The sequence below is a fragment of the Rissa tridactyla genome, chromosome Z, assembly GCF_028500815.1.
Source record: "Rissa tridactyla isolate bRisTri1 chromosome Z, bRisTri1.patW.cur.20221130, whole genome shotgun sequence".
NCBI lineage: Eukaryota > Metazoa > Chordata > Aves > Charadriiformes > Laridae > Rissa > Rissa tridactyla.
The window spans coordinates 83681341-83753024 of NC_071497.1; the positions used below are offsets into that span (position 1 = coordinate 83681341).

At 47.2% G+C, this 71684-nt stretch overlaps 1 protein-coding gene across 1 annotated transcript; it reads right to left on the reverse strand.

Annotated features, from left to right (window-relative positions):
- Positions 1–4342: 4342 nt before the first annotated feature.
- Positions 4343–31653, reverse strand: LOC128902765 (SKI family transcriptional corepressor 2-like). The gene is made up of 8 exons (XM_054186269.1): positions 29422–31653; positions 28694–28754; positions 28300–28374; positions 20921–20986; positions 20424–20522; positions 15231–15298; positions 6444–6508; positions 4343–4479 (listed from the first exon to the last, which is right to left on the reverse strand). Exons 1-7 carry the CDS (start codon positions 31651–31653, stop codon positions 6446–6448), a joined length of 2664 nt encoding a protein of 887 aa, XP_054042244.1. The 3' UTR covers positions 4343–4479; positions 6444–6445.
- Positions 31654–71684: the final 40031 nt, after the last annotated feature.

Below are 71684 nucleotides of genomic sequence, written 5' to 3' on the forward strand. Positions count from 1 at the left end.
CTTTGAAAGCCAGCGGGGTAAAAGTTGTTCTATCCAAGAGGGTCAGAGCAAACTCTAGGCTTTGTTTTTGTTAATTCCTCGTTGATATAGCCTAAAAAAATACAGGTTTGCTGAGAAGGTGCTATTTTTTTTTTTGTACGCTGCAAAATTTATGCCGAACTTTTGTCACCACTGCCTTGGAAGTTTTCCGTAAAAATGACGAAAAAGGAAGAGAAAATTTTGCGGCAACCTGAACTGTAATCCCTCACAGAAGACAAAAGTCAAAGGAGCAGTCAAGAGCTGATCAACAGTACAAAAAACGTGCAGAGGTTTTATTTGCTGTTCATTAGCAGGGCCTTATCCTGCTTGCCATACCCACCTCAGACAAAACTTCCAAATCGTCACTGTAACGCCTTTGTGAATTGGCCCTATTCACGCGGAGATAACTTTTTATGATAACCAAGGTATTTATTCGTCAGTATGATTGACCCCAAGAGCGCTAAATGCTCAGATATGCTGTCTGCTTCAAATAACTCGTTCGTGATTCACTTGATTTCCCCCACCATTTCAGAACAAGGTCGAGAAAAGGTGAAAAAAAAAAGGTCTTTTGAGGGAGATGGTTTGAAAGCACCTAAAAGTACGGTCCCGAGAGGTCTGTTCCCATGCTCTCGAGTAAGGGAAAGCACATACCTCCACGCTTTTGCTCGGTGCGCTTCTTCACCAACAGAAATAACCGTGCCGAAGCATCTCAGAAGCAAATGAGAGAAGTCCGAAGTCCTGGAGAAGCACCACCACGGCTGAAGGACTGAGCTCAGTCTGGAGATGTTGCGGGCAGTTCATGGAAATCCAACTCGGCGGGGGAAAAGTAAAAAAGGACTGTCAATCACGCATGAGCTTTTAAAAATCTATTTATTGCTCATTCAAGCACCCAGGAAAATCAAGTAGCAGCTCAGTGTGTAGCCTGTGCTGTGGTTTTTGCCACTCTCAGGGGATTTTGATGAAAGAAAGGCTGAAACTAAGATCTGTAATACCACTGTTACCTTTTACCTCTCTTGTGGTAACAGCTTGGTCAACTACGCAAGTTTCTTAAAGGTGTTGACAAGCTGCACGTTCATGCGTAAGAAAAGCTGAATGTTTATTTTCCACATGAACGCGACATTAATTTTATATTAAGGACAGCAACAATACGGGCTACCCTATACCAGTAAATGAAGCGTGGCTGGGACCATTGCCCCGTGCCACCAGAGAGCTGCACCCACAGCAGAAGCACCCTTACCTTTCAGTTCAGGGTGGCCGCATCCGAACTGCCGTGGGGAAGGGTTGCGGGTCTGGGTGGACGCGCCATCCGTGCTGGGAACTGCTCCTCGGGACAGCGGTGGGCTCAAACACAACCTGCCGGGGTCTCTGCAACAATTTGACTATGACAGGTGAGTTCAAGTACAGGGAGACGTCAGTACAGACACAGCCTTAGCGTATGTATATTCCGTATACAGCCATATCAACTACTGCGTAAATCTACCCGGATCCTTTTTCCCTTCTTTTCTTTTCGAGGCCAGCTGGTGGAAATGTTGAGGGTCGAGTCTGTGAAACGCAAGCACTTATTGGGATCCTCATCACTTCAATGCGCGCAAACTTTGGCACAAGAGGAAAGCAAACAAAAAGCAAGCGGTGATAAGAAGCTTCCTTGGATGTTTACCGAAGCAGATTTATTTAGGCGCTGGCTGCTCTGCGTTTGTTTTCTAGGATCACGTTCTTGAGCTTTATCAGCGCGAGGGATGACTTTTTAATTCAAAACACTCCATTCATGCTTAATTCTGAGAGGCATGTTCCATCTGAACGTTTGCAGTTGCGGTCTGTAGATCAGTTACAAAGCAGACAAGTGGTGTTTCCATGACTGGGAAACTTTAGCGTAACCCACCAAAGGCTAACTGGACATTTCAAGTTTGAATATTCAATTTGAAACATATTAATTGCGTTTCCGTTCATTTGTGTGAACTATAAATGGAATACTTGGTTTCATGACTTCAACAACATACTTACTGCGGGAAGTCGCTGCGGAACACGACGGTCCGAACGCGGCTGAGCAGGGAGGAGAAAACAAATAAATCTGCTGTAGATCCTTCGTGTCTTCTCCTCGGGTTGGACCGGGCTGGTTCTCAAATGGTGAGGGACAAGGGGTTACTCTGCACGGCTGACCACATCCAGGAGCGCCGGCACTCAGAAGCCATTAGAGCGGTAATTTCTTATCGAGCAAGGGGATTGCTTTATGTCTGGGCAAAATTTTTGATCTATAGTGGTTAAGATGTTTTACCGCCACGCTGGAGTTCATTCATCGCAGAAAATACGATGTCACTCTATACTAGAATCTATACTGTATCCTGAATAATCTGCGCAGCTCATTCTCCATCTCAGAAAGGATACAGCTGCTCAGGAAAAGGTACACGAAGGCTACAAAGCTACGGGACCGCTTCTGTTGGAGGGATGACTACGACTCACCAACCTGGAAAAAAAGACAACCAAAAAGGCTCGAAAGATGCCTATGAAATCACGACTGGCACGGAAGTGCTGGATAGGGATTACCAATAGTCAACCGGCAACTGGTCTCACCCAGGATGAGAAGCCCAGGGCATAAAATGAGGCTGAAAGGTGGCAGCTCCAAATATCAGAAGCTGGTGGGTTTTTTTTTCCCCCCCCTCACAACCTGTATTTAAGCCGTGGAGCTTACTGCCATAAGCTACTAAAAGCCCGCCTCGGTTTTAAAAAGTCACTGGATGAGTTCATGGAAGAAAAAAAAAAAAAAATAAAATCCATCGAAGGTTATTAAAACCAAGACATCATGTCTAGATCAGAAAACCCACGAGCCGAAAATCATTAGATGCTAAAACAATATTCTGGGAACATACCTCTAACTGCCTGCGTGCTTTCACAAACTATGTGATTTCATCTACTATTGGGAACGGGCTACGGCCACAAATCAACTTTTGGTCTGACCCGCTCCAGCTTTTCTGGTGCTTTCACTGGTTTTTTTGACGCTACGAAAGCCATAACGTTGCCAATTCGGCAAGTCTTGGATTTGAATCTTGTCAGCTCACCTACCACAGGAGCAAAATACGGAGGGAAGGGCACGAAACCAGGCTGTGCCCTTCCTCCCCTGCCTTCCACATCTGCCGCGCTGCACCAAGGAGCTGTAAAACCAGCGGATTTAAATCTCCCAGGGGTTTGCTGGGAATACGGAGAGCGCAACTCCGCGACACATCCAAACGAAACCGCTCTCAGATGCTGGCGGTGCTGGACTGGTGTGGATGATCTTCTACACAGCGGCATGCTCAGGGACGACGCCGTGCTTGGGACTGAGACCATCTGCATGAAGACAAATTCCACTCGGGAAAGCCCTGGCCATCAGGGTGTCGCACTTCATCAGGAAAAAACCTGGAAGACTGCGGTCTTCAAAAGTCGACTGACTTTGGCATAAGCCTCCCTTTATTTCTGTGGATCCACAAGGCACTTCCCGAAATTCCACCAAATCTACTTCCAAACGTTTTCTAAATAACCACAGGCAGAGGATTTCTGCCCTGAAATACTCCAACACCTTATTTGTGAATTGAAATCCTTCTAAAAAAGATGTTCTTGGGGATAAATTTCCTGGTTCTTTTCTTTAGTGGAAAAAGCATAGCATTAAATTACAGGGAAGCTCAACTATTATCTCATAGTTTTCTTTTTTTTTTTTTATTATAGACTTTTTATCCACATGAATGATAAAGAAACTACAACAGAGTTAAATACCTTTTTTGATAACAGTGATTATATTCTTAATTACACTCAATATTAAATTGTAAAATATTTCCAGAGGAGTACAATCTTAATTCATACAGCAGGCAAAATACCAGAGGAGGAAAGGGCCGAGGGAGAGGGGTGTGAGAATTTCCAGTCTGCTTTTAAAAAGCACTGTGTATGGCTAACGCTGCTCCATCCATCCATCCATCCATCCATCCATCCATCCATCCATCCATCCATCTAAATGTGGTTCTGGCCCACCTGGTAAGACGTGTAATTTCTTTTCCGTAAAACAATCACTATTCAAAAGCAAAAGATGAACTGGCAGATGTCGTCAGTGTTTGGGGCGTTGAAAGGATCGGCAGTTCCTTTCACAGCTTATCTGGACGATTCATCAAAAGCATTTTCTCTATCAAGTTCAGGAGGTCCTTCTAAAAACACAAAGACTTAAACTTTGGTACCACCAAAAAAGATCCAGGACAGGCATTTTTTGATTTTGTTGTTGTTGTTGTTTTGTTTTTACTAATAAATGGCTGCTACATTCTATTTTACATGGTTGTCCATGATGCTTTGAGGTCACTTGTCCTTGGGTTCAGAGGAACCTGATTTGTTTTGTTTGTTCTTTAAATTCCCAAGCCCTTCCGTTTTCTCAGTCTTTGTACAAGTCAGGTTTCTGAGCGGTGGCTTCTAACTTACAAGGTCACAGCTGCAAAAGATCCTGTGCTTCTAGGAATAAAAAAAAAAAAAAAAAAAAAGATAAAAGAGAGAAAACGTTACCGACGCTAAGCCCAAGTTTGAAATTTCTTTACTCACAGAACCGCAGCATTTATTTACAATCCTTGAAAAAGGGATGCACACGAGTCACCTGCTGCAGAAGCATCCTCTGAGAGTTTGCTCGTTACTTATCCGTAGAGTCATGTGGAAATACGTTAAAGATGAAGCGCAAACTGCAACCCACTGAAGTAGAGTTAAACACAACAAGACCCGCTGTGGAAAGGAACACAAAGCCCAACAAGGGTAGCAAAGGACTGCCGAGAAGCGCAGAGCGTTAACTGAGGGGTTGCTCTGCCAACGCGCGGGGTCTTTACCCCCTTGGTGTATCGCGTGGGTATGTACGTGCATACACCTTTCTTCTCGAGGCAACTCTTTTCCGCTTGCCGCGCTGAGAAGCTGAGATGGCTTCTGCACAATATGTTTGCGATTCTCTGCTTGACTGATTTAGCTTAGCAGTTAAGTAACAACTAATCTTTCAAAAGCGCTAGGGCCTACTTAGAGAAATCCCCCTTGTCTGCAGGGATGGTGTGCCACTGGAAACAAAACCAGCGTGAGAAACGCATCCATCCTTCACGCTCGCAGCAAATAAGCAGGCAAATGCTCGTAGCTGCGATGCCAGCACCTTCCTCGCGGGGCTTGGCAGCTGATGAGAACCCGATGCTGGGAACAAACGGTGCCGTTCATCTTGACGCCGCCATCCTCGGGCGGGCTTTTAGCGGAGAGCAGTGCTGTGGACAAGGCGCTCGGGGCAGGACCCGCTGCTTCTCATCTGGGGAGGCACACTGTTTTATTCCAGGATATTAAAATCACTGAATTTCTTTTAAATCAGTGCTCAGATTAATGTAGACTCAACTGGAAAACGCTGGCAGTCGGGAAGAAAGTACGCACAAGAGGGCAAAACAGACCAACTTGATGATTAGATTAATCTCCTTATCTCAGTAGGCAGAGCTCGAAACCACAGATACTGGTTATCTGGTTACTCTGTACTTAACTCCTAACGTTTTTAAGTATCTGATTCTTCCATGGCTCAGGTAACCTCCATCATCCATATTGTCAAACCCTTCTCACATGCCCCAGACTTTCTCTTGAATACTTTGTGCCTTACCGAGGTCTCTACAGATGAAGAGCTCGTTTTTCCTAACCCACCTGCTCCACCTCAGGGATTTTTTCAAGTGAATCCACAAGCCAGATTCTGCAGCATAACACAGTATCTGGGCTACCGCCTTTTTGCCTCTCTTGTCTCCGAGCCCTCATCATCTTGTTTTACCAGGAAAAAAAGAGAACGTCATTTAAACACGAAGGCTTTAGCACCTGAAACTGCCACCTCTCAGGCCACTGATAATGGAGACGGCGTTTCTTCTAACTGAACGCTTCTGAAAAACACTGCTGAAAAACCAACGTTTTAGGAAGGTGCTGCCCATGGGCAACAGAGTGATCAGCATCTGCAGGAGACTGAACCACAGAAGACAGTATTGATGTGGTTCTGGAAAGCTCCCAAAACACACTGCTCTTTCCTGGAGCTGAAGGAAGCTCCATTACGGGCAGAAAACCCCATCCCTACCTGCCCGTGTGTGAACTTTCACTGCATTGTGAACGCCAAGGTATTTCCCTCCTCCTGCTGAAGATATGTGACCTTGATGCCATCTTCCAGTGCCAGAGAAGAGAAGCACATGGTCAGGCCTGGATTCACCCAACGGTCAACTCTCAACACTATGTCCTACCCCGGCGAAGCCTTGTAATTCGTGCAACGTATCAGTTATGAGCTTTAAACCGTATCATACCACCTCCGCAGGCAGAGCTTTCAGACCCCAATCAGTAACAATCACGCAACGGAACGATTCTCTTAATTCTTGCCATGGCTGCGAAGAAAAACGGCCAGGTCAGGCAGAATAAAGTCTCTCCTTTCCCAAGCTCACCTTTAGCTTTTGCTGAGGTGCGCACCGAGCTTTTCTTTCCTGATCAAGCTTGCTGCATAGGGAATCTGCAATGACACAGAAACAAAGCCGCTGCTTTAAGCCAACGAAACATCCAAGCTGGAATCCCTGCAAAGGAAAGGTTCTGTTTGCCCCCTTCTATCATTTTAGGAAACAGTGCCTTAAATTAAAGGACTGAACTCTTTACAAAACAGCAAGAATGTTGAAGCGGAAATAAAATAAAAATAGGCCCGAATTAAAACACCAGCTAGATCTTAAAATCCAATGTCTGCTGATGTTTTGTTTATATCAGTTGCTGGCACAAATAAAGCCACCACCCATTTCTGCTACCTGAGAGATGACAAAAACCAGCTGCCTGTAACAGAGCAGGCACCAAACGCTCACCTCCATGCAGCCGAAATACAGCAGGTTGGGAGTACGAGACGACTTATATTTATATCACCATAATTAGGAAGTTCATAATAGTTATCTCTGACTTGCACCAATCTGAGGGAAGCCAATGAAGTGGAACAAATAATTAAAGAAAAACAGAGAACATCGGCGTATTAGGGAACACAGTTATATTTAGAAACAAAGTGGGATGATGTGCTCACCGGCTGCTGGGAATACACTATGGGGCCGCTCTTTTTCAATGCCAGGCCTTTAGAATGCAACAAAACTAAATTGCTCTGAGATTCCTCCATAGCTGGGAACCGAAGTGGCTACAAATTCATTATTCTTCTGCCTTTTGGAAGGACCGCTGGAGGAATTCAGGTTGGGATCAGAAAATCTATGTCCTTGCGCTCCCGGGTGCTGCTGCGCACTGAGGTGACCCCCTTCTGCCGTCAGGCACTCCAGAATATAGTCACAAATAATGTCAAATATGTTACCGCAAGCTGTCAAATAGGCTGGGCTGAAGGCAGGAGCAAGCACAAAGAGCAAAAGGAACAGAGAGTTCAAGTGTCCTGCCCCACGCACATAACAACACACCAGAAGCACGTGAATTTACATCCACATCCACTGACTATACATCTAACACACATTCTTGTGCATCCCTGTTTTGGTTTTAATTACGTTCCGCCCACAGTACGTGAGGACGTTCGTGTGAGTTGTGCTCAGCGTGTTTGTGGGCTGGTATAAAAAGTGCAGTATCCGCAGTGTCCTCTCTCTCCATCCCTGCCTGCCTTAATAAGGAAAAGTGCAGGGAAAGAGGAGAAAGAGGCACGTGCATCTCGGGAGCTAACCCTTTCATCTCGCGGGAAAGGAGGTCAATCTGATTGAAAGCAGCAGCAGCACCGGGAAGCAGCAGCGTCTGCAAAGATGAGCCGTCTGTCTGAGCAAAAAGCAGAAGCCTTTCACGGGGCCATGGTGCTTCTCCCGCTCCACAGCCCTGGGAATAGGGAAATACGTGTGCGTGAACTGGGAGGATCAAACCACTGATGACCTGAAAAGACCCAGGATCCAGGGGTTTGGTCTGACTACTCTTATAGCCCCTATCCTTTGTGGAAGCTGAAAGCTACCAGGAAGCTTGCTGCCGGATCCCCAAAAAACCAGAGCTCTACTCTCCACTGAGGCCTTGAACTGCCTCCCAGGGCACACGGTGTTTGCAAAGGCTGGAAAACTCCTCTCCGAACCGCAGCAGAGAGGAGTAAGCAAAGAAACCGTTTACCTGAGCACCCCTTTCAATGGTTTAGATACAAAAGGGAGCCACAAATTGCCTGAACAAGCACATTTCAGCTGAGACCCGTGATGCTTCACCAGCTGCTTTCTTCCTCTCTCCCACTCGCAACGGCCAACAGGCAACATCGGTTTGCATGGCCGCCAATTATATAGGACATCTCCCAAGCTGTACTGACCTAGATAATACAACGGGGTAAATTCCGTCAGAAATTAACTGTTCTTAATCCACTTCTCTGCTATATTTGGCACATCAGCGTCTTTTCCATGCGTGTTGGTTGTTCCATTCTCCTGCTAATAAATGAAACTGGGAGAGGTGGATGTTCAATAGGGAAATGACTGCTTTCTTCAGGAGTTAAGTGTCATCTTCTACTTGTGTCATTGGAAGAGCGTTTGATAACTCCAGTGCTGCGGTGGAATAGTATTTAGGGCTCTTTATGACAATACAGTCCCCCTTTTGTGCATCTATGATGACTGTCACGATGAAGATAGACTCAAGTGGGCATGAAGATCCAACATGTGGCCCTTACCAAAGCGCATATACCCCTGCCAGCAATAACAAAAATGCAAATGGTTGGGTTTAAAGTAGCAAGAAATCTGTTTCTTATGACTAAGTCTACATTAATAGGAAATACGTCGCAGTGGGAACAGATCTGTAGGGTGCAGGAAAAAGACTCACTGACCATATTGTATTTCTCTTGTGGTTTTGGTTTTTTTTTTTTCCCCTTCAGGCTAGCTCTACTCTGGTCCTGGATACTGATCACCCGCTCAGAGCTAGAGCTATGTCCATTCCTGAAACACATCCTCGTTTGCTTCATCCAGAAGGCGTCCAGTTTGCAAGCTCTGAGGCTGCTCCACAACGTGAACCAAAGCACAGACAAGCCGACAGGATTGGGGATTCATTTCTAAAGCGCGTATCTGATCCCCGCTACACTTGGACATCAAAGAAGCTTCTGTACACCATCCCCTTCTGGAGACTTCACCTTTGCATCCCATCTCTAGGTGGGACACACAATGATACATCACCCTGACTTCTGTTGCTTGAAGAGGGAATCTTCAGTGCCCCAAAGCACTATTATCCGATGTGTACCTACAGGTATTTAATTAAACAATTCTCGTTTCCAGAAAGTGCGCTTGAGACCTCAGTCAGAACATTGTCCAGCCAAGACAGCCCTTCCAAATGCAAAGCATATTTACACAGGGAAGGAGTAAGTTGTGCAGCTGAACTGCCACTGGAAAACTACAGTCTCTGCATGCATGGTGCTTCTGGATAGAACAACGCGTGGGATTAAGGAGAATAAAAAGCATGGACTGAGCCTTTGACAGCCGGAGGAGGAATGGAAATGCCAAGGGATTGCCCTAGAGCATGAGCCTCCGCTACTGCCTTGTGAAAGTACTTACAGCTGTGGGGGCTGCGTTCAGAGACTCTTCCCTCCCAGGTGGGCAGTGGCACGTGCTCAGGGCAGCGTACTGGTCTGCACGGGATGCAAGGCAAGGGAGAGTCACGGCTGGAGTACGCAGTCTCTCCCCGATGTATTTTTAAGTACTGGAGCACGCTAATACCATAAAAAAAGTGCACACAAGCAATAGCAGAGACTGGCTTGCGAGTCTCTGGTACACACGCATCCGTTTTTCATCAGAATTTCTGCAGATTCTAAAGAAAATTAAGCTTTTACTTCTGTTTTTAACAACCATTAATTCTACAGGGCATTCCTTTGTCTTTAACGTTTGAATTTTCTGGAGACAGAGGCACAGCTTCATCCCATTAACTCAAGGCATACCCAGACGTAGTGTCAAGATACAAGTTTTGCTCACCCGTCTTAAAAAAGCAGACAGTGGCAAACAAAATTCTGCTGAAAACAGTACTTGTCAGCTCACTTTTCTGTATACACTTAGGCATTGATACTTCGGCATCAAAAAGGCATATTCCCATTTTGCACCACTAAATCTGGAGAGGAACCACCAAAAATCAAACGAAGATAACAGGACGTATAGAAACAGACCTGCAGTGTCATCCCAACTGCTAAAGCACAGAAGAAGAAATTAATGAGAAAAAAAAAAATATAAACGTGTCTCTGGTTTGGGGAGGGCAAGGTAACGACATCTGCCTTGGGAGTCTGCAAGACACAGTAAACACGGAGTTCCAGAAATGCTCTTTTACCTGTTATTATCTGGGTGTCAGTGGACAAGCACTTCAGCACAAGATGCAGCTCAAGAAATCCAAGAGCCCTTCTGCTGAACCGGTGTTTGCCTCTAACATTCTTGTCAAGGTCAATCAATCTAGCTGGACCACTTGAAGCGGAGGACCAAAACAGAAATCCCAATAAAGCACTGCTATTTCCTATTTCCACTTTTCGAATACGGAGTGACAGACACGCAGTGACCAGCGTGTCCGCACACAAAAATGTGGATATTCCTTGTTTGCGTAATGAATACATTAGTCGTACAAAGCACCTACTTTCCATATACAACCTAAAATAGGAATTAAACCCTACTGGTGCTTTCTTTAATTACAGTAGGACCCAGAGGAACATGATCTCATACCTCTGAAGATCTACCAACATTACCACATGGCAGATTTTTTTCTTCTTTTAAACACTCCTTGTGAATCTTTAAAGATCAAGCTGAATGACAATGCAGAGATAGAAATCAGTTTTGCAGGTAGATAGTTCCTGATTTATTTTATTGCCTGCCTCTGAAGAACAGAGTTGATTCAAAGCAGCACTGAGAGCAGAAGGGCATCAAACATCAGAGGAGTTCCAGCTGGATCCAGTTCCAAGCTCTGAAGATTATCACCAGCCCAAAGTTAGGCTCGTGAGGAGGAATTCAGTTCAGGGGAGTATAAATAAATACAAAAATCCTAAACAAAACCACATCAACATTCTCCCCTTCAGCTGGAAAGGCAAGGGACTGCCTGAGTAATTCACATTTCTAACACACCTCAAAGACCTGCTGCCTTTTACTCCCATGCAAAATTAGTGGGATTGATCACTACATGATCCTAGTTATCTAAACCAGGGTGAGGAACACCACCATAGCTTTTCCCAATGGAGAGGTTACACCTGTGGCCAGCACTTCCCAGGAACCTACAAACTCCTTGTAAGGGACCCCTGAAAGGAAATTAAGAACAGCTAGCAGCAAATTTTAGCTCCTGCAAACAGGCATGGTGCCCTACTTCTCTATGGCAATGTTTTAGAAGGGTTCACAAAAATACCAAAGGCTAAAAAGCGTCCTGCTGGGAATGCTGCTTCTGATCTTTTTCTCCCACCGGGCAGCTAGGAAGAAAGTTCACGCTTTTAAAACGCGATCCACTAACACAGTTGCTCAGAAGACAATATCAGGCGGATAGAGAGCCTCAAGCAGGAGCTGACTCAGTACTTTGTTAAGCTGGCTGGGCTGTACTGACAGATGAATTCTGGTCAGACTGAACACAAATCGACAACTCTAAAGGCAGGTGGGCTCTTCTGAGGCCATACCACGTGTGCCATGTTAGAATTTACCCCAGCCTGCTGGGCAGCAACTTATTCTCAGCGGCCCTTTGAGTACAGCTTAATAAGAGAAGCCAGATGATCCATACCCAAATCCATATGTAAAAATCCATATTTTACCCATGACCTCCAAGTACACACACTGTACTTAACTGATCTAGGAGACAGCACTTTGAAGGAGGAAGAAGAGAAAAACTCATTCAGAGTTTGAGAATTTGAGATCCATTTTCTTGTTAAATATGACGATCAGTTGGTCGAGAGCTTGGCACAAACAGGTTGCGATACTTCCCGGCCGCCGCTCCAGACACTCTGACTGGCTCCTTTCTCAACAGAAATTGCTGATGACCACACATCGTCCCACTGCTCCAGCTACCTACCAAGCCAGGTCATACCGAAGAAGTCAACATCCGTGGCAGAGGATGTAACAGAACAGGACCCACCCCCCCATTTTCCCAATGATCTGAGCCTTAGTTCCTGACTTTCAGGAAGCCATAAAGTAATTTTTTTAAAGTCCGGAGCGGACAAAGCATTAAAATAAAAGCCCATTGATTAAACACTGCTTTAACTGAGGCTGTTAATGAGGACTATCAACCCCTGTCCCCGCCAGCCGCCGCGGGTGCAGTGCCGGCCGGGGAGCGGCAGAGGGCACCCGCAGCCCACGCCAGCCTGTGTCCCCCCAACCCCCCTCCGCGGCCCCGAGCTGTCACCCCACGCGTGGCCGTTCAGCATCACCGTCCGCATTGCAGTTTCACAATGTCACCCAAGAACTGGGAGAAAAAAGCGTTACGTTCAGTGTTCGGTACTGGCTGGGCACGAAGCACTACCTTTGAGCAGTCCTTTTCGTCTAACTGCCAAGTTACAGCGGGCATTCACGCTAGAAAGTATTCAAATATAATTATATTTGGTTAATTATTTCATGCTTAACTTCAGCTTGGTGTATTCCAGACACTTCTGACACATCAATTTATTTGAAAGTCTGACTACTCAGTTATGCAGCTTGAAAAATTCCATTTCAGGGTGAGTGAAAGCATCGTTGGGGCAGAACGTGGCCCCGGTACCCACTGTTACAAGAGATGCCCTAAAGATCATGCACAAGTCTTCAGGAAGGACTAATTTAAGTTAGTCCTTCAGCGGTGAGAAGGCCCAAAAGAAACTGACTCTGTGCATTTATATTGTTTGTAAAATTAAAAAAAAAAAAGCAATTAAGCCAAATTCCGGGGCTAGTTATACCAGTAAATTTAGAGTTTAATCCGATAAAGGTATACACTTATGAAGCTGTACGTAAAATTAAAATCTGAGTATGCATTAAACACTTAGGTTTTCCGCTTTGCGCTTCTATATCAAGAAGAAGATTAGGCGTGCGCAGCTCTGCTAAAGCAATAGTACGGTGTCCCAGGTATGTACAAACCAAAACAATCTACCCCTGTTAAAAAAAAAACCCAAACAACAACAACAAAAAAATCAAAGGTAACCATTATTTTTTGTGTATTCTGCACCAAAAGATTTAATTCATCCATGCCATAACCCGAGAAAGCCAAAGAAGTTCTATCCTTAAGCACATTCATCTCATTAATCTTAATTCTAGATACAACCATACAAAATCCGTTCACATTAATGAATTAAAGTAACTGCGGGGATGATCACGTTGAAAGTGATGACTCCATGTCAGTTATCGACCAAAACGGCAATGAAGGTTTCTGCACCCAGCTTCAAGACACACACTGGTTATTTGCAGCAGTCCCTCAGTTCTTCGTACGCAAATATCCTTTTATCGGTCCCAGGGATACGCAATCTAACTCACCGATATCGGGAGGGATACCCAAATGTGAGCAGAGACTTACTGATGATTTGACAACATTTCTATTTATAATAATTAAACTCAGGCAGCCACAGTCACTGAAGAGGTCCTAAATTGTTGGTGCAGTACATTAAATGACGAAACTAGTCTCTGTAAGTACATTCAGGCAGCTCTGTTTAATGATTAAATGACTATTAAGTCTTTCTGTAGCATACATCAGTAAGTGAAAAGGGTGTGAATTACACGATCATATTTCTTTTCCTGCCCAAGAAAAAGCACTACGCTGAACCTTGCGATTTCTCCCCTTCTCGTAAATCGGAAAAACCACCACAGCTGACTCACTGGAGGTCTGGGATATCCAGTTTCAGAAACAACTTCACAACCGGGCCGCAAAGCGAACGGCAGAGATGATCCGCTCTCTCCCTGGGAGGGAGAGTTTGTTAGCTGCAAGTTCAGCTGACACAAGAGCTAAAGGCTGAAGTGGTCTCACAAACACTGTGCTTAAATGTGTGTCAGCACAGGAATCAGACAAATCACCTGCCTGCAGTCCGAAGCACCAGGGGAAGTACTTTTCAGGATGACATCCCAATTACCATCACCCGTGACAATGCAATTCACAGATCAAGCCAAACTACCTGCCTGGCATCGGCAGACAAAGGGGAACACAGTAACAACTGGACACGATAAAGGAAAAGAGTGGAGAGCAGCAGCAAAAAATCTCCAAAGATATTCTGGACTTGAATTTCCTCCATGAACAACCTCCTTCAAGCACCCTCCATCTCTCATTGAAACCTCTGAAGTCAGCAGGAACAGGGAGCAGGAATGTTCGGCAGCTCTAAAAATAAGGCCGCTCCCGAACGCCTCTAAACATAGGAGCACAAGTTTGATAATCCTGGCCTTCAGCTTTATTTTCATGTCCTAACCCATCAGTTAGAAAATGACAGTACCAGAAGGCTGGACAATGCCTTCTCTGCACCGGGGTCTGTGACAAGCACAAGGAAAATTTAGATGCTGGAGCACAGGACTGATTCAGGTAAGTGGGGATATTTGGCAAGCCTGCCCCAAAAACGCCCTGCTGAATAATGTCAGGCCGATCACACAAAAAGCACGAGCAAAACAAGCATTAGCTGACAGCTTCCCATTCGTTACGATGCCCTGCTCTTAAAACCACACTAAGCAGTATTAAGTAAGGGCGAGTTTCACATACTCCACCCCTTGCTTGTACTGGATTAAGGATGTCAAGTTTTCAAAACAGCACCGTTGTACGCAATGACCTAGAGTTGCACGAACGCACATACACGCCAAATCCCTCCTGGTTTTAAAATAACAAGCAAGAAACCTGCACAGAACTGTGTTTTGGCAACTCGATCCTTTACTGCTGAGTTAAGCACTTCTTCTAGGGGCTGAAATTTGAAAAAAGACACATCCTAAGGTTTATTTACCAGTGAGAAGCTGGCCCCGCACCGATTCCCTACTGAAGGCTGAAACGCACGCCCTGGCAACTTGTACAAGGTAGAAACACGTAACTACTTCGGGTTTACTGATTCAGTCCTCACGTTTCTCTCTGAAGCAGCACCTCTCGGTGTTCAGTCAACACATTTCGTTCAGTTGAAACATGAAGACCCATCTGGTTACTGTACGAAAGTAAATCTCCAGGTAATTAGATTCTAATCCAGAGAACCGCATGCTTACGTCTTGCTAAGTATAAGGTAATATGAGCTCAGTAATAGTACATCCGCATGGCTCACAAAGGAAAAGTTCGAGGAGTGCATTTAAAAAACATAAAGAGACAGTTCGTAACATTTTTAGCAGAGAAGGCAAACTTACAATTTGTAGCTGCTGTACCATTTCTTCTCTGTATGCCAGTTCTCGCTTCATCTGATCTTGAAAATTATCTTAACGGGGGGGAAAAGAAGTAGATGCAGTAATTAAAACAGAGACCACACAGAATTAATATAAATCAAATTAAATCAAACCAAGTCACTACTGAGGAATCATGAAGCGCTACAAAGCCCTTCACCCAACTAAAAGGCACGCCTAACAAAAACTTCTTTTCTAGTAGGAGACACTGAAGACGACAGAAAAACTGCGGAAAAATCCGATTCAGCTGCTTCCCCAATTAGCAAATGTAGGCTGCTAAGTTTCTGACGCTAGCATTCATTCTCACAGTAATTTTCTCAATGGGCCAGACTCTGCAGTCATTAGTCAAACTTCTACCAACACTGAAGAGAAGAGCAAAACCTGCTCTTCTTTGCTTCGGCATAAATCTGTTGACATCAATAGGGATGTCCAATATGTGAGAACAGAAGGCGTTCAAGGATGCAGGGTTTGATTTGTAGTTTTGTAATGCAGCGCTGATGGCTTTGAACAAAACTCAGACTAAAGCTCCATAAACAGTGACGCGGAACTCAGAAGGGAAAAAAAGTCTTTGAAAGACAGATCCTAGAAAGCCGGGTTTCAGCACAGGCCAGCCTTCCTGCTCCAGCAGCTCCTCCTTCCCTTATTTTCCTCCTCAGTAACCATTTCAGACAAAACTTCATTTGGTAGAAGACTAACTACTAGTCTGTGTTCCATAATATTGCTGTTGGAGGTTATGCTGGATGCTGGGACACTAGCCCAGGACTCGGGAAGCCTGGGTTTGATACCTGCTCTACTGGACTCCATGCGTGTGTCTCTCCACGCCTCCTTTCATCACCACTAAAGCAGGAATAATAGCACTGCTTCATCTGCCAAGTGCATTGGGAGGATTAATGGATTAAATGACTGTGGGATACTTCGATAGCACGGTAATGGGAGTCACAGAAAACACCTGAATTGCAATGGAAAGATCTGAGACCGGGTGACAACGAGCGGCTCCTATTAATATTCTGTGTGTTGCCGCAGTGCTGGGAGCTCCCCTGCTCCCAAACCAGCCTCGCCACGACTTCTCAACCCCAAAAGCAGGAGGGCAGTGAGCAGCCATGGCATGATACAGTGGAGAGGAAGGATGTACCTCACCTATGGGGACAGGGGACGTGTCCCCATCAACTGTGGGCACAGGAAGGGGCTAGGAGAAAGTACAAGGGGGCAGGGCTCTGTCCTCCTCTTTCATACAAGACTTTTGCCCTCTCTGAATGATAAGCAAAAGTTGTTTAAAAGACAAGGAGGCACATTAGGGCAAGAAAATAGCAATGAAAAAAAGAAAGAGTGAGAAAATTTCTTAGGCTGAAACCATCAGGGTCCAGCACAGCCACACAGAAAAGGATATGATGACATTAACTTAATAAATTTCTTCAGATTTCAAGTAAACACTCACAGAATTTTTCAGCCTTTCCCCTCTACTCCAACTCGACCAGAAAAAAGCCGACAGAAATAAAGCAGGCTTGCAATTCCCCTCTTCCTAGCCCCAAAAATGCCATGCAGTATAAAAAGGTGACCACCTCCTGCCCTGGTCACTAAATGCTGATAGATCCGTGCTAGTTCCTCCAGTTTCACCCCGAGTAGATAACATGGAGAAATTTTCCTTCTCTCCTCAACACTTTCCTCTCGACTGCCTCCTTTGCAGGCTCATCACCTCTCAGAACAAATAGCTCAGAAATCTTGCTCAGTCCTGCACTGCAAATGTCCAAGCTCACAGTGGAAATGGGGTGTTAATGGTAAGGGTAGTGTTTTTTTTCCGTCAGCATTTAGCTGAGTCCGAACGCTTACAGACAAAGCCATGAGCAATACCCAAGAGAAAGGATATGAATATTTAAATAGTTCTCTTAACACAAAATTAAATACTTTAACTATCCAGACTAGGTCTCTGCCATTTTATTACCACGTTGTTAAATGCAGCAGGACAAAATGCGTGCTAAAGGTACAAACCAGCAAAGCGTTCCGGGAGAACATGCTGTCACCACACACAGGTGCCCATATTTCTATGAGCACAACAAATTTCTTTGATTTTCTTCCAGTGATCTGATCTTTTTTTGTTTTCTTCAAGCCATCTCTGCGTTGAGAGATTTTACAGGCAAAGGAAAACCTCATCGGCAGTTTTCAAGTACAATAGCAATATAAAAAATAAAGGTGCGAACAGCAGAGGTCTGCTCTTTTATAAATTATCACAGGCCACATTTCAAGCAGGTACAAGAAGCCAGAGAGAAGCGTGCAGCATAGTACTGCTAAACGAGCTTGCAAATAAGATAAGTTCTCATTTAAGAGCGATTTCCATGAAAAGAACATGGAAACCAAATCCTGTTTACACACAACACTGCACAGCGCTGCTGCGGGTGGTGGTTTGATGCTATTAATGTACAACGCCGTAAACATGCTCAGTTCCAAATGCAAGACCCGAAAAAAGGTGACTTTCAAGTCAACTCCCAGTAACCCGACAGGAGCATTTTCTAGAGAGACACAGTGCTGCCTTCCACATCTCACACACTGGCACCCTGCTCAAACAGGGATGAATTTTCTCCTTTTTAAAAAAGCTTGAGCAGACTTAGAAGTCAAAGGCTCCTCACTTACCCACAGATGGGGCAAAGCTGAGGGAGAACACCCCCCCCCGGACCCGTGGGGGTGAGAATTATCCTGGCAGTGTGTTCCCGTCCTCAGCAGCTTTAAGGATGGGACAGAGATCCAGCCCCCGTGGCCACTCAGCCCAAAGCTTCGAGCCAGACTGCGATATAAAGCCAGTAACCTGCCTGCTCTTCGCTCCCTCCTACGGCCTCAGGTGTCTCCAAGCCGTCATAAATCCATCAATACCATTTTAATTTTGCCTCCACCTTCCTTTAGATGGATCTCTCCCTATCCAACACCACCGCGGGCAGTTAGTAACTTGGGAAACCTGGCAAACCAAACATTTCCTAATATCTGACCTAAAGCAGCAGGCCCGTCCAGCAGCGAGAGCCTGGAACAGGCCTCATCTCTTTTTCTAGAACACATACTGCTCTGGAGCGCAAACCACACTTATCCTGGATTTTACACCTACTTGCTTTACAAAGACCCTTTTTCTTGTTTTATTATATGCGGAGGAGGGGTGTTTTTTTGGTAAATCTAAATCTGTAAATAGGTTTTACGGTCACTTGTACATGTTGTTTATAGCACATTATCTGTTTTCTATTTTAATCCTGAAGAAAATTGACCACTACTTTGCGGTACACTGAAACCACATATTTTTCAAGCCGGCATACACGGTCACCACTTCCTTGGTCGGCCGTACGTGTTCTTTTCTTTTATTTGAATTGTATTTCATGTGGTTTAATTGCAGTGTTTATTTACATGGCAATGACAGAGCATTAATTTTACTGCAGAAGAACAAAAGGATAAATGAGTGACCTGAATGGCAAAACTCCAAGATGCCATTTCGCCAATACCACACAGCAGTGTTTTGATCCACACAAATTATTTGAAAATTACCTCACTCCCAAACCCAAGTAATGACTGAATTTATACTGAAGGATGAGGTTATCCTCCTTTCATTAATATCTGTATCACCTCAGGCGGCTCTTCTCCTTTATTTATGAAGCTGTCTACATCTTTCGATACTTGAGATAAAGATGGAGTCATTCCCAGAGCCCTCACACTTTCTTGCTTCCCTGAATTTACTCTATACGATACTACAGAAAGGGGAAAAAATGTATTTTCTTTAAATAATAGGAAAATGCTGTCTGTGTTCCCACCTTTTCCTGCAATCCACGGAGGTGCAACATTCCTCAGCTTGAAGCCGTGGGTTTTGTTTGACAGACTTACTTCATGGGTACTGGCAATACTGGGTTTTGTCCCTGGAGTTTTTAATGAAGGAACTCGGAGGACTAACAAAACAGAGCGTGTCCAAACTCTTCGAGAAGCTATAACAATAAACCAGCACAAGGGCATTTTGCATTGAGGGCTGGTCAAACATTTCAGTCACGCAGGAGTTAAGAGAAGTTAGTATGCGGCAGAAGAGCCTGACAATTAGTCTGGGAAGGTTTTAATGTATCCGTCTTGGATTACTGCGAGTCAGGTAACTCCGTGGTGCACCATCCACATACAGTCTCTCAGGAAATCAAGGACAAAAACTGAAAGTCTTAAAAAGCAGAGTTTAAAAAAAACCTCACATCATCAACGTTAGGAAAACACTGAACGGAGATGCTGTCAGACCTCCTTTGGCCTTCATGAAGAAGCAAAAGGTGGGTGCAAACATGCTTTTTCCTTTAGGTTGCATTTCATACTGAACGGGGGGGGCTGTCTGGCCCCATGACAGCCAGGCATGGGGAAGCCTGCATGACAGTACTGATCTGTGTGGTGCTGTGTTAGAGACAAACAGAGAGCAATGGAGGTGCCCTCATCACTCCACGCTACATTCACTGCATGTTAGAGAGCCCTTACTGCGTCTTCTACCTTGTTCTGATCTATGTGGGATTTCTCCCGGAAGCATGCTTTCCCCTGCTGCTGCCAGGGTCATTCAAAAGACCTCCATCAATAGGTATTTTTCCGTATCCCTGTGCATGCAGTTCAACTTTCGGGCAGCTTCACGAAAACCCTACTAACTGTCCATTTTGTTTTCTTTTATTTAACACATGCCCAAGCACATTCCATTACCCCTGGGTAGCACCACGGTGCAAAGGCCATCTCAAACAGCCCACCTCAAGAGGAAAAATCCGAACGGGTCTCTCTACTTCTTAAACACAGGCCAAATCAATTCTCCAGCATTAGCCAGAACCACCTAAATATGACTAGGAAGTAGCCTGCCGTCAGAAGCCTCTAAGAAGCTGGTTAAGATCACCGCGATGATCTTAACACCCCAAGAAGCTCCAGACGTATTTCTGTCTACTCACTGTATTCAGTGTTATCAAAACCAGTAAAATACACACCAAAAATAGACATCCAGCTTCCTACTTCCCCTACAAAAAGACTTGCCCGGGCAGCCTGAAAAGCCACAGCAGAAGTGCCATCAAGCTCAGCAGAACCAAGTCAAAGAGTCTGGCAAAACAACTGAGAACATACCTCTCTCCCCTTTTAACAATATGACAACAACCACCCACCCACAAATAACACCAAAACCACAGATACGTGTCTTACTGAAGACTGGGAAAGACGCATTTCCTTTCAACACCTGGAATTCCTGTTCTAGTCTCCTCCGTAAGTCGATCTGTTCAAACAAAACCTTCTGGAGTTCCTCTAACAAAGAGAAAAGAAAAGTGGTTTTGCTAATCTGTATAAATAATTCTTGAAAGAACAGTTGCAGAGCAATTCATTACCATAAGACAAAATATTTTAGCAGTTATAAAAAAAAAAAAAAAAAGAAGTGTTGCATAGACCTACAATAGATTTTGTGCAGAAAGCCATGAATATAAATCAATGTAATATATTATTTTAAAGTATTATATTACAGTGTCATGTATTGATTGATATATATGCATTAATCTCAATTATATCCACCCAAAGGTCCATATATTATTCATATGTTACTTGACAAGCTTAAAATATGGTGCAGAACAAAAGTGCCCCCTATTATCCTCATATTCTATTAAAACAAAGAGCAGTTTCATAACGTAAGAGGCCCTTATTTATTTTACCTTTCCCCATGTTTTCTACATCCTTCTTCAGTGAATGAGGTGAATTGGTTTCTTGTGTGTGTTCGCCTTAAAAAATGAGAGAGAAGAAAGTTATTGATTTCCCGATGCTGCTTTTCATCAGTATTGTCCTTACTATGCAACTGCTTCAGAGAATCTAGAGTAAAAAGGAGAGAAAAAAATACAGAAAGAGTACAATGGAGGTTTATCTACAAATCTCTACGTGCGTAGCACAAATGTTTGCAGGACTTGGATTTGCTTTTAGTTTAGTAAAGCATCTCCCTACACCACGGCCTCCTGCAGACAAGACCCGATGTCTCCTCCGTACCTAGGAGCGTTCCTCTTGCACGTTGTCTGCCAAACTGATCCCTGCTTTCGCTCTAACCCTTCTTGAAGATGCTCTTACCACAGAACGACTAGACACAAGCTGAGAAAGGGGCAGAGCCTTCTCTCCAGTCTCATCTCCTCTCTTCACAACGGGAAGTCCATGCTATTTAGCCGGGCAGGACCCTGCTCCCAAATCCACAGGCAAAATCCTTTTAGCACCGGCCTCTCTGCCTTCATCAGCTCTTTAACTTTATCATCTTCTAGAGCTCTACGGCACGGGCGTGTTGTAACTGGATATCATTTATATCCAGCTGAGATAAAATTGACATTAGTGATATTTGCGTCTCAAGGATACACCTTGGAGGTCAACCAATTCACAGACTTCTGTCTTAGGTTGCTCACAGAACTTTTAATCATACAGTACTGACGAATTTTCTAGATAACAGAATTTGACTATTTCCATATATATGCATGCTACTTCTTTCACTCTTTTTCCTTTAGAAATAAAATAAAATAAATCTTCACAAGGTGTTACGTTCACCTGGATGACAGTTTGACTTAAATATGAGCCTTCTGACAGCAGATGTTATTTTCATTACCCTCTGGAACTGTGAAATTTTCCTCTAATTTCTCTGAACAGGGTTTTGAAACCAAAAGCCATGAAAAAATGTTTTTAAAAGAAAAAAAAATACCACTTTAGGGGAAATGAATGGGAGATTTTCTATTACTTACAGCTGAAATAGAAATGGAGTCTCAATAATTAAGAAAATATTTGGTAAATAACTAATTATTGAACTAATTGGACTAATTTTTGGTTTAGTCCAGCCAGTAAATACACATCATTAACTCCACTGAAGAGTAATCACAAGACATACATATATAAAGCTACTCGTGCGTTTATGTATTTGGAAGAAAGAATCATGGAGGAAAAACCTTGGGGTTTTTTTGAAAATAAAAAGCCATAGCACCGAATAGGTCACCCCACAACACATAAGACAGCAGCTACTTAAAAAACTCGTGCTGTCACCATGCATTTGATAGTAGGTCAGCACAACAAGGTAATTTTAAAGTTGAATCGGAAAGTCTTGTTTTATAGGCAGTCAGAAATCTTTTTTGCAAAACATTTATTTCTGTTTTTAAAAATCAATGCATTCTCATATCCAGTAAGCCTTGAAGTCATAGTATATGAAACACATCCAATAGCTATGCATTTTAGCATCCGCTAGCTCTTCCTTCCTTAAAAAAAAAACAAAAAAACCAACAAAAAACAACCACTCATTCAGGCATATACATTTACACAACTCTCATCTGGTGCCAGCAATTCCATTTTAAAAATCTGTTTATGTAACACAACGATTAAAAAAATCTTTTTTTTTTTTTTTTTTAATGTCATTTGATATAAACAAAGTATTTTCTACAGGTAAGTTGTCTCACCACGCTAAAAGAGCAAGCTTAAAAATCCATCACCTTTTGGGCAGTGGTTTGAGGAGTTTCCATAATGTAGAACGGCCTTTTTTTTTTAAGTGAACATAATTCTGTTTTAAACAGGATTGCTAATGAAGTATTTTGTCAGATAAATTAGAGTCCATAAAATCAAACAGAAGGAATTTAGGTTTGGGGAGGGTATTTACTGAATTATAAATACTAGTACATTTTCCAAATCAATTTCTTTCATTGAGGTATTCTTTTCCAAATGTTTTATGTGCAATTTTGAGGGATAACAGACTCACGGATGGAATGTAACTGGATTTTTCAAGGGCAAGGAAGAAAAAAGGGACGAGACTAGATCCTAGCACAGAGCATGGCGGCAACATAGCTCTTTCCCACTTGTTCAGTTGAGCTTTCAGGGCCATACGGTTGAGGCTGCCGACTCGCCTGGACTGAAAAAATGGCATCAAAAAGAAAATAAGGGCATGTAGCATGACGAATAACTTCTCCAGCACCTGCAGCCTCTCTAGTAAGCTACCGAAAAGGCTTATTAGAAAATCCCCCATCCTCGCCCCCGAAATAAGTAACGAACAGGATGGGAAAAGTGAAGGTATTTAAACGCAAAACCCAGCATATACGGTTTTGAAGAATAACTGCATTTTTAAACTGCTTTCTGATGTTCAAAAAAAACCCCTCGACGTTATTATTGTTAACGGTAGTAATAATCAGATGGGTTTCACCTTTCCGGTCCCCCTGAAAATGATAATCAGGAGCCTGCTCTTCTCCATTTTTCCGTACTTCCCAGAGGCCTCATCATGCGTTGTGTACTGTTCTACCTTAATTGAAAGGGAGGAGGTATTGAATATTTAACCAGCTTCCTTTCTCTTAAATGTTAATTAAAAGCTAAATAGGTGTTTAAAAACAAACAAACAGAAAGCCCAAAGAATTTTAATCAGTCTTAGAAAAAAATCGCTTCCCCTTCTAATAGCTCCGCCATAACTCTCTTGGGCCTTGTCTACACACAAACTTGTGGCAGCATTTAAACCAGCAGCACTGAAAGCTGCACAGCTCCCAGTACGGACACCTAGGTTTTCTTTAAAAAAAAAGGTCTATTTCAGTTTATTTAGAAAAATCAAACTATACCTCAACTGTCTATTGGCTAGGGGGGAAAGGGGATGAAGTATTCATAGCCAGTTTGCACTACCTCAGCTAAAGCTTTTGGTACCTCTGTTCTTCCCTATTAGCTCAGATGGACAGAGATCATTAATCTGGAATAAAGGTACATGGGTTGTATTTTACACAAATGGCTTTCTTAACCTGGAACGTGACCATCCACCCATGGAAGAAAGGAGAAATTATGGCTGTGAGTAGACACACCTCAAATCTTCCAACGCTCTGAAAACCTGAGGTCCCAATTTGTACATTGACACAACCGCAGCTCTTTTGATGCTGCCATTTTATCAGCTGTATGCCCACTGGAGTAGTTAAGATTTGAAGTTTTAATATAAGAAACAGAAACATTTCCAAATTTATTCTCCCCAAAATAAACGCATGTTGCCTTTGTTGTACAAAGCCAAACCAGACATAGCCAGGTTACCTCTTCACGCTGTGCCACCTCTGGCAATCTCCTGCAACCCTTTCTCGGTAAGCTCTCAAAGCTTCTCTTCAAACAGCAGCTAAAAATTTCCACGCTGGCCCAAACAACTTGGCTACGTCAATGGGCAACTGATTTGCCCAGAGCAGACCTCTGATGGACCAGGAATATCACTCAGCTCTCCTGACTCTCAGCCCCGCGCCTTGTCCCAATCTCATACTCTACAATTCTCACTACGTCTGCAGTGTTTGACCACATCAACCGAAACCATCCACCCGCCTGCGTCTCGGCGTCGGCCCTGTTATTCCTGGACGGTATTTAAATATCACCGAGCACACCCTGCAGCTCACTCCTAGCAGGTGAGCTTCACCGCCGTGATGCCTGCAGCATGGATAGTCCACCATAACTTAAACGTCCACCGGTATTTTTAGCTGCAGAGAACGCTGTCTGCAGACACTGAGACCGCAGCAGTGAAGATGTTGGAATCTTCTGGCTATAAATATATCCATTTTAAAAATATAGGCAGACGTGAACCGGCAGACTTTCAGATCTCCAAAAGCTCCATCTGTATTTGCTAGTAATTACTTGCTTTAAGACACGCACGGTTCTGGTGTATGTCCTGAAGAAATCCTACCCTTCCTGAAAATACTCATGCATCGTGCATATTCATGCTGCTTTTGGGGGGAATAATCAATAGGATAATCAGGACTTGGGAAAATACGCCTATTTTAGGAAACACAGTAAGCATCTTTTAAGTGCTTTCCTGTACTGGGGCTGATATACAAAATCTGGAGCTTCAAATGTTAAACCACTTAAAAAAACCAAACCCAGTTGTTTTAAACAAATAAAAAAGTTTGTTTTAAATTAAAACAAACTAGTTGTTATTTTTGCCTGGATTTTTTTCCTCATTTGTAACCTCCATTTAAAGTTTAAAACATGAACATCCCATTAAAAAACATCTGCGTCGAAGTACAAACGGATAAAGGAGAAAACAGCTTCAGGATTTCAAACCGAACGCTCAAAAACTGCGACTGACTTAAAAATATGAAATGTTTTAGAGAGGCAACAAATCAACTGGCTTTTGGTCTGAACCCTACGTGGACATTTAGGAAGTATTTTGTAATTTTAATCTAGAAGCATGAGGGATAGAAAATTTCTAATTCTTAGTTTGTTTGAAATGGGAGATTCTCACCAGATTCCAGAAGACGGGGCTTTAGAAAACAACAATACACCTAATATTGTGAGAATTGCAAAAAAAGAAAGAAATTCAACAACGTTCCACCCTCTTTTAATAATTCAGAGAGAGCTCCTTATCTATTAATATGCAGTGTTGACTCCACACCTGAAACTTCACCTCATCTTCCCGCATTTCAACTTTTAACTTCTTTGCTTTTTTGCAAACCCCTTCTGTAATTTTATTGTCATCAAATATTAGATTTTATGTTATTTAACTTCTGGATCCAATGCTTTACCCCTTATCCCGGTAAAGACTGCAATACTGTCCAGTCTGCTATACGTAACAAACGCCGGGCTGTTTTCAACCCTCTACAAGCTACCGTAAATCTACAGTAATTGCACCAATATTTGCAGAGTTATTCTGGGTATATATTTAAGACTAAATGAAAGAAGAATCTGCCTCACCGTTTGTCGCCTGAATTTTCCTGAAATGCCTGCCACACCGTCTTTTACAAATCACGAAAAACAAAAGTGGGGAAATCGTAACAAGATTTGAGAAGCTGACTTCTAGCTGTGATTAACACCCAGTTTTAGAGCTTCCCCCTTCTCATTAAAACAGACTAAAAAAAAAAAATCAGATTGGTTGGGGAGCAGCTTACAGACCTCAACTTCTCTTTTAAGAGATAACGCAGTATTTTCAAGGCAGCCTTGCGACGCTGTGCCAGACACACACAGCTCTCCTACCCTTCAACTCCAGCTGCTGAAGGAGGGTCAGGATGGCAAACCTCACCTTTCCCTCCGAAAATGGACCGGTTATTTAAGTTAGTCACAGTTACCTTTCAAAAGTGCCAGGGGAATTTGAGTAATTCCGAGCTTTTTCCGAGCACTGCCTGATAGAAAAGGAAAGGGGATTTTCGCCGACAGTTTATTGGCGACACAGGACAAACGGCTACGGGATCTTCAAGCCTGTATCTATTTCAGCCTTGGAAAGAGCTGCGCTTATTATGAATTTTTAAGTTCATTGACACATTGAGAATAAGAAGCAAACATACGCCCTTACAAGTGATCGTCTCTGGCACAGAAAATGCCGCTTTTGTTTTAAGACTCTCTTTACTCGGTTTAGTTGATAAATGCAAGTCCATCTCACATGGAGAGGAATTTCCAGGATCATTTCATCTTTCTTAATCTCATTAAGAAGGCATAGCTTTAAGTAACTCGTAAATGTATTAAGTATATTAAAGAAGAGCCAGAATACTCTGCAAAATGGTTTGACAACCAATCACAAAAGCACTGCGAACAGAACCCACTAATTCTGGGCAAGATTAAGAAGGCCCAATCCTACACAGACGTACCGATACGAATCCCTCTGAAGATAACGGGGCCGCTCTTGCTTAGAGAGCGCGCAGAAACCATCTCCAGAAACGAGCCCTTAAACATTTGGCATTTCTTTACAGTCCGTTCGTCTCAGATCCAGTCCCGAGACCTTCAGACACCCAGGTGCTGCTCCCAGTTTACTTACTATATTTAAGACTCTCCACAGAGTCGAAGCATGCAGGGTAGTACACAGCTCTGAAAACTAAAATTTACATTTAAATTTACCATGAAGGACTCATCGAGTGTCAATGAGTACAAATCATTTGGAGTTTCGGAGAAAGTGAGGAGCTACGAAATCTAAGTAAAAAGCAAAGTATCGCCATAATTTACTTTTAAAATGAGCACGGATAGTATCATTTTCTAAAAGACAAAAAAAAAATACGTATTTTTTCCAAAATAATCCGGCCACAGTGCAGGACACTGACTATGCACAGTGTACTGTGTTCCTAAAAATTGTCAAGTTCTTAAGGTTTACTTCCGCCTAGTATCACTGCTGTGCTCTCAGTGGTAATTATTTGAAAGTACAGAAGATAATTATGTGCTATCCACTGGTCCACAACCTCGATCCCTCAACCACAAAATTTACAAAAATCTACAGCGCCGACGCGTTTCTTCCTCGTCTACCACTGCTAAAGCAGCTTTTATTATTAAGTACGCCTAAAAAATACCCTTTGCAACGGGGTACATTTCCAAATGTTTGCGATCTTTCAATTGTTCTCTGCTATTATATAAGATTTCTATAAGATCCCATTTCTTCATTTCCACTCCTTGTACAACTCTCTCTCTCCCCGCTTGCTCTCTCTGTCTCATTTGACAGGCAAATTTGCAGACATTGCCTGAGGATAACAACCTCGTTTGACAGTCAATTAACCGTGAATAGTCAAAGCCAAGGCAGTTTGCATTACATAAATGGAAAATTAGATTCCTTTTTCCCAAGAAACAAAACCCTCTCCTTAAGACACTGCAATAGACAACTTAGTATCAAAACTTCTAATCACGTCTTTCCCAAACCCCTTGGAGACATTTAGCAATCAGTAAAAGGTGGTTTCATTTAATTTGTATAATGTAATTTTTGTAAATGTATTATACATTTTGTGTAGAGATCATTATCATGGAGATAATATAAATGTTGGCATAGATGTCATAAAACACCTTTAATGTCTTTCTGACAGATATTAAAAGCAATAAGCTGTGATCCTTTTTAATGGAAGGTTTCAAAGAGAACATTTCAATTATTGTCATTTTATGCTTTTCCAGCCTGTTTCATTGTGTAACCTGATACATTTCTGAAATTTCTGCTGAAATATGCCCAGCAATTAATAATCTTATTCCTATTAATGTCACTGCTTTCCACCTATTTGCATTTTTCGCAGTTGTATTTGCTTGGAATTGTTTTTATCTTTACCCTTGTACTAAATATTCAGACATTTGATTATGAATTTAAGTCTCTGTCTCTTTATCCTCTACCTTCTTCCGAGCCTACCTGCTATATCTCTCCAGAAGTCTCCTCCTGAAGGCTCTGAATCTGTGATGAAAAAATTATGCTCCTTGTTCTTATCTGAAATCCAAACAAAATGCAGCGCTTAAAACGCTTTCACCCGCAAGAAACCGCAAACCGAAATGAGTATCCGAATCCAGAAAAAAAGTAAATATATATTTGTATATTCGGCACGCACAGAGGCGCATTTTGGATGCGAATGAATATAATGCTAAATTACCACCATAGAGAGACTATTAGAATGTTTAATGGACTTTTTTAATTGAAATCACGGAAGTGATTTATTTTTGTTGAAAGCGAGCGACGGAGAGCGAGCCCGCGCCGCTCGCACGACTGCGAACTCCCACACCTCGCGGTGAGCGGGCAGATCCGTACTCACCCGAGAAGGTGTCCTCTTTCGTTGTCAAGATGACTTGATTACTCTCCTTGCTCTTCTGATTCTAGGAAAAAAAAAAAAAAGACAAACAAAAAAACGAAAGGAGGGAAACACAGAAGATCAGTATTGGAAACGGCTGGGAGCAGAGAGGCAGTCTCGGGCGGTTTATCAACAGCCAGGACAAGAAGCGCGCCCGGGGAAACAACATGGTGGGGAATCCCACTGTGGCGTCTTGCACAGCCACCTTTATGGAAGGATGCCCAAGATGGGGCCTGGATTCCTTTCTCCCATCTGGGACGAGGAGGTCAGGCCATCGAACGACACCCACCAATAAATCTGCCGTAGTTATTTTAAATGTCAGCCTCTGTGGCGGGCCCTCGGCCGCCATGTTGTAAAGCCGTGCCGCCATCGAAGTGGCTCACCACAGGGACAGGCACGCCGGGGGAACAGGCCCTCGCCCCCCTGGACCTGATTTTGAGGGAAAGATGAGGTGGGCCATGTCCAACCGTGGCCCACCAGGTCCAGCCTTGGCCTGTCACGCCGGCTGGGGACATGGCACCCGACATGGCGGGCGGGGGGGGCCCAGCACCTAACATGGCGGCCAGGGGGACCCAGGGAGTGACACGGCAGCACCGGGGCCTCAGCAGTCCATCTCCCCCCACCCAGGGGACCCCCTCCCACCCCAGGGGGGTGTCGGTTGCCGCGGGAAGGGACCTGAAGGTGCCATTTACATCTTTATAGGAGGGCTGCTCCTCCAGGGACGGGTGGTGCGCCGGGCTGCTGCCGCCGCTGCCTGCCCGGGGACCCCCGGGAGGCGGCTGCGGCGGGGCCTGACCCTCCCCGGGCTTCTCCTCAGCGGGCGGCCGGGGGAACTGGCCGGCGGCGGGGCGCTCTCGGCCGCCCTTCTCGGGCAGGCCCCGGGCGGGTGGGAAGCGGCCGCCGGCCGCCGAGGGGTCTCCGCCGCGGGGCTCTTCCTCGCCCTCCTCCTCCTCGTCCTCCTCCTCTTCCTCCTCCTCGGGGGGCTTGTGCCCCTCGACGTCCACCTCGGGCTCGTCCTCCTCCTCCTCGTCCTCCTCCTCCTCCTCGCTGCTGTCCTCGCTGGCGAAGCTGCAGCTGGTGCCGCCGGGGGAAAGGAGGCGGTGGGGGGGATGCGGCGGCGGCGGCGGCGGGGGGGGAAGAGGGTGCCGGTCACAACCCGCCTCCTCGGGAGGGGGCGGCGGCGGCGGCGGCAGCAGCAGCTGCAGCGGCGAGGCGGAGCGGGGCGGGCCGCCGCCGTGCAGCTTGGCCAGGCTCTCCGAGTCCTCCTTGCCACCCACCGGTCGGAAGGCGCTAGAATGGTGGTACCCCCCGCCGCCTCCTCCTCCTCCTCCTCCTCCTCCGCCGCCCGCTTTCCGCCCGGCCGCCGCCGCCTCCAGCAGATGCGGGTGGTGCGCGGGGACCCGCCCGCCGCCGCTGCCCCCCTCGGAGGCGGCGGGCGAGGCGGGCTCGGCGCCGCCGCCAGGGGGCGACTCGAAGAGCGGGTCCCGGGCGGCGGCAGCGGCGGGAGCGGGCGGGGGGGCGGCGGCGGCGGCGGGCGGCGTGCCCATCCCCGCCGTCCCCGCCTCGCCGCCGGGCTCCGAGAGGTCCAGGAAGGCCTGGCGCAACAGGCCCGCCCCGTCGCCCAACGAGCAGCCCAAAGCGCCGGGGGGTTGCGGTGGCGGCTGCAGGTAGGTGGGTACCGGAAGCCCCCCCGGTGTGCGGGGTGGCCAGAACATGCAGAAGGGCGGGTAGAAGGCGGCGTCTTTCCTGCCCGGCCAGAAGAGACCCGAGAGGCCGCTGCCCGCCGCCCCCCCGCCGGCCTTGTGTGCCGCCGCCCCGCCGAGGGCATCACCGCCGCCGCCGCCGTCCTCCTTCTTGTGGCAGAGGCCGAAGGCGGCGGCGGGGAAACCGTAGGGGTGCGGGAAGAGCCCCCCGCAGCCGGGGAACTTCTGGAGGACGCCGCCGAAGGAGCCCTTGCTGGGCACCGGGATGACGGGGTAGCTCCGCGGGCTCTTGCCGCCGTGAGCCGCCGCCACGGCCTCCTGCAGCTCCTCGTCTTCTTCGAAGCGCGGCCGCTTCTGGTGGTGGAGGTCGGGGGGCCCGGCCAGGAGGTGGGGGCTCAGTAACCCGCCGCCCACCACGGCGGCCGCCGCCTTCACCGAGCCCAGCGGGTGGGGGGCGGCGGCGGCGGGGGGGGCCGGCGGGGCGGGCGGCAGGGCCCGCTTGCGGCTGCCGCCGTTGAACATGGCCTTGACGTCCTCCCAGGCGAAGACCAGCTCGTCCTGGGGGCTCTTGTCGGTGAGCTTGAGGTGGCGGCGCCAGGAGTTGAAGTTGGCGGCGTCGGGCTGGGTGTACTTGGCGTCGGGGGTGCGGTGGGAGTGGAAGATGAACTTGTTGGGGGAGAAGTACATGCTGCAGTAGCTGCACTTGATGCACTTGGCCCGGGAGCTGTTGTAGCGGGCCGGGATGAAGCTCCCGCGACACCCCCAAGCGCACTCGTGGGACACGTCGAAGGCGAAGTTATCCGGCAGCTTAGGGGGCCGGTTCTCCCCCAAAAAGGACTTGCAGAGCCGTTCGGCTTCCCGCTTGGTGATCATCCCGCAGCGGCGGGAGGAGATGGGCATGGCCCCGGCCCGCCGCAGGATCTCCAGCTGCACCGGCGTGCACTGCACGCAGGTGATGCCCAGGGCCACCCGCCGGTTGTGGATCTCGTTGTAGCTGAAGTTCTTCAGGAGGGTGTTGGAGATCTGCGCCAGGCACAGCCGCTCCTGCCCGTCGATGACCAAGGAGACGATGGGGATGCCGTAGAGGATCACCTGCCCCACCTGGTTGGGCTTCATGGCGGCGTGGCCGGCCCTCGGCTGGTTCATGGGGTCCGGCGGGTAGGCGCTGGACGGGGAGGGCAGCAAGATGTCGGTGGGGCCGGGTAACGGGCTGGTCGCCATCGCCTCAGCGTCGGGGGGGCTGCTCTGCTCCAGCTGCGGGCGGGGAAGGGGGAGAGAGAAACAGCGCCGTCAGTCGGGGACCCCCTCGGGGACGGAGAGGGGGGAGACCCCCCCCTCGGGGATGGATGGCGAGACCCAGCGGGGATGGATTGGGGGAGACTCCCTCCGGGATGGATGGATGGATGGATGGATGGATGGAGAGACCCAGCGGGGATGGATGGGGAGAATCCCCCGGAATGGATGAGGGGGACCGAACGAGGATGGGGGAGTCCCCGCCGCAAGCACCCCACCGCCCCCCTCGAATCTCCCAGCGTGGGAATTTGCCACCCTTAGCGACCCACCCCACCCACCCCCCCCCCCCCAAAACCCACCCTGGCCTCGCCGGGGCAGCCTCCGCGCACCCCCGGTTCTCCGACGTGTGGAGCTGACGGTAAATGAGCAAACCGCCGCCTCCCCTGGTGGGAAGATGCTCGGACCTACGGGCAGTTCATCCCGAAACACGCCGCGGACACGCGGGTCTGTCCTTCCCGCTTCCCCGTCCTGGAAACCCGCCGCTGTCCCGGGAAGATGCTCCGCGGAGCTTCCGCGCCCACCAGCCGCGTTCCTCCCTCCGCACCCCGCAGGGACAGGCAAAGCGCGGAAGAGGGAATTAAAAATTATAATAATAAAAGTTGCGATGCTTTCCGCGGGCACCCGCGCATCCTTTACCTCCGCGGCCGCGCTCTCTCCGTGCCACCGCCACCGGGAGGGAAGCGCATCCCAGCGCCCGCCGCCGCGGAGCAGCGCGGCCAGCCGCAGCCCTGCCCTCGCTGCAAGCGCGGAAGCTCCGCGCCTCACCGCCCCCCCCCCCCCCCGACTCCATCCCCCCTCCCCGTGGGCACGGTGACGTCAGCGGGGCGGTGAAAGTTGGGGGGGCGGGGGTCCGGTCCCCCCCCCATCCATTCTTCCCCGCACCGGGAGGGGATGCGGGCGCCCCGTCGGGGCCGGCCCCCCCGGAGCGCTCCCACCCCGGCTCCGCGCACGGTTTCCCGGCGAGGGGAAGCTGAGCTCGGAACGGTGGAAAGTGGGATGCGCTTTGGCTTTTTCTGCCTTTTTTCACCTTTTTTTTTTTCCCCCCTCCACGGTCTGAGCCCGCTCGCTTCCAAGAAACTCGATAGAAACCCCGCGTCTTTTCGGAAACGGTATTTTTTTTTTTAACGGATTTGTCCGAAATTATGGGCCAGGGGGAGAGGAAAGAGAAAAAATAAAGTTGATTTCTCGCCTCGACCGTGTCCTCACGGGCATGAATAGCTGCTGCGACCCACTCTCCCCTTCCCAAATACCTTTGGTTCACCAAATCCACTTCCAGAAGGACCCGGACTCAGGTTCTCGCTCCCACGAAGAGCAACAAGGCGCAAATATATATTTTTTTCCTAATTGCTTTAGGCCCCCAATTAAAGAAAAAAAACCAAACCCAAACCTAGCAAATAATCTATAGAACGGTACTGCCTCCTTTTTTTCCGAAAGGAGGTGAATACCGTGCAGGAAAAATGTAGATTATTTTTTATCACGGTTTGCCCCCGAAAAACACCCGTCACCCCGCGGGTCCCCACGCTCCGTGCAGTTGTGGGGTGAGGACGGCGCGGCCCCACCGCGACGCCCCCCCCCCCCCCCCCCAGGGGTAGGAGGGAGCGGGGAGGCCAAATTCGCTCAACTCCCGTCCTTTCCAGAGAGGAACCGGCCAAAAAGCGGGAAAAAGAAAAAGAAAAACTCCCTTCTAGCAAAAACGAGGAGGACATCTGGACCGTCGGGTATTCCCTAACAGCCCTCTGATTTATTTTTTTTTTTACAAAAATTCTTCCATCTCTCTTTTTCTCTCCATGCACATGACCACATTTAGCTACGAAAACTTAGTGGTTGGGTTTTTTTGTTTTATTTTTCCCTCTTTTTTTTCTTTCTTTTTTTTTTTTTTTTTCCCTGGGCATCACAGATCCAGGCGAAAATCCCTGCGCCGACCTTTCCCAGGACACCCAAGTTAAACCTCACAGATTCTCTCCGCTTACCTTCCCCCCCCCGCCCCGGGGGAGCGAAACGGCGGAGCCCCCCGGGATCGCTCGGGTTCTCGCTAACTTTGAAAAATAATAAATAAATAAAATAAAAAAAAAAAATCACACCTCTGCTTATTACTTCTGTCACTTCTTATTAAACCCTGCCGCCACTGTCACACGGAGGCTTCCCTCTTTCCCCCTCCCTCCTACTTTTTCCCGAGCTTCTTTTGCACGGAGCCTGCTGCTTTCGTGTGAGCAATAGCTATAAGCCTCACATCGGTGACATTTTAATCAATGCTTCCTAGCCAGACTGACATGAATTTTACACTTCAAAACTCTCCTCCGCCAGCTAATTGATTCAAATTGTTTTATTGGTTAAACCCGTGTCACACATCGTATGATCTATTACCACGCCACGGAGAAAATCTCCCCTCCTGTCTTCGCTCCCTGGTCGGCACCGGGAGGGACGGGGGAGGTTTTTTTTTCAGGGAGAAGGCGTCTGATTTTGCGGGTGTTCGGTACCCGCATCCCCGCGGCGGCCGCCGGGGCCACCCGGTGGCTTTTCCCCGACGGGAGAACCGGGGATGGATAATCTCGCCCCAGGCTCCGAGCCCCGCGTTGGAAGAGGAGGAAAAAACGGTTGCAGGAGGCGAAAGGGATAAGCGGGTTTTGCAAAGCACCTTCAACGAAGCTGCCCCCCGAGCTCCGTCCTCGCAGCCCGGGAGAGGCTGAAATCGCAGGCTCGGTCCGGGGGAGTCGTTAACCGCCGCCTGTGTTTTATTTAGTGACGAATAAACGAACGGCCAACCTAAACTTTTTTGTTCACCTGCTCGGTGCTATTGAACCCCTGGAATTCCGTTGGAAAAATGAAAGGGGCTTCCTCAGTTTCCTCTATAGGGAAAGCTGAGACCCATGGGGACAGAGGTCCCCATGAAGGGGAGGGGAATGAAAAGACCCTGAATGTCTCACGGGCACTGCCCGCAGCCGCCCCGCGGGGCCCTGGCTCGGTGGAGCTCCCCGAAGTGGGAACAGACTTTGAGAGAAGCGGGGCGACGATATACCGTTCTCTACTTCTTTCCTGCTTAAGCTTGTTGGGAAATCTCGTGGGGTAGCAGGACCCCAGCACGGGCACGGGGGGTGCGCTCAGCCTGCTGGAGAAAGGTCGGTCCACCCAGGGGCCGGGCGGCTCCCGCAGGTGTCTCCCAGGTGAGCGAGGGCCGCGCGGCTGCTCCGGCCGCAGCCGACCCCATCGCCGGTCCCGCGGCCGGCTGGAGCCCAGCATGGGCGGTGTGGGGGTGTCCCGACTTGAGGTAGGGTGTCCACACTCCCCCTACCCGGGTAGCTGCAGATCTAAGTTCCTGTCCTGCTACTGCCTCCAAATACTCCCGTTCATTTCGTTATTTGCTGTTACCGTTTGCAACGGCTGGGTTGGAGTCACCTCCTAAGAGAGGAGAGGGGAAGGTAGCCAAACTTCTCCCGGAAGCTCGGAAGGGACAAAACACGATCTCTGGCTCCTTTTACCTTTTCCCTTCACTATCGCGATTCTACCCTGCAGCGTCTGAGCGAGAGGCGACAGCAGCAGATCCTCTGGCTGCGGATTGCTTTTTGCAAAAACGAGTAGCTGAGAAAAGCAGCCAAGTTTAAACTACCCCAACCCGCCCTCACGGCCTTTATTTACTTCCACAGCGCTTAAATATTGTAGCAGAGAGGCCACGAGGAGTAAGATAACCTTGGTGCGTTTTAAAAACCACAAAGAAAACCACCCCCAACGCGGATCCATTCCCTCCTCCCGCCCCTCCACATCCCATTGAAACTTGCAGCCGCGTAAGTAGCAGGCACACAAGGTATCGTTATAAAACCTCTTCTCCTAACAAAATTTAGGCAGCAAAGGAGGGTTTTAAAATACTTTTGGGTAGATTTCCCTTGCGCTGTGTGATCTAGAGCAAAGCTCTTTTCTAAGTGTGTTTTTTTTCTTTTTTTTTCTTTCTTATTTTTTTTTTTAAGCGCGTTTTATTATATTAAGCAGAAAGGGCATTTGGAATAGAGGTGGTCCCATCTGGAAAACCCCAGAGCTCATTTAGATCACATCACTTCGGGCTTTTGTCTCTGCTCTTGAATAACCCAGCTAGACACAACAAAAGGGGCAGGGATCTACGTGGAGTTTTTCAGTGGCAAGAGGACGCCTCGGAAAGATGCATCTATAATCGTAATAACGGGAGGGGAAAAGACTCATCGCGATCTTCTCCTGGCTTTCGAAAGGCACCGGAAGAGTTTAGGGATGGGGCATTTCTAGGTAGTTTGATATCCCTGCGGTAGCTGAAAATCAGCACGGCGGCTGAAGGGTAGGAACCGCGAACGGCATCTTTTGTCTGAGGGAGCTCTCTTAAGTTCCCAATTTAATCTACTCCGAGCCATCCAAAGCCGAGGTGGTCCTCGCCGAAGGTACGTGCAGACCTTAGCCAGGAGATGCGGATACCTCCGCCCCCCGACATCATCCTCCCGAATAGAAACAGCAGCAAAAGAAAAAAAAAAAATAAAATGCGATTTGCGATTTTATTTCGTCGTACGGGAAGCGACTGGCAGCCCGGGAGGAGATGGGTGCTCCATATCCCGCCCCTCAGCGCTTAAAAACACGAGTGGGTTTATCTCTGTCCTGCCGGGGGATGGGGTGGCGGGGAGGAAGAAGAGCCTCAAGTTTAGATGTGGGTGAATTAACGCCCCCCCCCCCCGGGGAGGGGTGGTGGGATAGGAGGAGAAAAACAAAAATCCCAAACGGAAAACACCTCAGCTATTGATTTTTGTTGTTGTTGTTCTTTCACAGGCATAAATTAAAGCGCCCTGAACATCTTCCAGCAGAAACGTGCCTGCATCCAAGTATTTAAGGGAATGACAAACTTCCACGGCAGACAATCGAGCCCCCCGACCGGGCTGCGGTGGGGACCGGCGAGCCCAAACTTCCTAGGGAGACGTGACGCCATCGGGCGAAGGCTCCTCACGTCAGTAAATAATTCAATTTTGCATCTTTCGGAACCCAGTAACCTTGGGTGTCTTAGAAAGCAGATTGTACAAACAGGCAATTAAGATGAGCACTGAGACTTTCAGAGGAGGTATAATGAACCAGCTTTAATTACTATCTTGAAATTAAAAATGTAATATACAGATTTAAATTTATTTTCACCTAAATTGTGTGTAAAATTATATGGCGCCTTTTTTTTTTTTTTTCCCCCCTCTGTCTCTCCAGACTAAGAAACGAATTGCCACCAAGCCTGCCACTAAAAAGTCTGAAGTACTTTCCAAACCCTGTTCCCCAACACACGGTAATAATGATACATTTATCATTACTGATGACCACCCACTGGTTTATTATTGCTTTGTTGCAACTATTACAATCAAGAGATTTCTTTATTTACTGTTAACATTCACTTAAAGCTGAATGTTAATGACTCTTCTGAATTCACCAAAGAGTTTTCCGTTATATTTCAGGAGTAGTTACGGTTTGGGTTTCAGAAACCGGCATAAAAGAAGGAGAAGTGGTGGGTGGTGGTTTGCTCCTGGGTTGGGTTTGGGTTTTTTTTGTTTTGTTTTTTTTTTTTTTCCCTCTTTTTAAAAGGCTGTTTGAGAGGATTTATCTAAGTCGGATTTTCAACAAAGAGTTGCAAAAGCCTTGGCGTAATGCACGTACTTGACTGTAGCTAATTACGTGAGTATTTTATTACAGGAGATTCATTCATTATTGATAAATGTTTGCAGTAACTTCCTGCTATGTAGAGTTGTATTTTATGAGGAATAAACAACCTATGGGGATTGGGATTGTTTGGCTTTTTACGCTCCTGCGCTCTTTGACAGGTCACATCGCCCACTTCGGGGGCTGGCTCGTCACCTCCTCCGCCACCAAATCCCAACTTCTGTCCTCTTCCACCACCCTCTCCCTCCCTCCCCATGATTTCAGGATTGGGTTAAAAAAAAAAATAAATAAAAAAAGTGACTTGGCCGGGGAGGATCTACTAGAGGCATGTTTTCGTAAAGCCAGCTCTATATAGGCGTTTCCAAAGGGTTATATGGACCGCTATGAGCTCCTGCTTCGGGGCAGCCGATGGGCAGGAGCTGTGCAACAAGCAAGCAGCCCGTCGAGGAGGGGCTTGGCGGGGGGGGGAAAGGGAGAAAGCTTTCCCGAGGGCTCCAGCTCTCGGACCCCCAAAGCCCTAGGGGTGCAGCCGATAAAAGAAAAAAAAAAAATAATTAAAAAAACCACCCTTAAATCTATCGCTTCCCCCAGCTGTTAAACCTGGGAGCCACTGACAAAGCGGAGGAGACGCCTCTCTCCAGGCTTGTGACAGCCTTTTATCTCACTTCTTCCCCCCCCCACCCCCCTTCTCCCCCCCCCCCGCCTCCAAAATCAGCCCCTTCCCGGATGGGGGTGGGTGGGAGAGGCCGAGCTGCCCGGACGAGGGAAGCAGCGCTGTCCCCCCGCCTCGCCGGCAGGACGCGGAGCGCTGCGCGGGCGCGGTGCCGAGCGGAGAGCTCCGCACCCCTTTTTTCACCCACCCCCTCCCCACCCCCGGGGGCCAGGAGGTCCCCGCTTTGGCCTTGGGGACCGGCCAGCCCTGCTTCTGCCGTCCGATCTGCAAACCCGGCCCGAAGTTCATTATTTCGAAGGGGAATTAATAAAAATATACGTATATCTACAAGGGAAACGGGAAGGAGGAGACGCGCAGCCCCAAACCCTTCCCTCCGCTTCAGCCCAAACTTGCGGGGGGCTCCGCCAGCCCAACCCGACCCGGTACCGGGCAGCCCCCTTCCCCCCCCCCCCCGCCCCTAGCACAACCCTGCGACCTATCGCGACAGCAAACGACGTTACTCTTTACTCCGAGAAGGGAGAAGAATAAACCCAAATCAGGAGGTTGCCCACCCCACCTCTCCATCCCTCCCCAGCTTGCCCCTCCAGCCCCACAGCTTACCTGACCGTCCGAGCTCCATGGGGACCCCCCCCGGGGGTGGCGGCCGGCGCCGGGCCGATGGCTCCGCGGTACCTCCGCTGCGCGTAAGTTTGGCTCCCGCCTCTGCCGCGGCGGCTGTACCGCGGGTGGGTCGGGTCTCGGACGCCTTCTAGCAGCCAGGCAAGCGCCCTGCAAGCGGTGCGGGGAAGCCGCCCCCTTCCCCGGCCCCCTCCCCTTGCCGGGGGGGGGGGGGAGCGTGGGGGGAACCGCCGTGCCCCCCCCGCTACCCCGGGGCAGGTCCGCCCCGACGGCTGCAGAGGATGGGAGGGAGGGGTACCTCGCACCCCCCTGCCTGGAGGGGGACAAGAGGGACCTTGTTGGAAGGGGCGGGCTCTGCTTCCCCAAAATCCCCCCACCCCCTCAAATTTCCCCTCTTCCCCCCCCCCCCAAAAAAAAATAAAATTCTTTTTTCTTTTGCCTCTTCCCCGCTTTTCGCGCAAAAAGGCGAGCACCCCCCAACCGTGAGCGCTTTGCGGGAGGCCCCCCCCCCCCAGCACAAGTCCCCGTGGGAGGGAAGGGGGGGGGGAAAGCACTGCTACCCCCCCCCCCCCCCCCCCCCAAAATTCTCTCCTCCCGCAGAGCCCCCGTCCCCGGCAAAACGTTTCCCGCGGATCACTCGACGTGCGGAACAAGGCGGCTGCTTAAAAACACAAAGCCGGAGCCCTAATGAGTTCAATTACAATGTGGTAAACACATTGCCTCTACGCTTTAATTAAGCCGGCTGTCCAATTTTAACTCATTAGTAATTCATTAAGAGAACAGCCTTTAGCTGGCTGCGAGGAGAGGAGCACCGCAGCCTGTGCCGTTAGGCTGCGCGCGTACCCCAAGGTATTGGTGGACGGGAGAAGGTGGCGTCCGTCCCCCCCCCCGCCCCCCGGCAAAAGGGTCCCCAAACGAGGGATCACCTGTGGGACCCTTCTGTTGGGGACGGGAACCCGAAGGAGCTGGGATGAAGAGGAGGAGAAACGTCCTGGGGGCACCCGAGACCCCCCGACCCTCTTCCCTAGGGAGAAGCCTGATAAATTTACGGGCAGGGGGAGGGATGCTCTAAGGACCGCGGAGCTCCCGCGCCCCCTCTTTTTAAAAAGAATAATAATAATAATTAAAAACAACGGGAAAAGCGTTTTAAACGTATCTGGGCCAAGAAACAGGTCAAATTTGCCTCAGCAGCAAATTTGGTTTGATGCGTGAAACCAGGGGTCTGCAGGGCCGGATCCTGTCCCGGGAAGGGTTGGAGGGGTCCCCTGGGGACGGGAGCGATGGCAGGTGCTGGGGGGAGGGGGGGAACCCCTCCCCAACAAACCACCCATTCCCGAGCTCTCCCTGCCGAGCTGGGGCTCGCCCCGCTCCGCCGCTCCCTGCGCATCTCTCCGCGCTTTTGCGCGGCGATTTGGCTGCTGCTGCGGGGTGGTCACAGCAGAAAAACGTGGGTTTTTTGGGTTTTTTTGTTTTTTTTTTTGTTTTTTTTTTTTTTGAGGGGCGGGGGGTGAGGCGAATTTCCCTTCGCTTTGTTCCCGGGCTCCCGAGGAGCGACGACCCGCGGTGTGGCGGGTGGTGACCGCGGACCCGTCCCCGAGCCCCGGGGTGACGGCGGCGGAGCAGGGATTTAATGTTTCCCGCTGCAGCGACCGCCCCGTTAAGGATTAAAACGTTTTTACTCCAAATTGCGATGCCTGAGGGATGGTTTTGAGGGGGTCCGGGCTGGACTTCCTCCCCCCTCCCCCCTTCCCCAAATTTCATCCCACTACTTTTTATATAAAATAGTGTTTTATCGCAGCTCCAACATGCTGGAGTTTGCATTTATTGTTTTAGACCGAATGAAAGTTTATTTTATTTATTTTATTTTATTTATTTTATTTTATTTATTTTATTTTATTTATTTTATTTATTTTATTTTATTTTATTTTTATTTTTTTTTTAAAGCTGTGTTTGACATTTAAAATCTGAATATACAAAAAGAGTTTAACAGACAGGAGCCAGTTTAGTCTGACCCCCCTTCGCCAGAGCCAGGTTCTTCAGAGAAAGACACACAAAACTGCCAAATAAGTTTGGGTGGGTTTTATTTTTGACCAGAGCAGTGTTTGGCCGATCCCAGGCAGATTCAGAAGCTCTGATTTTCTTGCCTCCCTTTTTGGCTGGGCTCCTTGCGGTGTCCCCGGCCTGGCAGGGCTGCGGGGGGTGGGGGGGGGGGGCACGTGTCGCCTCTGCTGTCCCCTCACCCAGGCTTAGCCCCAACTTGCAGAACGGAGGCAGGAGCAGGACCTCCGAGCAGTAAAAAAGGGGAGCTTCGAACTCCAGATCTGAGTTAGAAACAACTAAATCCCTGCTGAAGAAGCCTTTAGGCAGACGTCTCAAGAAGAAACCCTTAAGAAGAGTCTCCTTCTTTGGGGAGTAGATTTTGAGCAGTTATCTCTTTAAAGCAGTTTTTCTTTTTTTTTTTTTCCTTTTTTTTTTTTTTTTTTTTTTTTTCCAAATAGCAGGCCCTTCTCTACTGTAGTCTTGATTTTTCATTTGGCTCCCGGCTTCCAAAATCAGATTGTCTGGAATTAGGAGATTTGGATACTGTTCCTCTTGATGTCAAAGGATTTTTATTTATTTCCCCCCCCAAAAAAAAGAGTATCGTAAAGGCAGGATCAGGCCCTGAGGGAAGGCAAGTCTGTGGGCTTCCTACTCGGAGCTCAAAAGCAGTGGTATTTAACCTGTTGCTCTGTTGTCGTTGTCACCTCCTTTTTATTACCAGATCTTTTAACAAATTGCCCCGAAAGCTAAAATAATATTGCTTATCTATTTCCAGAAACACCCCCCGCTCCTTTGTCTTGACTAGCAAAGGCTTCTGGACACACAGGGGACAATCTCTCTCCAGGTATAAATCTAAAAATCATCTTGAAGCCAGTGCGCTACAATTCATTTTATTACCCCAGTGTTAGTCTAGAATACGTACATAAAAACTGTTAGGACAATTAATCTGAATTAATTTCCAAAGTGAATTAAATTAAATTGAATGAAGACCACCTGAATTCTGAATAAGAACAACCTTCACAGGGGTTTCACGCAGTTTAATTAATCCACTTTTAAATTCTCACCTTCAGCTAATTTGGGTTATTTTCCTGAGTGTCCCCACGTAGGCAAAATCTTAGAGGTAAACGCGGCTCAGGGGAATTCCTCTGGATTTACCCAGATGTAATTTAGAACAGAAACGTATCCTCTAATACTCTTTGACCACGGCACAGAAACCACGCGGAAAGAAAGGATGTGTACGTCGTGCTGCTGCACGAAGCAGGACTTCGGAAAGGAAACCTTTTCCGACAATTTATGGGGATGTTTTACTGTTTCCTCTCACCCTGTGCTTCTGCGTGTATAAATGTACGTCTGAATGTACGTGTGTACGTAGGGTGTGTGTAGTGTATGTATGTAGACTCACAGATGAGCACGTGATGGGTGTATACTCTATGTGTCTTTGCTCCGTTTAATCCATTCAAGGCTCTCCTCCCTGCACCTGAGACTCCCATTGAAGCTCAAGTGAGCGACGGGATCAGCCGGCTGGGGGGCAGGTTAACGCTGCACCTTCAAAGCTGAAATAGGATGATGAGAAATCCAAAATTCCCGGCCACTCAGAGCCCGGCAATCTAGGACAAATTCACAAAGGCAAGGCTGCCCTTCAACGAGTGAAGCCCCTTCTTCTGGCTGAGGGAAGTTTCCGCCGGTTTTATAAAGGTCGGAGCCGTGATTTTCAAGCGATGTCGCAATATTATCGCGATATTGGTCCTCTCCTTTTAACAGTACTGGGTGAATTAAGAAGAGGGGCTGGAGCAGACAGGGGTAGCTTTCAATTCTCTCCTCCTAAAAAGCCATTTCAAGCAGTTTAATTCCCATTTCACCATGCAAGGGTTGGTCTTTTAAAGACGGAGGGAATTCTTTCTCCTTCTGAAATCAGCGGCTGTAGGACTCGTGAGTTAAAGATGCCTGCATTGCTTTTCTTAAACAATATCACGAGTGGCTTTTGGGACTTAGAATCATAGAATGTGTTGGGTTGGAAGGGACCTTTAAAGGCCATCTAGTCCAACCCCCCTGCAGTGAGCAGGGACATCTTTAACTCGATCAGGTTGCTCAGAGCTTCATCAAGCCCGACTTCTGAGGTCAGATTCCTTAGGTCAGAGTAGTCTGCTCCAAGCAGGTATTTAACATATATATGCTAAAAATTCCAGGCTCTCATGCCAGGAGCAAATAGATCAAGCAAATGGAAACACTTTTGGGAACCGAATCAAGTTATGGTGAAGGAATCTGCTGATTTTTCAAGCCTGGAGTTCTCTGTTCTGGTCTGAAATAATAGAATCACTGAAATAACAGATTCACTGAAATAATTCCTCAAATAACCATATTTGTGGGGTAAGGTGTAGTGGGGTGATCATGCTAGAGGACACCCAGAATCCCGGAATTTTACTCTTCAGTTCAACGAATTGCTGCGTGACCTTGCAGAGAGCCATTTATAGACCCACATTTTGAAGATAAGCTCTCACGTAAGAGTGCCCTGTGAGTCATCTGGTTTGCTGCCCATCTGTCCAGACTGGGCATTTCTCAAAATCAATCTACTTTGGACTGGGATTTCTCAGTTGAGATGCCCGAGTTGGGAAAATACAACCTCTTCTTCAAGCCTCGATTTATGCACCTGGAAAGGGGTGTGTGTGTGAATGTGTTGTTTAGGGGGCATCATTCATCTACCAGCATCTCAGAGAGATTTTTCTAAAATGTGGTGGAGTTAAAAACTCTCTCATATCTTAGCTTTCACTCTCACTTCTTCACAGCGCAGTGGAAAATAATAATAAAAAAAAGATCAATCGTAGCTAAAAGCATCGTTGAAAAGCTACATAAACCAAAAGATTCCCAAGAACTTAGAAACCCTGTAGTAACTCCATGATTTGATCCAGACATTTCCAGACTCATTGGGACAGTGGACTGCTGCCAGTCTTTTCTCCTTGCCATCCAGATTTTAATGTCATGCACCGTAACGATGCTGTGGAAGAGGTGCTAATTATTAGCCCATGGACAGCTTTGGACTGGCTCTCATGGCGCTGTGGTCCCAGTGGTCTGTAGGAGCCAACTGGGAGCTACTGGCTTAATTAATGCAGAGCCTGGTCCAACACTCATTGAAATGAATGGGACTTTTTGTTCTTAAGAGCCATTTTGAGGAATGTTATAGATTGGTTTAAAAATGCATATATTACAGTGAGATCAACATTAAAGAAAGAATCATGAAACCCAATGGATGTCACTTATTCCATCTGTCCACCATCCATCCATCCATCCATCCATCCATCCATCCATCCATCCTCTTCAGTGGAGAACCTGTCACCATGCTGCAGTAATAACTTCTCTTCAGACCATAAGAGAAAAGCCAGTGGGGTTGGTTTTTGATAGGTAAGTGTGTAAATGGCAGCAGGACCAATAGGGATGCCTGTCACCTCCAACCTCTCTCCTCTTGCACCCATCTTCCTTCTCCTGAAACCTCGTATTCCACATCCTGGAGCCCAGGGACTTCAACCCTTTCTTCTTCAACCCTTTCAACCCTACCTGTGGCCAGTAGGTCGAAGGAGGTCATTCTCCCCCTCTACTCTGCACTGGTGAGGCCACAACTGGAATACTGCATCCAGTTCTGGGCTCCCCAGTTCAAGAGGGACAGGGAACTACTGGAGCGGGTCCAGTGAAGGGCAACTAAGATGATTGAGGGACTGGAGCATCTCCCTTATGAGGAAAGGCTGAGAGAGCTGGGACTCTTTAGCCTGGAGAAGAGAAGGCTGAGGGGAGATCTTATTATGGCATACAAGTATCTAAAGGGTGGGTTGAAGGAGGATGGTGCCAGACTCTTTTCAATGGTTCCCAGTGACAGGACAAGGGGCAATGGGCACAAGCTAGAACATAGGAAGTTCTGTTCAAATACACGGAAAAACTTCTTTATGGTGAGGGTGACAGAGCACTGGAACAGGCTGCCCAGGGAAGTTGTGGAGTCCCCTTCTCTGGAGGTTTTCAAGACTCGCCTGGATGCAGTCCTGAGTGATGTGCTCTAGGCAATCCTGCTTTAGCAGGGGAGTTGGACTAGATGATCTCTAGAGGTCCCTTCCAACTCTGCAGTTTCTGTGATTCTGTGATTCTCAGAGCCACCTCGGTCCCTCAGTCCCTCGTTACCACCCCTGAATGGCCCCTGTGTCTCCAGCTCCAAGCCTTTCTCAGCCCCACAGCTCTTCCTTTTGCCTGATGCTCCCACCACCTCCCACCTGGGGTTAGGACCACTAATCTAGGACCTAATTGCCTCCGCTTCCACCTTGCAGTTTCTTTTGTTGTTGCTATCCCAATAGTTATCATTTATGTATTTCCAGAACCCATGACTTGGTGGACCAGAGGCTCAACATGAGCCGTCAGTGCACACTTGCAGCCCAGAAAGCCAATCGTATCCTGGGCTGCATCAGGAGAAGCGTGGCCAGCAGGTCGAGGGAGGTGATTCTCCCCCTCTACTCCACTCTCGTGAGACACCACCTGGAGTACTGCATCCAGTTCTGGAGCCCCTACTACAAGAGAGATATGGACGTGATGAAACGTGTCCAGAGAAGGGCCACGAGGATGATGAGAGGGCTGGAGCACCTCTCCTGTGAGGACAGACTGAGAGAGTTGGGGTTGTTCAGTCTGGAGAAAAGAAGGCTCCAAGGACACCTTCTAGTGGCCTACCAGTGTCTTAAGGGGGCCCACAAGAAAGCTGGTGAGTGACTTTTTAGGATGTTGGGTAATGGTAGGACTAGAGGGAATGGATTAAAACTAGAGATGGGTCGATTCAGACTGGACATTAGGAAGAAGTTCTTCCCCATGAGGGTGGTGAGACACTGGAATAGGTTGCCCAGAGAGGTGGTGGAAGCCCCATCCCTGGAAGGTTTTAAGGCCAGGCTGGATGGGGCTCTGAGCAACCTGATCTAGTTAAAGATGTCGCTGGCCATGGCAGGGGGGTTGGAACTAGATGATCTTTAAGGTCCCTTCCAACCCCGACAATTTTATGATTCTATGATTCTATGACTTCAGTGGTGTAATAGCAATTTTGAGGGGTAGTGAGTTGTCACCAGTGACAGAATCAGTTTAATTCCCATCTTCCCCTTCCTCACCCCCTGCCTCCTCTTCCAGCTCCTCCACCATGCTTTAGCTTCCCTTTATCTGCGATAATGCATCTGTCTGCGGGGTCACCTTCCAACCTCCACTAGTGAAATGCTCCGGGGCGAACAAAAATTTTCTACCTCCACAAAGTGGGTGTTCCTCATCACAACGGAGAAATGCAGAGAAGGGGCTTAAAAATATCTTCAGCTGCTTTTGACGTAAGGAAGAAAATGACAAGGACTTGTCCGTAACTTATCTGTGTGAGAAAGTAAGTTCCCTATTTTATGTACCTTAAATAAGGTCTTTTATTTCACAGCAATGCTGGCATACATCGGTAAGATGATGTTTAGAAATCAAGCAAGCACGTAAGTAATTTCATAGAAGTACCATCACAGATTAGTTTGGCCCAGAAATTGAAGCGTTTCCCATCTGCTTTCGTTCATCATTGTTAATTAATTGGTAGGTAATAAACACGGACACTAGTTTTGACAGCTCTGAAGCAGCAGAAATGCGAAGACAGTATGGACTGCGTTTCCTGGTGTTATTTTATTGATCCACAGCCCAATTCCCAGGAAAAAGCTGCTGCAGAGAAGGTGTGAGAGGGTTTTTTGAAGAGGTGCCTTCAAGCCATCTGCCATCCTACTGCTTTTTGTACAGCAGGGCACCGTCCTTTGAGCGTGGCCTTGCTGCGTTCCTGTGGAGTTGTGTCTTTTCACAGTTCCAGCCCAAAACTGGGGTGGCTGGTTGATGTCCTTGGCGAGGGTTAGGGTAGACACCAAACCTCCAAGGCAGTCCTATTCAACTCCTTGCTTTGCTGTCAGCTGTTACGCATGGTCTTGCGTGAGCCATGCAAGTGGATTTATCGCTCTCCGCATTAATTGCTCGAGTTCTTCCCAAAGCAAACCTGAGTGAGATTGATTCATCATCGTAGAGGAGGAGGAGGCACCTCTGGTGTCTGGACAGCTGCTGAATTAGGCAGCCTGACCATCATGTGTCTAAATTTGGGGGATATGGATTCATCCGTAGGGCAAATCCTCAAGGAACCATTTAGAAATAGGATAACAATTTGGGGGGATCAGTGCCTTAATTCCACTGCACTTCAGTCGCACTAAGTGCACATTAACAAGTGGGTGTGTAAATAATAATGACCATAAATAAGCAGGAAAGTGCAATAAAAGTTGCTGGGGCAGTGGGATGCAATGAGGATGCAGATGGCTGGACAACGCACTGTGCTCTTACCCCATGAATTCCTGCACCAGGAATTAAACCTGAAATACCACATGGTGAGACCTCCCTGCTCTCCCCAGGCTCTCTGCTCCCCACTCTGCCAAATGCCACTTCTCCTGCGGGTAATGTAGATATGTGTCCCCTGTGGGGAGCCAGGACAGGCGAGTGCCAGTCCCATGGGGGCAACCTCGGAGAAGATCTCATGGAGGTGCAGCCAGCCACCTCTCACTTGAAGGGTGATGCTTTCCCAAACCTGAAGAAACATCAAGAAGACATTCTTTTGGCCAATTTTCAGGAAGGTACGGGTTATGGCATCTACTTTGCCTATTTATATTTGCTGCAGCCAAAGGGACAGAAAGACCATTAGCAGCTCTACTGGTCTTTTAATGTTGGGTCTAAACACCCCTAACCCCAGAGCGCTTCACAGCGGTAGGAAAAGCCCCATGCTTGTAAGGTCTCCAGCCGTTTATTACTTTTTTCCATCATGATTACCTTGGCTCCAGAAAGTTTTAATACCGTTCAAAATTCAATCCAGTTTTATTGACATCTCGAGTTTTGCCAAACAGTTAAACTGAAGCAGACGGCATGAATTTCAGTCAATCAATATTCATTTAAAACTGGACACCCATATGTAAGCATACTCTCTCCTTGGCAATGAGTAAGGAGGCTGAACAATCAATCCACACTTTTATTTAAACTCGGCGACTGTATTTTCAAAAACCCCCACATAAGGCAAAATTGAATGGTTGAATAAGGCAACATGTGATTTCTGTTATGTTATTATTAATAATTAATAATTCACTTAATAACACAGCAGGAGCCTAATCCAAAGCCCGCTGATGTCAATAGATTTCTTTCCAGTGTTCGCGGTAACACCAGAAGAGACACAAAGGCCCGGGTTTTTCGCGGTCCTGTGCTGGACTCAAACACCTTTACAAAGCTGCTTCATGGCCCCGTAACTCAGAACAAGTGATGAGAACGAAGCGACTGCGATACAGCCTACGGCGAGTAGCGGAGAGCAGGCCAAGAGTAATGTCCATGTAAGAGGGTTCAGCGCCTTACATTTAAATTTTGTGTTCACCGCACTGCTTGAATACGCTCACCTCTTTTATTATGGATATACACCCTATACACGTAAGACTTGTGTGTATTCTGCCATGCTTCTACATAACATGTAGGTTGCATGAATTATTAACAGCAATCGCATGGTACCTGCATCCCCGTCGTAGGCTCTGGCCGGGCGCAGTCAGGGGCTGATGTGTAAAACTTAAGAAGATCCAGGAAACGCCAAGCCGTTAAGTTTATTTAAAACTTTCCCTGGCCTTTTCCTGGCCGCCGTTAACATCTTTAAGGCAGCTTCTGAGAAGTCCTGTGGCAGCCAGACACCCAGGACCGGGACAGCTGGACCTTCAAGCGAGTATTATCGTTGTTATTATTACCGTTTTGCCTCCCTAATTAACCAGTTGGGCACTTGCCAGCTCTTTGTATCTATATTGTAAGGGTTGTTTCCATTGGGTTTAGGCAGACAGTCTTACTTTAAGATCCCTATTGATCAGCTGCCATTCTCACGTGGTTAAAGCACTCCTCTAGGGGAACTCTCTCGTGTTTTAAGTGCACACAGTTACTCTCATGACTGGCTTGTAAACAGGTTTTAATGGGGCTATTAGTGTAAAAGGACAGGAAACTTTCAAAACCAGCCTTTTAAATATTCATGAAGATGTTTAATCTGGTGCTTAATCACCACTGTTTGCATATCGCAAAAGGCGGGGGGGGGGGCAGCAGTGCTTCACTGTTAGCTATCAACAGGGCATTAATAAACGCTTTTAGAGCCATGATTAATGCCCAAATGACAGCCAAACTTTTAACAAAGGATCCCCCTGCTTTTTGCAGAAGAGGTCCCCAAAATGGGTGTCCAAGGAGGGCATTAGCTCCCAGGAGAGGATGTTCAGGGCTGGGCTCTGCCCTTGCCTATGCTGAGCATGGCCAGATCCAGACCTTCTGCTCTGCCACACCGGTGCTGTGTCACCAGGCCTGACCAACCCCGCATGGGCCTCAGGGTGGACACCTCTGGCTGAGTGGTGGCTCCATAGTCCCTGGAGGACCACCTGAAGGCAGCCATGCCCAGGTGGGAATTGCCATGTCCTGTGGCTGTCCTCCAGCAGGGTTGGATGGACCCTCCAGGAGATGCTACTCTTAGCAACGGGTTCATTCACTCGTGTTTTCTTCCCAGCAAAACGCTGGCTCAGACTTTCAGCTGGTGTACGCTGGCTGAATTGGTGCAAGGGCATGAAAGACCTTTTAACCAATTTAACCAGTGCTTTTGTCCCAGTGTCCCATTCTCTGTAACCCCTCCTGACCTTTCCTGGCCGTGCACGCGGTCATATCCATTCACTCTCTGCTCTGATCTGCCCCAAGAGCCTCAGGACTTGGGTAAAGGAGTAAGCAAAACATAGAATTTCAGCCCAGCTTCTGTGTTGCTTTGGGGATGGATTTTAGCCATTTCTTTGGTAATTTTTGTAATACATGCTTTATTTTCGTTTAAAAAGTAAAGGCGGAAAGGATAGCATTTCCCCAGTGGGAGAGACTTCATGCAATTTTAAAAATGTGCATTATTTAATCCAATAGGCATTAAGATGCCTTGAGCTGTTAACACCTGTTGTGGAAATCCATAATACACAAGCTTAAAAAACCAACAACCCTGAGAGACCCATAAAGGTTCCTGCAGAGCTGTCGTCGCCTCTTGTGTCAATGAGTACTTAAGGACCCTGAAATCTGCGGCTGAACTCACTTACTGAGCACGTGCTTTCTCTTTAGCTCCAAAAAAAAAAAAAAAAATTCCTTAGGATAATTTCATTGAAGAGAAAAGAATAATGAATATGAAACACCAGTGAACTGCGTTTCTTACACAAACCTCTCATGCATTTTTCATATGTTTCCCCACCCAGGCGCCCAAATGCACCAGCTTATAGTCTCTGTTACTACCTCGTAAAACTCCATGTAAAACTCCAGCCAACAGCTTTTTTTTTATGCTTGGACACACTGTCGTTTGACAGCATTTGTCAAACCCAGGCAGCCTGCCCTCAGCTGGGGAGGTCACCTTTGTCTTCTCCCAAAGTAGATCCAAAAATGGGATTCCCAATAGGAAATGCAAGGGGAAAGCAAAATTCCCTGGGGAAGGTGTGGAAGAAACTCTTCATGTGATTTTACTTTAGCAGGACCCGTGTCCTCTTTATCTTCACAAGCCATAGGAACTAGTTATGGTACGAGGTCCTCGCTGGGCTGAAGGCAGCGGATGTTTTGCTGCTGATTTCACGATGGGACCCCCCGCAAAGGGACCAGCTAAAATTTAGGCAGCTGCCTTCAACAAGGGGCCAAGTGTCTGGTGCCATTTGAACCCCTCCAGGGTGTGCTCCTTCACCTCTCAGCTACCCTGTTGACCCATGTCAGATCGTCAACCCCACATGGATGCTTCTTCCATCCTATCTAGCTATCTAGCACCACACATGCCTTTTAGACAGCTGAATTAAGCCTGGTGAGTCTGGGCTACATCTGTGCTGAAGAACCTTTTTGGAATGATGTATCCAATGCAGGTAATGTGAGCCATGGTTGAGGGACACGCATCTTCATTGCCGATACACAGCGTTTCGATGATGCACACAGATGGAGAGGTGTCTTGCTCTTGTGGCTGGAGACTTACAGGTGTCTGCATGTGCTTTGGGGTCCCAGCTCCCAGCAGAGCCCATGGAGATTGAGGTGGTACGTTTGATCTGGCCACAAGCAATCGATCTGGTTGCCAAAACATACATGTCTACTGCCCCGTGAGATGTTCAGGACCATCTGGAGTACCACTTAAGAGAGGACTGTGAGCGAGCAGTGTCCTTCTGGAGCAAGAGCTAAGGCCAGGTGAGATGGCCAGGGTTCCCTCCCAGGTAGCTGGGCGCTTGCATTGAGGGAGCTGGATGGAGTCCCACATATCTGCATGTGGAGCCAAATCCCACCCACTGGGTTGATCCCGCACAGCCGGAGCTGCACGAGATGAATACCCGCCTTTCTTACAGTTCCCACCTTGCTGCAGGGTAAGACAAAACCTACAGCTGCAGGAGAGTTTAATCGTAGGGATCATTATAAATTTTCTTACCTGCCTTTATTAGCTAAATAATTTTATAATTAGTTTGCAGCACTCAAGCCGTTTCAGCAGCAGACACAGAAATCTCTGAGGAAGGCAGAGAATAACAAGATTGTTTATTCATGGATCGTAGGAACTTTTTCACTGTGATGGTCTCCCATGGTGGGCTCCTTGGGGACAAATGAGAATTTCAGCAATTTTATGAAATCTTACTTAACAGTCTGCTGATGTCCAGATGAGGAGCACAATAGGCAGGAGGACAGGACACACCATCCAGAAGAAAGTCAAAGGCAAAGCCGTCATCGATATGAGGAGAGCCATGGTCAGGCTCAGACTGGGAGCCTGTGCTGGTTGCCAGGCCCATGATTTGGGATGACGACACCAGTTAAAGTCTCGAAATCCGAGATTTCTTACATCAGAACATAAGTTAGAAGTTTTTCAACATTTTTCTTGATTTTTAGACAGCTCTGTGTCAGCAAGGCACAGATTAAGTACCATTTAGCTTTTGCTTGAGTTTTACAGGTCGGCACTTCGGTGATTACGCTTTTCTTGAAAAGATCTCGTAGCATTTGTAGAATAAGACTTGGCAACACAATTAGACAGGACCTTTTCTCCCAGGCCTCTCTTCAAGGAAAGCTGCTCAAAATTATTCAGACAGAAAGTCTGAGGTTGAAAACACAGCTGCTACTTGTGTTTTGTAAACCACATGTAACTATTATTTTTTAATCAGCGTTACTTTGATTGGGGAAGGTACCATTTTTCTCGCAAAAAAACCAGAGTCTCTTTCTCCCCGATTTAGATAAATTTCAATCAATTGCCTTGGGAAATATTTTAGTAACAAATGTTGGAAAAATGTAAGGAGACCTGAATCCATTTCAAAACCTGTGGAATTAAAGAAAGGTGAAATTTTTATATTTTTAACAAAAATGTTGCTTTTCTCCCGAGAATGTAAACCGAAAAGTTTTCCCAGGGACTTAAGGAACGCACGGAGTAATCTGACTCAGACAGAGCGGTGGCTCTGTACACTCACTTCTGCGATCCATCGTGAAACTCCACATTGCGTCGGAACAACAAAAAGAGGAGGAATTTCAAAGCCGTGTTTCTAGCATGATATCAACCCCCAGAGATTTTCCTCTCAGTTAGGAGCTTCAGACCAGCATAATTTCACCGGCTTCTGCGGTCGTTCCTGGCTGATAAACATGGGGTTGAGATTAAATCTTGGTTGACAAACCTTGTTTTCTCCATCCCACGTGCTTTGGGGTAAATCCATGGCTCGCTGCCCTAGCTCTTCCTCATTAAGCGAGGTCAGCTGTTCATCATGTAGGCTGCGTAGAAGTGACAATCCTAGGTATTTTTTGGGAGGGGAACACAATAGACCAAATGAGAGGATGTCCTTATGGCCATCCTTCCACCCGCAGCGGCAAAGGGCACAACTGGGTGGAAAGAACTCAAAGAATAGAGCCGTTCTGGGAAGATCCCTAAGTAGATGTTTATTTTTAACCCTCACACCCAAGCCTGGAAGATCCTGTTCTTTCTGCAGGAGTCGTGTATTAGTGCTCCAGCTGAGGAACATGCATTAACAACTCTTAGTCTCTTGTACTGAGCATTATGTCTCATCTTTGAAGTCAGATTAATGGAGATTAGTGGTACCACTTAAGAGTTTAAACATCGTACTGACCCAAATTGGTTATGCGGGCCCAATGTATAAAATTGCACACGCAGGGCTCTTAATGTCCAGAAAGTGATTTCACTAATTGTTTCAGAGAAGAAAGCTTGTGTTACTTTCTGCTCTAATCCTAAGGTACCCCCCCTCCCCGCTTTTCACATCCACTGTCAAACACATCTGGTTATCCATCTACATAAGTATCCATTTAATAATCAAAGATCGTTTTGTTTTAGCTCCAGTTGGCCTGTCTGCTTGCCTTCCATGAAGCGAGAACAGAATGAGTTCATTCGAACCCGTCAGATGTCTGCTCTAGTTCTCACTGTGAGGGACACTGGACTTGAGGAAAACACACAAAAAAATAAACAGGCAAAGCCCTGCAGAAACTGCTGCACTGTATTAAAACAAATGGTTTTAATTATTTTAAACGAGATGTCTTGGCATAAGCCACGCAGAAACTAAAAACAGAGGAAGCAAAAATATTCTTGTTTAAGACTACAGAAATGGAATTGATCCTAATAATTCAAGTTTATTTTTGTGCAATAATTAAAGAAAACCTCTTGCATTTCCCTGGCTGTGTGACCAGAACCAATTTGGAAACACGCTGAAGTTTTCAAGAAATCATTCACTTAGTTGGATTCGGTCCTGATGCTATAAAAATATGAAAGAATAAAAGAAAAACACCTTCCCCAGTGTTGTTTTTAGCAGTTCTCATGGGACTGTCTACTGATGTTAGCTGTTTTTTGGATGGAGCGCTAAGAACAAACTCTCATTTCCTTGTTCTTGGGCCCAGCAGCCCTTGGCTGCCTTGTGGTCTTTGTTCGACCTCAAGGATCTGCAGAAACATCTGAGACCAAGATCCAATTTATGCCCACGTTTCAATGAAGCAGTTGTCCTGATGGATGTGACCAGCTTCTCCATCCAGTCAATGGAGGGACATAGATGTCTTTGCAGGAGATTGAGCACCCGAGTTAGGCAGGCAGGTTCTGCTTTGGTTGGCTTTCAAGAGCACCTGCCCCTCTCCGCTAGGCAGAAGAGGAATTTATGTGCTTATTTTAAGAGGACTCCCCTTTCCCTAAATAATGAAGATGGAGATATCTGAGTTAGGCAGACTAAATCACCAAAGTGACATGTCTTCTGGCTCTGCCGAAGAGCAGCACGTGTCAGAGTGCCATGGTTTACTGTCTCCTCCCGGTGAGTGGCCAGATGTGTGCTCTACTTGAAATTAAATTAACCCAAGTCCAGGAGACAAATTCCCACCTCTCTCAAGAACTGCTCAGGCAGCACTTTTAATAGCTTACGTCCATCTCTCCAACAACGTGTTAGAGCTGCTCCGCTTCCGACATCATCTCGGCAAGGAGAGCGCTACCTATTAACTGTCACCCCTTCCTGCAGCACCTGGGTTTCTCCCGTGGGGTTTCTTCATCGAAACACTGACCCACCCTGACCCTGTTTAGCTATTGAGATCTGACAAGATCACAGCCCGAGGTGGTATGGCTGAATTTACATGTGCTTAACAAATTGCCTGTTCACTCAATTACATTTTATTTAATCATCTGTAATCATATAAATTATGCCTGATGGTAGTAAATGTTCGTGTCAGTTCCTAATTACAGATTGATTAATTGGCTGTGGTGATTTGTATTACTTATATAAGAATATATGAAGATGATGATAAATTATGATTAGTATGCAACATTTCATATGAAACATAGCCAGAACTAAGGGAAACTTTTCTCTCTTTGACACTTACGGTCAGTGTATCAGGATGTTTTGTATCATGCCATGCCCCAAAATGGGGACGCTTTCACTGTATTAAAAAAGAGAGAAAGGAGAAATATGGTGAGTGTTGCTTTGTGCCTCTGATAAAGCTTCGAGCAAATAAAAAGCTCTTGAAAGATTTCCAGCTATCAAGAATTTGCCTGTGGCTTCCTGCTCACTTCAGCATTGATCTGGACTGCTCACTAACTCAGGTTTTAGTATAAAAGTCAAGAAAGGGGGAAAAAATATTGTGCTGATATGATTTGGATGGGACAAGCCCTCTTGTTCAGCTTGGTCACACTGCTGTCCTGATAATTGCTTCGAGTTTGGAGGGCTGCTGGTATAAGCCCAGATTTATCGTTAAAGAGGAATACCATTTGCTGAAGAACATCTACTTTCTCAGAGAAATACTGAGCAGATGAATGATTCATTAAGAGCTCTGACCATCGGGGAGATCCTCCACTGCCTTAACGCCTCCAAGTTAATTTCTTAAACAGAAAGAAACCCAAACCACACAGGATCTCACCAATGCCACACTTATTTTTCCCCGAATGGCAACACATCTGAAGTTTAGGCCAGATGAAGACTTAAGTTTTGCAAACTTTCCTCATCTCCGTGATGCTTCTGAGCTCGTCCCGTCCTGTGGCTGTTTGCAGTCCTGGTTCAGAGAATATAGACTTGATGTCTCTCAGTTGAAAATATTCCTGTCTTTTTTTTAATATATATATTTTTTTTTATTAGAATGGGAGTAATTCAAAATTCTCTGTTTGCAAAGAGCCAGGAGAGGGGCACCTGGTGTGGTTTCCCACATATTCATATATGGGATTCACTGGCTTAGTCTTTCACTGTCTAGACAATACCATGAAAGCTTCCCCATCAGAGAAGCTGTCCCTTCTCCCCATCATGGTCTTATGATTTGGGTTGTCTCCTAAGAGAGCTGTTACCCTACTGACCATCTCAGAATACTCCTCACAGCAAATCCCCTCTGTGACCACGAGAGTCTGGGCACCCAGCTTTGGGTTGGGGTTTGTCTAGGGTGGAAGGCGATGAAGGTTGGACGTTGCAATGCTCAGCACCGCAGGACTGCCTGGTATGACCGACTCTTGCTGGACTTTCTGGAAAGCTCTTGCATTGTATTTGCATTTTTCATGACCATACCAGTCATGAATGCACTTAGGTTTTTGTTTTTCTTCTTGGTCATTCCCAGAAGATACCCGTTTTTTAACTTGCCTGTCAGCACTGCCGCTCCGTTTCTGCTAATCCACTTCTCAAGGTCAGCCAGCTCCTTCTGCAGAGCATGTCAGTCCTCCCCAAAACAAGGTCTTTTGCATTTTCAGAAAACATCATTAGAAAATGTCTACTTTTTGTACCAAGATCGCTCACAGACATTTTAAATATGAGTACTGAAAAAATGATCCCTGAGGAGCCCCACTAACAAACTATCCCTGGTCCAGCACTTCTTCTGTACTAGAGACTCTTATTTCGCCTACGGGTAAACACCTTACAATTTTCTTTCTAAGCTCCAGTTTCTCCAGCTTCACTAATCCATCTAATCCCTCTCTGAAGCAAGGATAAGGGACACCTATTTCATTTCCTTTTCTAAAAGTTAGGTGTCTTATCAAACAAATATGCTAAACACAAGTGACACTGTCTGTCTTTGGAAACCCCAAGTTATATTTAAAATCGCAGCACTACATCCACGGCCATTCTTCCCTCCAAATTTTATTCTGGTTTGATCACCTTACTGAGGCTAAAGCACTTTTTAAACTGTAAAATTAAAGTCTAATTTGCTTTTCTGCCACTTTATGTCTGTGAAGGCTACTCTCCGGTGCCTTCACCTCGGCTGCATTAAGCTCTCCATCACTTTCTTACATCGCAGAGGTGGTAATTGCCATTTTTTCTGCCTTCTTCCTCACTCTCCAGCCTGCCTGTGCTGCCAGACTCGGCTGCAACCCCCTCCCTGAACGCTGAACCAAGGTACATGGTTGGATGTTGAGAAGAAAAGCCAGTGTTTGTCTGACAGTCATCTGACAAGAAGCTTTTCTTTAAAAATGTCTCCACTCCCCCGTGTCCTCCAGGAACCCATGTACACCGCCTTGCAACGGTCTTTCCTGATGCTTTGCCAAAGTGGGTGTCTATCCTTAGATCCACGGGATGGGTGACCACCTTTTGGCAATTGCCCATTCAGGGAGCCCTTTTCTGAGCTGTTACTGTGATGACTCGTGAGATCTCAATTCTTGTGAGAAACATCCAGATAATTCCTCTTCTACGGTCCTCTCCAAGAGGCCCTGACTGATCTACAAAGTGTAAGAGCGTGAAGCCATCCCGAACCCCCAGTTCCTGAGAGGCAAATAACTTCAATGACTTCTTGTTCTCCTTATGCTCAACAAATCCAGCAACTTTGGTTAATATTAATAAGCATGATGAAGGCAGCCTGTTCCTTACCCCAGAATTCTGTCTTCTAAAATGAACATATTGGTTCAAACAGAGTAGGTGACATAAATCAGTTACCCAGAAGGTAGGCCTTTTAGGTGGATCTACTTGCTTCTCTTCCACTCTATCTGTCCATCTGCTGTCAGTGTTAAGCCATCCTGGAGAGGTGTGTGAGATCATAGCTCTTACCTGGGATGTGTCTCAGCATCCCCCAGTTTTGACAGGAGAAGATGTCTCTGCAAGGATGGGTGCTCCTGCAGCTTGGGGTCCTTCTCCCCCGAGCCCCTGAAAGAGGCTGGGCAGCGCAGGGAGGTACTTTAGCAGGTGACACTGTCATGAATTCCCTCCCCAAAGACCAAATTCTCTTGGTTTTTTGCTATTTGCTTCCCTTTCCCTGTTATGACACTGTGGCAGCGTTTTCTCAGATGCCTTTGCAGCCCCCCTGCCGAAATGGTCCTGGTGGACGTTTGCATCTCACGGGGACCTCTCGCTGCAAAGCAGAAACCCTCATTCTGCTGCCCACATGAATGTGATCTTGGATAAATTACTTACCCATCAATGCCTTGGCTTCCCTACCAGAAAAAATCGGTACAAAACCGATTACGTAGTGATGTCTATTTAGCTAATGCTTATAAAGAGCCAAGGGACCCGGGCATGGAGCATGAAATAGAAATATCTACCACGATGCTGTTGCTAACGTGGTCACTTACATTCCTGTGTGTAAATAAATCTTGAAGGGGAAAAGCCTTTGGGATGACCAGGGAACACACAAATGCTGGAAATGTCTCATCCGTTTACGGTGATCTGAATTTCTAAGCTGGAGTGCGAGCAGGGTTGTTCTGGTTTATTTTCATGTAGGTCTTTAGGCTTACGGTTTTATTTTCAGGCTTGACTGCGCGCCCTTTGGGACAGAGAGCATCTTTTTGCTCTGTGCTTCTGCCCTGCATCCCATCCCAGATGCTGCTGCTGGAGAAAGGGGTGCCCAGGAGGGACTGGGAGACTCCTCCACTCACCCATCCACCTCCCCATCCACTCACCTCTTGGTCTGTCTATCCTCTCACATGCAACAAACTGAACCAAACTAAACAAACCCTCAAATTTCCCACTGGCTTTGAGTCTCCTCAGCTCAGGACCTGCCAACAGACTTGCCATAATTAGCTCCTTTTGCAAGTTTAATGGGATCCCGCCTTTCTTTTTTTGACAATCCTCTAATGCTTTGCACGAACAGGGCGGAAGACTCTACCCGGCAGCTCAATAGACATTTCCATAACCAGCTGTTTAAATCACGATAATTGTTTTTACAAAACTAATCTGCGCAGGCAAACAAGTGGATGAACTTTTTAAAAATGCAGGAGATCTGTAGCTGATGCGTTAGCATCAGTTAATTCTCATAAGAGGTCATTAATGGCGCGTACAGCGAAGCGGAGGACGGGGCGGGCTGGGCTGGAGAGAGACGGTATTCGCATGACTGATTTGCAACGCTCAGGGGTCAGCGCATTACGAAACGATTCTCTTCAATTATTCACGTCCTTCCATCTATTGCATGGCGGGCTTGGGCCTGCTGCAAGGAGTTTCTGCTGCCCTCACGCTGCTCTGCAGGGTTTTTCCTCTTCCCCAGGAACGGCACTCATCTAAATAAAAATTGTCTGGTGCAATCCTGCCCTATTTCCCGTGACCAACGAAAATTCGGAGAGGAGGGTGGGTGGTACCGCTGCCGTGGCTCAGCGTTGGGGAGCCCTGTGCTCCCTGGCATCACAACCTCCGCGCTTACAACCCTGCGAGTCCATCCTGTACGAGCCCCCGGAGAGGAGATCCCACGGCGCGGTGTAAAAACGATGCTGGGGGGAGGAAAGATTGAGGCTGCCAATTTCATCACCGATGATCTATCCTTGTTATCATCAGCAGCAACAATGAAGAAGTTTAAACGCTTCGCCCTCCCTCTCCCCCTTACCCCCAAACCTTCAGCAAAAAAATCCAACTTAATTTTTTTATTTTTTGCTGATGGCAACAGCATCAGGCACGCTATATATCAGCCATGATATATAGCCTTACGAGCCGACTGTTGACAACTTATGGCTCTTTTGTCTGGGTTTGCCTACTTGGCTGTTTAATTACGTGAAGTGCCTGTTGTCTGCGTGACGTTCATACCAGCGGCTGCTGGAATTCATGGATGATGCTACGTTTACATCAGCCATCAAGCTGATATTCAAACACATTAGCGTGACCGTAGTGCAAAATATATGGTAGGTGGGGTTGCTGTTGCAGCACTTTCGTTCGTCTACATGAGCTAAATTAGCCAGAAGAATATTTCTGAGAATAAAATGTTTCCCTTCATGTTTCCAATACTTTCTTGCATCCTTTTTTTTTTTTTTTTTTTTAATTTAACGTTGATGGGATTTAAATTGTTGACCATTGCGATTTTATTTTTGATGCAAATAGCAATTAATAGAGAGGACATTAGAGAGAAGAGTCCTGAGATTTTATGAGTATAGATTACTGTAAGGCTACATAATAAAACAAATACAGCATGCATAAAAGTTCATTATAGCTGTAATAATGCTGTCCCAAAGTACCCCTTTCATTCTGGAGGACTGAAACTTGTTACCAAACCTAAAAGAAAAGCGAAGGTGTATGTCTCAGACCTCTGTTACAGTGACATTTTAAAAACGAACCCGAAAGTCTGGGAACTGGTTTTGCTAGTATTGTCCAGGAAATGCTTTTCCCATCACTTTATTCCCCAAAAGATGAAAATTTAAGCATGGAAAGCGGCAGAAATTTTGAAGGAGAAAATTGGTAATTTGTGATACAAGTGTCACAGACGTTTTTAACAAGCTTTATGCAATCATAGCTGGAGGCCTTTATTGAGATCAGTGTCTTGTACTATCTAAAGTAATAAAAAAGCCTGGGCCAGGAGATATATTCCATGTTTCCGCTCTCTTTAATCTACACAAGGTGCTTGTGAAATGATACCAGCTGAGTGGACATCTTATCTGCTGAAAAGCTGAATAAAGTGTTGTCTTAGCTTTACTCAAATGACATGTTTCCCTTTTTTTTCCGTATTTGAACAACAACAAAAAAATTTCTGTTTTGGCTTTGCATCTTTGCATACCCTTCTAAAATGAAAAGGAGGCAGTTGAAATGAAATCTGAAGAAAAAATAATTTGAAGCCTGCTAACTCCACTTGAAAAATGTAAGATGCTGATTTTTTCCTGAAATTTTGGGCTGGGTCTTTCTTGTGTCTGAACAGTCACTCCAATTCACCGTGAGTGTGCCAATATTATTGATCACCTTCCAGTGGTGCTACTTTGGTACTAGATCTTAAAAGAAACTCTTTCTGCTCCACCTGGGACACAAATCTGTCCCATCTCACTTCCATTTAATGTCCTGTCCAGCCTTATCTCTTGTGTCCTCCCTTGTTTACATGCAGTCCAAACCTCTCAGTGGCAGCAGGTGATGGTCTTTCATCAACCATCCTCATGGTGGCACTTCTGGCAAGGCCAAAAGTTGATTCTCCACTTTGGGACATCCCTGTATCACCGCGCTCTAGTGGATTTGGAAACACAGTTCCTATTAGCCTGTAATAGGATTTAAGCCCTTAAATCTCTTTATCCTAAAAGGACTTTAGGATAAAAGTGTGAACCTCATGAAGTTCAACAAGGCCAAGTGCAAGGTCCTGCAAATGGGTTGGGACAAACCCAAGCACAAATCCAGGCTGGGTGGAGATTGGATGGAGAGCAGCCCTGAGGAGAAGGACTTGGGGGTGTTGGTGGAGGAGAAGCTCAACATGAGCCGGCAATGTGCGCTGGCAGCCCAGAAACCCCCCGCAGCCTGGGCTGCATCCCCAGCAGTGTGGGCAGCAGGGCGAGGGGGGGGATTCTGCCCCTCTGCTTCGCTCGGGGGAGACCCCCCTGCAGTGCTGCCTCCAGCTCTGGGGCACCAACAGCAGAAGGACACGGAGCTGTTGGAGCAGGCCCAGAGGAGGCCCCGGAGATGCTGGGAGGGCTGGAGCCCCTCTGCTGGGAGGACAGGCTGAGAGAGCTGGGGGGGTTCAGCCTGGAGAAGAGAAGGCTCCAGAGAGACCTTAGAATGGCCTCCAGTACCTGAAGGGGGCCTATAGGAGAGATGGAGAGGGACTCTTGATCAGGACATGGAACCGTAGGATGAGGGGGAAAGGTTTTAAACTGGAAGAGGGGAGATTGAGATGAGATCTGAGGAAGAAACTCTTTGGTGTGAGGGTGGTGAGCCCCTGGCCCAGGTTGCCCAGAGAAGCTGTGGCTGCCCCATCCCTGGAGGGGTTCAAGGCCAGGTTGGCCGGGGCTTTGAGCAACCTGTTCTGCTGGGAGGTGTCCCTGCCCAGGGCAGGGTGGTTGGAACTAGATAATGTTCAAGGTCCCTTCCAACCCAAACCATTCTATGATTCTATGATTCTATGATTTAGGAGTACCTCTACTGAACACGGCGAAACTTGAGCAATTTTCACTTCCAGAAGTCACATAGGTGTTTATGCACTTGTCTTATGGAAAATGAGTGGCATGTAAATCCCAACAGCATCACTCATCTTCAAGGACAGGGCTTGGTTCAGGCCTTGCGATTCTAAACAAAGTGATGCCCAAAAACCTTAGCCTGTCAGAAAAAACCCCACCTTGTACTCTCATCTACGTAGCTACAAATGCTCATTTCCCATTTTAATCTCTGTCCTGAGGAAGAGCAGGCATAAGACACATAATTTCAATTAATCTGAGATCTGCCGGTATAAGAAGCTATAAAAGAGCTTATTATTATTTATTTCTCCAGGCATTTTATTCCTATACCATTAGAGATATATAGCTAAATGTACCTCCTATGTCAATGGTAGCTCTGTGTGAAATAGCAAACATTAAAAACCCATAGGAGAGGTTATTGTGTTCACATCTGGTGGAGGTCTCAATAAAATGCTCGGATAGTGCTTCATCTGGATGCCGGCGAGCAGCATACAGGGACACAGGTATAGAGAGTCATCCGTAACGTGCGGCATGGTTGGATTTTTAAGATGACCAGCAACTCTGTCCATCGACGTATGCAGCACCAATTGTGCCTGTCGTCTCACCAGATCCAGCGTGACATGAAGATGCTCTACCAGGCTGCTTGGAGGGCGTGGAAGAACGTCGGAATTGTTGCCTTCTTTTTTAAGCTTTTGAACACTGCAGTGTGTTAATTTGGACTTTTCTAGTTTGTGTTGTCAAAGGTCCTTAAGACCTTGTAGAAAATTAAGTAAGTGAAAGGGGAGGAAAAGTGCACGCAAGGGTGAGCAGATGCCTACAGCTTTCCCCCTGCAGCTGTGGATTAAAGAATGGATGGTGCCTTACAGGAGAATTCTCCTTGCTCTTATTTGGGCTTGCTCTCCATTGTTGCGTGCCATAGGTACCCAATCCAGCACCCGGTTGGCACTTACCGAAGCTCCCCTATATGATTACCTATACCTCTACATAACGTACAATACACTTACTGTATTATCCTCATGCTTGCGCTTACACGTGCTTTGAACACAGGCTGGCTCAGGTGGCCTGGGTTAAAGATTTCATGTAGGAAGGGTCTCATCCTTGTTTAAATTGGAAGTGTATGTTACAAATGATGCAAGGCTACAAATGATATATAATGGTAATTGTTTGATGCCGTTCCATGCTTCCCCGGACTTGTGTGCTTTGTACGTTCAGGCCTTTCTCTTCACTTGGTTGTCTTCTATGTGTGAGAAGCCATATGTTGCGTTATAAGCTGGTATCAAAGCTTTATGAGTGCTTAATAGGGGACTGAAAGAAGAGAGATTTCCATGGTGGGCTACGGAGGGCAGAGAAATTGCATCTGCCCAGGAAATGACTGGGGAGCAGGAGATCCCTTGGTGGAAGAATGCGTGCTTCTTTCTTGGCATGTCTTTATGACCACACCTGGAGGCAGGAGTCTGGGCAAGGCCTTTGGTCCAACCCAGCAATGCCTGTTCTTGTGCTTTTACCAGTGCACCGGGCTGGCACTTACCCCTTCACGCTGGTAAGCTCTGTCTGACACAGATATTTGGGATTGTCACCTGAAACATGATGCCTTGAGAGAGCCTGGCCAAGCCTGGGCTTCGCAAGCCTGCGTGATGGTGGGAGTGCATTGCGGGAGCCCTGCTGCACGTCGAGGGGTGGCAGCTCTTCCTTAGCTCCTTGCTGCCAGGAGGACCATCACCAGGTCCCCACCGCACCTTGCTCTGCCCGTTCGCTGGGATTGTTGTGACTATGGAGCCACAGCCACAGGGCAATCGCATGCTCCTTAAGAGCTAAAGCCGCAATACTTAAAAACACCTGGGTGCCTGGGCTGTCTAACCGAAATCGGCTGGCTAGGGCATGGTGAGGTTGCTCCTGCAGAGCCAAGTTGCGGAGAAGATCCACCTGAAAGACCTGCTGAACTTGAAGCAGGGTGCCCAGAGACCTGGCAGGGCCGCCCAAATATGGGGCACTGGAGGAGGGAGGGAGCCCCTGGGTGCAGGGATGTTGGGGAGCTCCCTGGGGAGCGGGAGGGATGCGCAAACACGCCGTGGTGAGGGTGGCCGTCACCAGCACCCAGTACTGTACAAGAGTCACCCAGTACTGTACAAGAGTGACATCCTATGTCTATGCTTTGCTCCTGGAGACTCACTGCGTGGATATTACAGTAGCTGCTGCCACCCCTCATCACGCTTCCCCTCCCCCCCTCTTTTTAATGATTAAATGATTGCATTTGGTAAAGGCACAATAGGAAAAAAAAAATTAATAGAGGCTCCTTCCTCCCCTCCCGAGCGGGGCAGCGGCACAGAGGCATCTGTGCGCGTGTTTAATGGGTTCAATTTCCTTTCCCTGCCATGGTTTGGTGGCCGACAAGGGAATGCAGCAAGATGGTGGTTACTGCTGCTTTATTGAACGGGACCCCGCGAACGCTCACCTGGGGATAACATGAGCAGTGCCCAGGCTTCCGTCGCCTCAGCGTCTGTGCATGTGGCCAAGGGCAAGTGTTTTTTTGGGAGGGATCAACCCCCTTTTCTCTCCTCCCCCCCCCCCCCTGCCGCCCCCTCCAACGCAGGGGAACTGGCACAAAGGATGCTGGCGAACTGGATGTGCTGGAAAAGCAGAGCTCCTGGAACGCTCCTCGGAGCGCCATAAACGTGTGCCGAAGGAAATTAATTGAATGCTGTGTATCAAAGGAAATAACAATAACAATAATAATGCACATCGCTAGCAACTAGAGAGGGAAAAGATCTATGTGGTTCTTTCATCTCTTCTCTGCCAAGGAATGATTATTCTCTTCTCCAGTTAATCCCAGTCGTCAGGCAGAGACTCTGAAGAGGGGAGGTGCTTTTTCCAAGGGCAGGTAGGTGCTACCATCAGAAGACGAGGCGCAATCCTTTTACACGTTTCAGCAGAGATGCTGGAGGTCTTGCAGTGGTGCCCATTGTTAGAGTCGGCAGTGCTGATCCACAGTGGCCACGAGGACTTGGAGCTCACCCAGGGCACATAGTCAGCACAGCGGATACGCTGCAAGGTTGGAGTGGCTCTGCTGGCATGGACTGAGGTCTCGTGCTGGCTCTCTGCTTGGGGTGCTTTTGGGGCCAACAAGATGTTTTTTCATAAATGGACTTCAGATCCCATACGCATGCAGATTTTCACCCATTGGTTGAGTTGCTGTCCTCAAATTTGCTTTCTCTGATACAGCCATCCAGCTAACACTGGGCTGTGAAAACCCAAGTGATTTCCCCAGCATCCAGGCAGGGAATGACATTCAGTCACACATGGTTCTCGCCTCCATCCCTTGCATGATACACTCCTCATACAAGACCCCAGACAAGCCCTGAGCTGAGATGTGCCCCCATGTTCAGGAGCCCATGGGCTCCTTCTACTTCTGGGGAAGGAGGTTTAGAGGAAACCGATGGTCTACTTCTGGGGAAGGAGGCTTGGAGGAAACCGATGGCCGCTGTCACCGTGAGAGACCGTGGGACCTGCTTGGAAGAGCTGTGTGGATTGGGGATGGGATCCGATGTAAAGGATGGTCTTCAAGCTGTGGCTCACGGGAGGTGCCCGACTGAACAAGTGCCTAGGACTTGGTTGGACTGAATCCAGCTCTTCCCTTGAAACCCCTACAGCTGCTTTGCCTCTCTGCACCTTCATTCCCCATTTATAAAGAGTTGATGAGAATACGCCTCTGCTCCATCACACCGAGGCCTCATTCATTAATACTTACAAAAGGTTTTGAGATCCTCAGATGGCCAGTGCAAGAGAAGTAATTATTTATTAACAGCCTCCGTGAAGGTGTGGGCAGCCATATTACTTCTCTCCTGGGTATTTAATTTAGGTACTGAGCGTTTATTGTGGGTCTGAGAAAGTAATTGCTGATCGGGGCTGCTGGAGGTGGTAAGGTTTTTTTTCTTCTTCTTCTTTTTTTTTTCTTTTGTACCCGAGTGAAATGCCTGTAAATGCAGATAGTATTTCTTACAACGGAGATAAAGAGTTGATACCTAGGGACTTTGCCAACAGTCCTTGAGGCCTTAAGTGAGGCGGGGATGTGTCTCTGTTACATTCCCTATGGGAGGGTGCTTGGGGATCGTTGGGGTGAGGGAGGCAGGGGCAGGGTGCCGCTCTCCCCGCCGGCATCCCTCGGCTGCTGGGGACGGTCTTCTCTCGGCCAAGCTGGCGATGGCCAAGGGCAGCGAACATCCCTTCCCGAATTTCTCCCGGGCTGACGTCCAGCTTCCCCCCTCCCGGGGCGGACACCCCCTTCCCCAAAGCCACCCCGTCCCCTCCACAGGTGTGTGGGGCCGCGTCTCGCCTCGCCCCCCACCGTGCTCGCCGGGGAGATGCGTCGGAACGCCGGGCCTTTGCCATTAAGCGTCTTCCGTCTCCTTTTCTTTTGTTAAAGCCAAATGGAACAATGTAATTAGCTTGTTACAATTAAAGTGACTCGACTGGATAAATTGTAATCACCCAGACTGAAGTTAGGCATCCCTGCAGGTCCCGGCCAGAGCAGCTGAGCTGCCTCATTTGCATAATTAAAATATACAAATGATAATGGATTTTGTACTCAATTTCCAGCGGCTGTAAATTCGAGAAACTATGAAATTAGAATAACTGAGATGGAGCCCGCCTTGAGGTAATGAGGATGACAAGTTTTGACAGTAGGGGTGTTTATAACACTAGTTTCTCGCTGCAAAATAAATAAGTACAAAAAAGATTAGACAGTGATATTAGTTAATAGTTCCACGGGCAGTGGGGAAAGGAGATAGACTGGTGATTACCTCTGCAAATTTACGCTGCCTTTTTGACAAGCTCTCTCCTAACCTTAGGGGACACCTTTCGCCTGATTATGAGAAATTGAGAATGAATTAAATGCATAAAAAGGGTTGTCACAGATAGACAAACTAAAGGAAAAGAAATGAAATTAGTCTTGCCATTTTAGCTTGCCGCAGGAAGAGGGGGGAGAGGAGAGGGAAGGGGAAAGGCTGGGAGAGAGGTTTCAGCATTCCCACAAGGAGGAAAAGAAGAGACCGAGTGGTCCTGAATCGAGGCTGATTTCCCCAAAAATGGAATGTCCTCAGGATCCCAGGTGAAAATAGGAGAAAAAAATGTTGTGGTAGATAACATCTTGGCCAGGTCAGCTCCAGGTTCTGTTTGGGACCAAACTGTGTTTTTCCATGATTTTATTTTTTTTTCCAGTTTCTCAGCAAATATTTCCTGCCTACATTTTTGAGGTTCTGGGTTTCCTGAGGACCCCTCAGAGCCAGAAATCTGGGCTGAGATGGGGTTGGGCAGGTCACCCACCATCTCTTCGACTTCTCTTCGCGCACACCTCCAAAATCATGGCTGTTTTAGGAATATACACACAAACATAAGCTTGATCACAAATATTTTGCAAAGCCAAGCTAAAAGTCGGTGTTTCAGAGAATCACAGAATGGTCAGGGTTGGAAGGGACCTCTGGAGATCATCTCGTCCAACCCCCTGCCAGAGCAGGGTCACCCAGAGCAGGTGGCACAGGAACGCGTCCAGGGTGGGTCTTGGATGTCTTCAGAGACGGAGACTCCACCGCCTCTCTGGGCAGCCTGTTCCATTCTCATCAACTTTTCCTCTTGTCCAAAAGAATTAATTAGCAATTGAATGTGGTTACTAATGATTTTTTGCGACTTTTCTCACGCTCAGCAGGACATTCAGGAGCATAAGGAGCGCTGTACCTGGTTAAGACCAAAGTGATAAGCAGCAGGTGTCCCTGGAAGGGTAAGAAAGGGGGGAGCAGAGGGCTGGAGCCAGGACTGCTGGTGGTGGGCAGGATTTGCCTGCTTCCAGCTCCTGCAGACTGACCCTTGGATATGCTGATTTTACTCTTTTTTCCCCTTTTTGCTCTGATGGGAGCCGCCGGCGCTCAGCTCAGATGGAAATCCCAATCTGATAGAGGGCTGGATTTTTTCCTGGACGTAAGAGGTCCTTTCCTTGCTCCAGAGTGAGGATGTCAAAGGAGAATTAGTTAGGACGAAAGCTGGCACAGTGCCAGCGCTGTTTTCCTTGGCTCTGTGGTGTGGAGGGTATTTTGGGAGCACCGAGGACCAAACCTGCCTTGCGAGTGGGTTGGGAAAGGGTGATGATGGCTCTGCTACCCATCCTCCTTCTCTAGGATCCCTGGGAGGGCATGGATCCCATGTTTAAAAGTATTTAAATCCTTGATAGTGCGATGATATTTTAATGATATTGTTGTCAACCTGTAAGGAAGGTGGAAAAAGGTGCAGGAAGGCAAGAGAGAAGGAAAAGGGGGAGAAACGGGGAAGAGAAGGACGAGGAGAGTAGAGAGGAGAGGGAAGAAGGGAAGGCAAAGGGGTGCCTGAAAAGCAAATGGAGCAGAGGTGCAGGGAGAGATGGCTGGGGCTGGGGGGCTGTAGGGATCCGGAGGGGACCCACCACCACCCACAAGTCGCAGCAGGAGCCCTTTCCCACCCTGTCGAGGAATATTTTTGCAGTAACTCCATGTTCCCCTCTGTTTGCCTGTAGCCATGGGCCAAAACAGTCCAGCGCTCCGTATTTATCCTTTTAAACGTCATCCAAAGGAATCCTCTGCTCCACCAAAAGGTACTGCTGGTTTTCAAGCATATTGGGTACAGCTTCCCTTCCTCTCTCCCCCCTTTTCCAAGCCCCCCATGCGTGTTCCATTCAGGTACAGCTTTCATTTACGTTTTATAGTTTGCTTTACAGCATCTTGTTATGGCGTTATCTGTTAAAGAATGTATTTTTAATGTGTTTTATAGCATGCTTTATAAATAAGTTATTAAAAGAATGTACCTGCAGCTAGTGATCACTTAATAAATATTAATAAAGCAATTCCAGAGGAGGCCGTCATTAAGAGTGTTGCAGCACACCCACGCTAGTTACCTCGAAAGAGTTTCTGTGCTGGTTACCGAAAAGTTCAGGAGGGTTGCGATGGGAAGAGTTTTGGGAAGCAGAGGTGGGAAGGAAACAGTTTTGCAAAGTCCTTTTGTCCTTGAACTCCAGACTGAGTCCTTTTCGTTTTTCATGAAATACCAATGGCAGGTGGAGAAGGGGGGTAAAAAAAGGGAGCCATACCCGTGTTGGTGTCCGTAGAAAGGGAGGAACCCCAAAGTGGCTTTGCAGGAGGGCAAGGTTAGCTCACCTCGCTGGCTTTTCCTCTCCTGCCTAAAATGTCAGATTAGCCCTGAGAAATGTGGAAATTTAGTCAATCCCAGTTCTGTTCCCATATGACTGAATCTGTGTTTTTTGGGCTTTCCAGTTTGGACCTGGTGCAGCCGACAGACTTGCAGACCCAGGGTAAGCACAGTCATTGCTCTCCGGGCAAATCCATTTTGTTTAATTTTGATTTAAGCTAGAGGGGGCTTGAAAGCACCCGTGGGTGTGAGATCTGGTGGCACGCATGGGCCTTTTCTAAGGAAAAAGCCACCCAAATCCAGGCAATTTATAAGTTTATTTAATCCATAATGAGCTTAATTTGTAAATTTATAAACTCAGTTTGCACACAGTCTGGCGTTGTGGGCAGCAGCTGGATTATTCACACCACCACTGGACATCATGCAGTGGTTGCACAGAGCTTTCCTTAGTGTCCGAGACCAGAGGAGAGGTTGGATGTTCACTTCTGTTCATGGAGGCACTGATGGAGGAGACTAGATGGAGGAGACCAGCCCTCCTGGGGTGCCTGTGAACCCAGGGGAAAGGGAGGGGGAGATGGTGCTTTGGAGCACTCCTCATAGCTCCCTACCCACGCTCCTGTCTTAGGTTGCCTTCTGGAGCAGAAAACCTCTGCCAAGCATTAATATCTTTTTGCCATGTGGCGGCAGAGTTAATTGTGACCATTGTGGATATATTCGTGTCTCCGTGGACATCCAGCTCCTGTTCCAATCATGCGTGAGGTCCCTCCCACTCGAGCCTCCCTGTCCTGCTCCATGAGACTTTTTCCGAGCTGGGTTTCCAGCAGACCAGAGATGCTCCCAAAGGGGAGAAAGTGTTTCATGGAGAAAGAGGCAGCAAAGCTGGCTTCCTTCTTCCACCTCCCCTTTCCTGCTCTCATTATGGGCCAGGTATTCTCCTCCCACAGCGCAGAAGGCAAAGGACGGGTTTGAAAGGTCCCTCCTCTCTCTGCAGCTCCCGTAATTGTCTTTGACACTGTTTATCATTTGCAATAATACAGCTGTGCCCTGTTACCTCCAGCTGCCCTAATTCGTGTTATCAGTCTGGCAGCGGGGAGAGGGAGGTGAGGGGTAGGGAGGAGAGGTGAAGCCATTACAGAGCTGACAGGGCAGTGAGAATGGAGCGTGGTGATGGACTAGCCATCACTTGACCTGAATGCAAACATACATCCTATTGGATTGACCTTTCCCTGAGAGTAATGGATCTCCTCGTGCATCATTTTTGCTACATTGCTGGCCATTCCAAGGAGATAGTTTCTGGTAATTAAGATAGATCCCTCATATAACCCACCCACAGCGACAATCAATACGCACCTCCGGAGGGATATTTCCAGATTATTGCTATGTCAGCGCAACTTTTGGAAGCTTTGTAGATCTTATCGTGAGAGGTACAATCAGGAAAGCAACGCAGGGGTGATTTTTGGGGAGGCAAGGTGTTTGCAGGAGCCACGCACGTGTTTGTAGGTGTATGTGGGTGACTGTGCCCTGTCTTGTTTGGGATGAGAAACACATAAGAATTATAAACCCTAATACTGCTGTAATGAAATGTCATAGAAGAAACTCTGCACCCCTGCATGATCACGAGCCTGTTATGGCAGCAAAACAGATTTGGGACTCTTATTTTCAGAGTGGAATTACTGCAGCAATATCAAACTCCTTTTCCTATTCTTCCCAGCGCAGAAGGCGTTTTCTTACTCGTGCTTCGTCCTTTTTGATGTGGTTTTTGAGTAGCTGTAAGGCAGGGAGCAAAGGTCCCCAGCGCTGTATACAAATTCCAAGCTGTACTTGTAAAGGTGGGACTGGGAGAAAAAGTTTTGTCTTCATTTGGAAATTGAGTGTGTTTGATGGAGGTGTCCCCCCAGGAGTGTATACGCAGAGGATACAGGGGCCTTTTGCTTCTCTTCATTCAGTCACATTTCTAGCTGTTAGCCAAAGCTAATATCATGGTGTCTTCAAAATCCAAGTCTGCATCTAGGAATAAAACTCCCACACGTTACAGCGGTACAAAGCAAGAAGCTACCCAGTTTGGGCTGCCCTCTTTAGCGGTACAAACTCTGTCAGTGCAATGAGGAAACTCAAAATTTCATGTGGGGTTCAACTCCCTGGTATTTGAACCAGCTAAATGAGGGCGCTTCCTTCCAGTTCAAGTCTATTCTAATAACTGAAGAGAAGACCTGGGAGCCATGGAGTCTCTGCATTCCGTCCTTGCGTCTTCTACCAATTCCTGACATTCTTAAGAAGGTCCCTTTGCTACTTCTTGACTCATTTTGCAGCAGGTTCAGCTATATAATGTGTATTCATATCCCACCATGGAGTCTGGAAGAGAAATATGAATCCTAAAGAAACTCTGAGGCCCCAAAGTACCAGAGAAGGCAATATACAGAATATTTTATGGACTCTCAATCTGTTTCTCATTTGCTATAGGCAACTAGAGTAAAAGATGTGCTTTTGAATGGCTGGGGCTGCCCCAGCGCATATCTGGGGGGTTAAGTAGCCCATCTAGTTGGTGGCACGCACCAGCAGCATTGGTTTTTTTGGAGATCCAGGGTGAGGGTTGGCTTCGCAGCTCTTGAATTGGGTGGTAAAACCTGTGTTGATGTCAGGAGTCTCTGAAAATTGTTCCCTTAGTCATATTGATCTAAGAAATGCAGCCAAACGTGAGTTGGGATATGCGCTTTAAAAATGTCAAGGGGAAATTATTTCAAGCTCTGAATATATATGAAGTTAATAACTTGGCTCTTCCCATTTCCCTTTTTAGCTTTTACTCTGGATCGGTGACCTGATTTTCCAGAAAGGGATATTTGGTGGGTCAGTGGTGGGGAGGGATGCAAATGATTCCCTGTAAGGTTCAGGCACCGTTTCTACAACCAGAGCCTGGTCTTCTTGTACAGTCCTCTGAGGGCTTCTGGTCTGAGAGGAGACCTCCAGAGCGTAACATTTGTTTTCTTACTGAGCGTTTCACTTTTATCTGACGTATATTTTTCA

Excerpts from the sequence above, each read along its gene's own strand:
- LOC128902765 (XM_054186269.1), bottom strand. The coding sequence starts at position 31,653 with ATGGCGACCAGCCCGTTACCCGGCCCCACCGACATCTTGCTGCCCTCC. Across the intron at positions 20,987-28,299 it reads CTTCTGGAGAGATATAGCAG|GCGAACACACACAAGAAACC; the intron begins GTAGGCTCGGAA and ends TCATTTTTTAAG. Across the intron at positions 15,299-20,423 it reads TGCGTCTTTCCCAGTCTTCA|ATAATTTTCAAGATCAGATG; the intron begins GTAAGACACGTA and ends CCCCCCGTTAAG.